The sequence below is a fragment of the Echeneis naucrates genome, chromosome 11, assembly GCF_900963305.1.
Source record: "Echeneis naucrates chromosome 11, fEcheNa1.1, whole genome shotgun sequence".
NCBI lineage: Eukaryota > Metazoa > Chordata > Actinopteri > Carangiformes > Echeneidae > Echeneis > Echeneis naucrates.
Window position 1 is genome coordinate 16,592,933 of NC_042521.1, and position 72,089 is coordinate 16,665,021.

A 72,089-nucleotide genomic window follows, 5' to 3' on the forward strand; every position below is an offset into this window, starting at 1 on the left:
GATGCTGTCGTTGAGCCCTATAGAGGTATTATGGGCCCATCAACAAAACACCAATGAAGAATGGTGCCGACTTGAAGACCACAATGAAGCTTTTAGCCTGACCTGAATCATCACAAAGTGCTGAGGGATCTGAGGGATTCTACTATCTAGACCTATGAGCGCAACCAATAGTGACAACAGGTTGTTAACAGCTAAAATACAGTCAAATATCAAGGATGTCCTGGCGTACATACATTGCTGTGAAGAACATGTAAAAGTGTGTGCCAAACTCCAGAATGTCAGTACTGGATGGAAATATCTTTAAAGATAGCATGTACAGGTATAAGTTACAGAACAAAGCTGACAGAGTAACTCGTTGATCTTATATTCAGAACAGCACCTCCTGCTCTTCAATCAAATTGCTGGTTTCTTCTGAGACAGCTCGTCCTCTGCATGAAAGTCACAATTTCTGACAGCGTCTATGCCATTGTTGGCCTGTGAAGTAGAATAAACAGTAAGGCAGTCTAAAATGAGTAAATTAAGCAGTCCAAGGTGTGAAGAAAGCAGGAAGGATAATGAAAATCAATTCAGTTTGAGTCTCACTGACTTTTCTGCTGATATAAAGATAATAAATAATAATAAATAAATAAATAATAAATAGATTATAAATAAATCCAAGTTTTTGAACACATACACCCAGAAATATTTACAAATAAATCTTTTTTGTCAATATGCTGGTGACATATTAATCTATAATGCAATGTAAAATTTAAGTGGGGGAAAAAAGCTTAAGTGTAAAAAGCAATGTAAGTACTATGGCTGCTGCATTGCATGCACATGTTCAGCACAGTGCCAAAACATCCTGACCTGACCATGGCAAGCAGGAAATGTGTGCTTCACCTATAATCACACTGTATTCATCAACTAAATGATGATACCCTGTAGACCTTAACTCTGCTACTGGTGACATACTGATTTGGAAATGTCAATACACAGGATCCACCCAGTGTCTCATAACTGTTACAATCCTGGTCTGCCTCTTTTTCTTTTCACATTTAATATAATAGTATTTGCTCTTAATTGCCATTACAGCAAACAGGACAGGAAGCTTGTTTGGCTCTGTGCGACCTGTGGACAGACAGCTTGTTACTTAGCTAACACCTACTGGAATTAAAGCTGACAGCTTCATGTTTAACAAGCTGGAAGTGGAGGATGAACAGCCCAGTTCTCTGGACTCCAGCCACCTCACCTGCGCCACCATTTTCCCATCCTCCCTGCCATAGGCCCAGCTGCTGATAGAGACAGATGTTTGCTGGGGCCGTGTCTCAGTACAAGGAACTTTACCGACAAATACACAATACATCTACACAACTAACTGTTGTGTAGATGTATTGTCCAAGCATACCGCTTGGCCGAATCACTACACGATGACAACTGAGCCTTCGAATCTCATGTATCCTTCCGCTCCGCAGGTGTCCTACCAACCATTAATTAGTGTCATATTAATGGACAGACAGGAAGTCCCGTCTTCCGGTGCATCTCAGAGGGGCTAAAAAAGAGCTGCATCTGGGCAACAGGTCTGAACTTACATGGAGACAGCATGCACATAAATATACCTCTATTGGAGACACCGATTAGCGTTTGTGATTTGCTTTGCAACAGTCCAGTTGGACTTGCAAAATAAATGATGGAACAAACAAACAAACAAATCCAATGAGTGTCTGTAGAGTGCTCTAGAGTCAACGTTATTTTTGGATCAAGTTTCCTGTAATATTAGAAAGGAAGATCTCTTCAGAGAATCACAAGATAATTTTTCTAATTTAGCTTTATTATTTAACAGATTTATTTCGTGCTCAACACAGTGCATTAAAGTAGTAGTGCTACTTTAATGCACTGTGTTTAGGCCTTTCTGTGCAGTGACCACAAGAGGACCTCTAGAGAGCGCCATGACACAGACAGTGAACACATCACAACCAGAGGGCCCTCACTACAGTAGTCTGATTTTATTTGAGTTAAAGTTAACTATATAGACATAATAATGTCCTATATATGTGACTGAGTCTTGGTTTATTGAAACTTTGGATCAATACTCACTTCTGCTAAAACTCCCCTTTTAATAAATTAACCATTTGCATTTGTGTCCATTAAATTCTTGTTCAGTCCTACTCATCCAACCCCTATGGGAACAGCAGTGTCATGATTTTAACTGGACAACATCGTAGTTTAACGTGCACTGTAAATGAAAGAGAGATGCAGAGTCTAAGAAGGATGCTACTGAGCTGCATTAAGGATGGAGCGACTTGAGCCATGATTCACGATTGACTAAAGATGAGCAAGACATCTGGACTGTTAAAAGAATGATGAAAAAAATGTCTCTCTCTCTCGCCAACTTTATGGAAGGGACCTTTAAAGCCTGTAGGAAAGGTGTTGTGCTAATGTCTGTTTAAATTCCAATCAGAGCAAAGGAAATACATGTGCCTCAAAGTGAAAACCTACTGGACTTGATGTTATGAAAAGAAACCTGGGCCTCTGTTTTCATGTCTCTTTCGTAAAGCAGATCTTGATCTCAGGAAGATATCCTGATTAACTGAAGCTTACAGTAAAACCACATCAAGTGGTTGTGGAAGTCTTTTTCCAAGTTGTGCTGGCGCCACATTTAGTTCATGCTGTGTTTTATGGATTCTATTTTGTGTTTTTATTTCGTATTGAGGACAGCAACGGAGAATAAGTCTTTCAAAAATTTTTGTGTAACTAGATAATTGTTTAGGGATGGGGAAGCATGGCATTACACAGCGCCAGTTGCATCTACGCCTTTGTGTGTAAATGATCAAAATCGTCAGCAGAACACGCTGCTTTGTACATAGCAGATTGTATGTGTGTGGGGGAAATGAAATGCAAGCCAAATAAAAAATATAGGGCCTTATTTAATGCTGTCAACTGTGAGTGAGGAGAATTCTTAATAAATCCACAGCAAACGTCTTACGAAGATTTAATGTACATTTATTCTTAACACGTGGAACATATAGTATAAAGATTTCATACTGAATAAATGATATTCATTAAGCCAAAAAAAGGAAAAAGAGGAATTTACATCAAGTTTTTAGCTACATCATCTGAAATACAAATATGCAGAATCCGCATCACTGGAAAAAAAATTAACAAAATAAACAAAATTAATATGGTTTCTTCATCAAGGTCTAGTTTGTCATGAAGGAGCGCAAATGGAACCGCAGACATGATTTTTGTTATATTCTCTATACCCAGACCAGAGACAAACTGAATCTTGAAGTCGTGTTTGTTGGGGGTGGCGTTGGACAGCAGCTAAACAACCCCCACACCCCCCGGGAGCGCGATACAAGCAGGGTAAGGCGCCAAAGTAACAGAGAGGGTGGGCGTCAAGTATTCACATGGCGTACTTAATGCAGAGGGGAAACTTGTCATTTGTCAAAGATTAAAAATGGTGAAGAGCAACAGAAGTTGAGAAAGAGAGAGAGGTGTAATGTACAACATCATATATACACTGCAGCTTGGACTGCATCTAGAGTTGAGGACCAGTCCTAAAGAGGTGACTTTTTAATATAAGGGTCAAGTCATACAATCAAGGGACAAAGAGAAGAGGTCGGGGTGTTGTAGGTTCACCATACTTTGGGGGGAAAGCCGTTTTCTCTCTTGACATTAACTAAAACTGTTTTTAAAAACTACAGTTTGCTGCCAAGCCAGCGTATCTCAGTGTGAAACAGTATTATTACAGTATGTTTACAGTTTTTAAGGTGTACAGTACAGAAAAAAAGTCCTACAATCTACTGCACAGGCCTCCCATGACAGATGTCTGTTCACAGCCAATAATGTGGTTCCTGTGGGGCTGAGTATATAGCATCCAAAGTTACAGCAATTATACCACACCACAGTCCGTGCGTCTTATGTAGCCTCCGAACATGAACCATAATATTGTTTAGTCTGTGCCCTCTTCTCCCCGCCAACCCCCAGAGGGAGGAAGCGAGCACACGTATCCCCCAAATTCACTGTAAACGAGACAGCAACTTTGGTTACAGTTTTTTCTTTTTTTTTTCTGGAGATTTTTCTTTTCATTAAAAAACAAGTCCTTTCCGCAGGGCAGCACACACTGTCCTAAGCCTGGGTCCCAATCTGCTCTTCTTTGCCAGTATCTTTCCATTTCAGACGTTTAAAATCCACAGCTACTTCATGATATTCCTTCCTTTAGTGAGAAGCAGGGGTAGAAAGACAGTGGAATCCGAGGTGATTTTGCATAAATTAAAGAAAAAAAAAAAAAAAAAAAAAAAAAAAAGAAGTCAGTTTTGCTCTTTTCACTCACACACTACAGACATACACTCACTCACTCACACACACACACACACAAACAAAAAGAAGAAAAAAAAAGGGGGTTGAGGGGAACGGAAAGAGGCAGAGCTGAAACCTCTCCACGGTTGTCATGACTGGCCAATCAGAAACAGTACGTCACAGATCACTTGGGACACCATAGAGTTCATAAGTGGGGACACCGAGACGTCCAGTAGCCGTGACTCGTACAAAGTGAACTCTGAGTGGTTTTCTTCTACTTTAGCCAGAGCGTGCAAAGCCCGGGCTGCCCTCCGCATCATGTCCACGCTGGTGGGTTCAAACTGGGGTCCACCCTGCATTTGTAGCAGGGAGCTCTGGCTCTGCTGGTACTGAGTGGCAGCTAGGCTGTCCTCCAGGAAGCCCAGCAGGTTACCCACGCTGCCTTTCTGCACAGCTATCGCACGTGCCGCCAGGCTGTCACCCTGGGCCAGATTGGCTAACAGGACAACTGCCATTTCTCGACAGACCGCCACCTTCCGCTCACCGACCAGACGCACCAGCGAGCCATAGAGCTTCTCTAAGCGGCTAAATGGTGGCGTTGCCAGAATGAGGTCGACGTTGTTGTCCTGGATGCTGAGCTTGCTGAGGGTCTCAAGAACCAGTCTCTGGGGGGAAAGTGAGCCATGGGGCCCCAGTGTGGGGAAGGGGTCCAGGGCCTCTGCTGAGGGGCAAACCGCCCAATGGAGCAGGCCATCCAGCAGCGGTAGGCATATACTCTCTGGGTAGATGGAAAGGTCCAGCTGGCCTGAGATGTTTGCCAGAGTGACCAAGCAGTTCTCCCTTAACACCTCGAGACAGTCCCACCACCACTCGTCTCTTTCACAGCTCACACCTTCATCTTCCTCCTCCTCCTTCTCGTAGGTGACTGGCGCTTGTTTGCGTTCGGGGTGCCTGTGGTGGAGTAGCACCAGGCGGCCCAGCAGGAGCAGGAGGCCTGGATGTTTAGACATCTCCTGGTCATTACCTGGGACAAAGGAGAGGCTGCGCACAATGTTAGAAATGCAGATACAGCGGCGAGCTAGAGAGTCCTGCCAATCAGACACAGTGCTGAGTGGCGTTTCGTCCTTGCTGTGAGGCTCATCCTCCAAGATCTTAACGTTGCGACGGCTCTGAAGATCAGGGTTGATGCTGAACAGGTACTTGCCATTTTCCTTCTGCTCCTCTGCGCCTCCACGAACCACTTCCTCCGTGACTGATCCTGGGCGGGCAGAGAGGACATCATCAATAGTGGCAGTGACTGGTGCGCCAATGGGAAGAGGGGAGTTCTTCTCTGTTGGAGATGTCTGAGGTTCAGAGGACTGTGGCTTCTGCCGAGGCTTATCCTCCCCATTGGACTTGCATTTCTCAGCATTTTCTTTTGCCATCTCAAGTACCTGGACCTTTTTGTAACTCTCAGTTGCTGTTGATGTGTGTTTCCGCTGCTTGAGAACGCCCATCCGACTCTCAAAGTGGGTCTGGATGTGTTCGGTAGTGTCACCCCCACCAATGCTCCAGTGTATCAAGCCGCTATCAAAGCTCTGCCGCTGCCCAAGCTTGGTGGAGTGGCTAACCAAGAAGGGATTCTTCTTCCGTACCACCTTGATGGGGAGTTTATCAAACTTGCTAGCCTGCTTGGGCTTTTCTGAGTGGAGGTTGGGGTCTGGGTAGGACCCTGAGGTAGAGGTATTAGGTTCCTTGATAGAAGACTCCCGTTCCTTCTCCTCTTCCTCATCTTCTGAGGACTTGTCCTTCTGGGAGCTCTCCTCCTCCTGTTTTACCTGGACCAGGGAGTTGTCAGCATTGGCCTTCGATTCCTCTACCTCCTCGTCCTCCTCTTCATCCGTGTCCATATCCTCACTCTCAGGCATTGGAATTTCATCATCAGAGTCCTCAGCAGCATTGGGGTCTATGAGGGTGCGCTGACCAGGGTCCCCTACTTCGTACTCCTTTAGGATACCAAAGATCTCAATGAGGCAGCGTCTGAAATACTCGACCACCAACTCCAGGAATCCAGGCAGCTGAGAAACCAAGAAGGAAAGTCAACACCAAAAGTCTCCCCAAGTGTGACAAGAAAAGGCTTGTTAACACACACAAAAAAGAAACAGATGCCTGTAACTCACCTGGCACAAGTTAAAAGTAGAAATACTGTTGTCATCATACAGAAGAATGTTGATGGTGTCCAAGGCCCAGGTGCTTTCAGCTAATAAGCCTGACTTTAATGACATCATCACTCTCCAAGCCTCAGGGGTGCCTGAGAAAAGACAAATAGAAGATGTATATGACTGATCAGAATCAGTCAAAGATAAGGTGCAGGTTCTATCATGTTTAATGAATACTTGTTACCTATTCTACGAATAAATATGTAGGCTGTATCTGATAAGAAAATTTGAAGGAAAGTTTCCTCCATGAACATTAAGAGCTACCAGGCTAAATAGCCATCTGACAGACCTATGCTATCAAATCAAAGAAGTGATTAAGAATCAGTAACACATCAGTTTCTGAAAATCTTAGACTTATCTTTTATGCAGTAACAGTTTCCTGTTGCTAATTGTGGATGTTTGTTTGTGTGTTTCTACACATCTATAGTGGACAAGACATGGAGTAGGAGTTTGTACCAATGTCTTTCATGGTGAGCCGCCTACGGGGTTTGAGGTGTGGTTGGGAGGCCTCGATAGAGCCCGGTGGGAAGGCCACATCTCGTCTGATCAAGGGTTGCTGCACTGGGGCCTGACCGATGTGAGAGGCAGGTACTGGAGGTCCAGCTTTCTGCACTTTAATGCCCGGATGCATATAGGGAGATTTGCTGGGTGACGTCCTGCTTTCCATGGGCCGGGGCATGGGGGCTGGGCTTGACACCTGAGGAATGTGGTTCTGGGAAGTCTGGTAGGTAGATGGCAGAGGTCTGGTCATGGGAGGTCCAGAACCACCAGGGCCAAATGGTGGCTGTCGCTGGTTGACATGGCCAGGCCACTGGCCCTCATGGTTCATGCGTTGATCTGCAGGCATCATCTCCTCTGAGCGGTTCATGCCATGGTAGCTAGTACCCTGACCTGGGACAGGAGGTCCCTGTCGGTTAGGATAGTTTGGATAACCTATCTCAGTGCGACCCTGCCACATTGGGCCTTGGGGGCCATCGGGACCAGGAGGCATGGGACTTGCCATCATCTGGGGCGGCATTGGAGACTGGGAGTTGGGGCCTGCAGATGATGGTCCTCTGTCCCTACCAAAGGGAAAGGGGAATTGGTTCTGTGGGCCTGGCGGTCTGCGGTCCCCTCCAGGGTATGCATTATACTGGTTATACATGTCCTGTTGGCCCTGGGGCCCAGTGGACTGCGGGCCTGGCTGCTGCTGACCACTGTACGGTACATTGTACATTTCCCCCTCATGGCGCTTTGCAGGAGGACCGTACCCACCATCTACTGGACGCTTATAGTTCTGTAGACAGACAATATTCAACTGTAACACATCTGCATTACTTAATTTCAAAAACTTGTAAATTTTCTTCTGTTGAATGGAATAACAGCACTGGTAGAAAACTATTACACGCAGAATATATGTATCGTGTATAATGGAAATGTTAACAATGGAAGTCAAGTTGAGTTAAGAGTTGAATGGTGAATAAAATGTTCTTACCGGTTGCTGCTGTGGATACATTCCTGGCTGTTGATTTGGGTATGGGCCACCAGGGGGAGCTCCTTGGCCAGGGTACTGGTTAGTATAGGACTCATGCCTGAGAAAAAGGGGGGGGAGTTTACACCATTTTTTTCTTTAGAAAGTGACAGTTTTAGCATAAAGTTCCAATGATGCTTATCCATCATCCTATTACAGAGCAATCGTATTACTGACCGTTGCTGTGGTGGAGGCCGGCTGGGTGAGTACATCCCTGTTTCGGCTCCAGAAGGCATCATGTTGGGCTGGGGAGCTCCTGGGCCCATGCTGCCATCAGGGCCTATGCCTGGCTCCTGCCTGTAAAGCCCACAAACTTTGTCAGTTGATTTCACTTTGAAAGGACAATGTAAGGACACTGGAGCAGGAGAGCGTAAAATAACAGATTTATTTACCTTCGGTCGTAGCCATATGGGTATTGTTGTCTCTGGCCCATCTGCATGTTGCCCATTGGGCCTGATGGACCTCTGTTATACTGTTCTCCCATCCCACTGTTGGGGCCTGGTGGCATGAATTGCTCTCCAGCTTCAAAATGAAAAACATAGAGTACTGTTAGTTTCAGCCCAACAAAACACCTCCTCTACCACCTAAATTTGATGGTTTTCTGGTGCTCACCTTTCCTCATGCCACCAAAGGGGTCCTTGTTGGACTCATAGGGACCCATCCGACCCATCATCTCTGGGCCACCCATACTAGGTTGGTAGCCCTGAGAGTTCGGAGTCATTGCGTTCCTTCTGGAAAATGCCGGGTCTCCGCCATCAGCAAAAGGGTCCTGCAGGTTCACACTACTCCTATGAGAGGGCAGGAGGCTTGTTTTAAAATGTTGGCCTTGCATTCCTTCTTCATCTAGATTAATACATTTTTTTATAATATAAAGATTCCTACACAACTTGTTGGAAAAGTTTCAATAATTTTTTCTTTGACTATTATAATTTGGTTATAAGTTTATAATTTATAACTTGCTAACATGAAATATTGTTTTTATTAAGTTCATGACATGAGAGAAAATAAAGCTCTTGTAACACAGGAATTGTATATTATTATTTATGAAAAACAAACAAACAAAAAAAAAATACAAAAAAAAACTACAACCAAAACATTAATTTCCCAAACCCCATATGTTTATTATTGTATTCCTCATCAACTGTTATTAAGAAATTGATTAATTCTGTTATTATTGAAAAACGATGCAAACCTGATGCCAGGCATTGAAGGCATTTGTGTGTGTGGGGTGGACGCCGGGGTGGGGGGCTTCAGGTCTCCCCCCTCGGCCATTGAACTACTGGTAGACTGAGGAGTTTGGGGTCCTTGCAGGGATCCAGAACCAGCTGCAAAATGAGGATACACTCAGAGTACAGAAAAAAACATCAAGTCCTCTGGTTTGTAAAATTCTAGGATTCCCAAAAATTCAAAGAACCCCTCTCCATCCTGCCCTTTTCCCTGGAAAAGGTGAGGGTTGATAGGTGATAAGCAGGAAAGTCTTGAGTAGGCCAAGAACTTATGGAGGCTTTCAGGAGCACATGCTGCTTTTGGTGATTCTAAGTCCCATTATGAAATTCCTGAGCATTGCACAGATGAACACAGTTAGTGTCAAGCGACTTGCCTTTAGAGGGCACAGCCAAGCAAAAATGTTGAATGTTGAATCCACCAGCTCATCGCAGCATGCCAAACCCATCACACCCACTGCCCTCCACTTCCCACAACTGCTGGGTTCTCGCAGTAACCAAAAAACAATGATCTAAATCCTGACTCTGACAGATTACTGCCTGGTCTATAGAGACAGGATACGAAAAGTTGTGTGCGCGCGCGCGCAATAGAGAGTGAGTGATAGTTTGTTTGTATTGTGTTTAAGGGAGATGTAGCAGCGCTCATCCTAACTTCAGTTCAGGACTTCTCACTATTAGTACGGCAGTCTGATGACTCACAGGTTCCCATTCATTAAACTGCCACACACACACACACACACACACCAGGGTCACTGGCAGGTCACATTTATTCACATTTTCTCACATCATCCTCTTGCCTCTGTAGCTCTCACACACACACGCATGCGCTAGCTTGCCCTCCTCTTCCTTTACCATCTCCCCTCCCCCCAGGCAGGGATTTCCCTCTATTAAAGATGAAGGGAGAGAAGGGGAAGGGGGTTCTCGTGAAGATGGAAAAAGAATTGTAGAAACAGAGAGTGAGAATTGCATGACTTTTACACCCCCCCCCCCCCCCCCCCCCCACACACACACACACACACACACACACACACACACCCACACACCCACCCCCCTTCCCCCATTCATCTCTGGCTCAGTATTAATCTTCAGAGAGCGTGGTTTGCCCCCTGTAGACCTCAGCCAGACACCAGGCAGCAAGGACATAACACTGACGGGGCATTTCTATCGCCAAATCAGCCCAAAGCTCCCCCTCGGCTCTTCCTTCGTACTAACTAGAGGGCTGATGCCAGCTGACAACCACCCTGATGTCTCCTGTAACAACACCCCAGTGCTGACTCAGTGCCCCATGTCTTACAGGCCTGGGTCTCAGCCAGACTGGAGGAGCACGTGGTTGATCCTGGTGTGGTTGCTCCTGGCAGCTACAGCAGGAGTCCCTCCAAAACACACAGCTTCCAGGAGACAGCATGGTCCCATAAAGCCTTAGCCCCCACCCCTTCTCCAAAAACCTCTGGTATGAGTGACTGCCAGTCTACATGCTGACTGAATTTTACTCAACATTCAAGGTTCATTCAAAGATTTGGCATGCTGGTAGTGTCACTGTTTGCACACACAGAGGGGAGAAAAAAAGAAAAGAAAACGTGAGCGAGGCTGAAAGGACAAGTCTTTCGTCACGTCCTGTGCAAATGTCAGGGTCTAATTCCCCCCAAGAGATGTCTTTGTAGAACTGTCCAGAGGGTGCAGTTGCTTCTATGACTTAGAGTCCTCAGGACTGCCCTCATTTACAACTCCTCCAATATCAGCCAAAACAGCAGCTATTTACTGAGGATGGCAGCCTCACACAGGCAATGACAAATGGTAGGCTGTTAACACTGCAATTAATGGGTTGCATAAAATTCACCAGTTTATAGGCAGATAATATGAACCAAATAGAGGAAAGAGAATGTGATGAACTGTATGGTAGGCTGAAAATTTCATTAAATTAAAGAGCCATTTATTTTTAAAGGCTCAAATAAACAGTGGTGAGGTGCAGGGGGATGTCGGCACTTACCTGGGCTGGGAGGCTGGATCTTTGCCTGGTTCTTTTTGGTGTCTGTATTGAAGAAGTCTGGGGGCGGGTCCTCGCCCCGCTCAATCTTGCATTCGAAGGCATACAGACACTGGATGTACTGTTTCTTAAGCGAGCTGGCTGCACTGCTTGACGTGCCTACGTTCAGGTTGGTGGCCAGCTCCCTCCATTTCTTGTTCTTGTTCACCTGGTGGGCGACAGGGAGGAGGAGGCTTAGAAAAAGCTGCACAGAACAGTGTAAGAATTACAAGGCTGCCTGTTCTGATCTGTAAAGCTAAACTGGAATCCAGGGCCTACCTGGGTGAGGCCACCAATCTCCTTGACGGACACGTAGAGTCTGAAGAGATCAAGGGGCTTGCGGCCCACAGCAGGGAGATTATTCATGCCCATAGCCTTCTCTTCTGCAAATGCCAGGTATCGGTCTACCCACATCTTCCTCTCTGGCTCGGGGCCGAGCTCGTACAGACGAGTTATCTTCTCGTTGGTGATAGTGGAAGAGCTCGACTTCTACATAACAGACAATGGAGATAAATCATGAGGTGGGGAGTTTAAAAAAAAAAAAAAGCAAATGAGTCACAGTCATTGTCATTTGGACTTGGAGGTTTTACCTTTTTGGATTCAGGCTTAGGAGTCCCATCCACCTTGTTGTTCATCTTCTGGGCCGGGTTTATCTTGTCCATGCTGAACTCCGAACTGGGAGGCATCCCTGGGTGTTCAGAGGTAATAAGACAAGGGCATAAAGATAAGAAGAGCAGTCTATGGACAAAGCATCTAGGTCTGCAGTAGACCCACAACCGGTTCATCAATGCTGCAGTGTAGCTCTTACTCACCTGGTGTGTTGTTGGCCATGTTTGCTCCCATTGGGTATGGTCCTGGCCCTCCCTGGTTCATCATGCTGTGCATGCTGTTCATGCCCGGACCATATGGAGAGCCTGTTCCCATCATGCCCTGGGACATGTTAGGGTAACCAGGTGGCCTAGAGTGAAAGAGTACTTGTTTAGGAGCATTACCAATAATTAATTTGTATTATTATTACTCCAAAGATATACAGATTTAACAGTCTCCCATTTTTTTCATGGCTCACTGTTTAATGCACTGACAAATCTAAGCTTTCTCCACATCTTTGTGTTTACTTGGTTCAGATAATTATGCAGGACACATCAATTTACTTTATAAGATTCCAGCACTTGCCACACGGATGTGTCTCTGTAGGCTGAGCTGGCATATTCGCAGGGGAAGAAAGTGATTCACTGATCTCAGAGACCATCTCCTGCTCGCTCATTCTCTCTTTTTCTTTTTCTCTCACAAATACATTTGGTCGAATGCTATCTACTCTGCAGCGCACAGTCTTCCACCAGTTCACAATAACACGTTTGCACGTGGGAAGAGCAAATCATTTTTCATAGTCACACAACTTGCACATTCAAGTGAAGATGGATGCATGTGTCCGCAACAGACATCCTCGGAGCTTTATGATTTTTACTGACCCTCGAAAGTCAAGTGCTCCCTTATTTATTTATTTTTTCTAAATTGATCTAGTAACTAACACTCACCTGTTGTGTATGGAGTTAGTGGGTCCATGGTGCATGGAGGGGCCACTGTCCTTCCTGTTCATGCCTGGAGGGGGGCACATTCCGGAGCCCACCTGAGGAGGCATGCCGCCCATGTTGGAGCCCATCGCAGGACCATATGGCCGAGCACCCATCTGCCCTGGGCCTATTCTACCAGGTGGCATGTTTCCGTATGGAGCCCCACTGGCCTGACCGGGCATCGGGTTCATGGACCCGCCCATCCCAGGACCACTCGGGTAGTTGGCATTGGGCATCCCTGTATACCCAGGTTGCCTGGGGTAACCTGGAAGGTGCACAGATTGAGACAAATTTAGATTTCATTTATTTCTTATTAAAGCTCAGATATAAGGCATCCTGCTGTATTATCAAACTGTAGTTCAGTTTGCAACAGAAATGTGTGAAAGTGTTTAAACTCATTTCTACACTGACAAGATGAAGAGCTTCAGTGGTCCAGCTCTAAATTTACCTCTGCGCTGCCTGTTCTGACAAGCAGCCTGATGAAGCAGGCTTAATCTGGCACTCACTGACTCATCCCAGAACTTCTTCAAAGCCCACAGAAACCATCTGAGACTTCAAAGTCAAGTGATATAATTTAATAAATACATGAAGCGAGAAGAAAGGTCCTTTTTTTTTTTTTTAACTCTGACCGCTGGAGGATGTTAACTATAAACTCATTCATAATATTTTTGTGATTTGAAAATAATTCTGCATGATACTTTAGATACTGAACTGTCCTCTAGCATTTAGATCACCATGCATGCTTCTACTCTGAGGCCCCACCTTGAGGACCATATTGGCCCCCCTGCGGCCCGTAGTTTCCCATGTTGTTATTCTGGGGATAGGGTCCCATCCCAGCATGCATCTGGCCTCCTGAAGAATGGCGTGGAGATAAGGCAGAGCTAGGTTGTCCAGGGGACCCATAAGGAGGCATCTGAGGGTTACGCATGTACACTGGAGAAAATTGGGAAAGAACCTCTTCAGATGATTTTCTAAGAGACTGCATGTCAGAAAATAACAGCAATCCTGTATCTGTTTAAACAAACGGTTACACAACACAACAGGATATGATCCTAGTTATTTGCAGTGTGTATGCTCCTGCCCTTAAGTATTCTCATTAAAGATTTAGCCTGCAGGAGTGTTTGCAGGGGGGCATACTAATTCAACTAAACACAGCTAAAAGCTACTGACGATGTGGCGTACTACTAGTCTCCTTAGTAGATGCAGAGGAGTTTCTATCCCCACACTCACCCCTGTCCTGGCCCAAGGCTGACTGATTCATGGAAGAGTGCATAATGTTGTCCGATTGGACACTGGGTGGCCGGGGAGGCATCTGATTACCTGAAGGATTGTAACAACACAGAGAGTCAGTAGGTAGAAAATACTCTGAACTTTGAAAAAATCTCACAAATGCAGTTTTACCTTTTTTGGGCTTGTCCTTAAATTTAAAAAATGAAATGACAACACACTAATCAAATCAAAGCACATAAAAACAGCATCCTATCAGCTGCCTGCTACAGCACACTCTCCACAAGTAGCTTGTGCTTCTTTTTACCGTCTGGATGATTTACAAGTATCATGTTCAGAGAAACTTAACGTTCCCATCTGGAGCTTGCTTCATGAATTACAAATATGTGCCATTGTATTTGTGAGTGAGCGCAAGTTCTCAATTAAAACTCTAAATCTGTCTCCCGTTTGTGTTCTGGATGTTTCACACAACATCAAACTCTGTATTGAAGGTGACACTAACAAAAACGGATTAAAATTATTGTGGTATTTTTGGCAAGTACACTTCATGCGTTCTGGCAGGTGAATCCAAATAATGACCTTCAGTTATTTCATACAGTATTATTTGCTATTTGTTTTTTTTTTTTGGTGATTATTTGGCATTTGTTCTTTGTCAGGAAGTTTCTGTCTGGTTACAATATAAATGTTGTGATGATTCTTCGCATTATTGTGATCGTTATTAGTAAGATATTTTGTGTGTAAATCAATTAAGACTGCTGCTCTCTCAGACATCTTAAAAATAAACACAGTGAAGCAAATTTTACAACATTTTGTGACTGAACAAAATACTAATGATAAACCATCCTTATAAAATGCAAAAAAGTCTTCGTATCCTAATCTAGTTTGGGTGTATATTCTACACATATAGTCTCAAGTTAGATGTCTGTGTTGTCTTTGATCAAATTCTATATTAATCTAGTGAAAGTATCCAAGGTTTCAGTCCTCAGAAATGCTCACAGTTTATATTCAGACAATGAGCTTTACAACCAGCTGTCAGGACTTCTGAAACTTTGTGATTTCAAAACAAAGCAGTCACTGAGAAGTTGAAATCTGGGACCTTTACGTAAAACGTCCAACCAAATTCAGAAACAGTATAGAAAATTATCTGCTCTTTGTATCTAAGTTCCTGCTTTACCTGGAACAGCAGCAGGGGACAGAGGTCCAGTGCGTGAGGGGGTGACACTGGCAGGGGAACCCACAGGTGATGGTGAAGGCCCACGTATGCCTGGCAGATGAGGCGAAGTGTGTGGTGAGAATGGTGACTGGGCTGGGTTGCTCTGCTCGCCCTGACTACTGGACACCCCTGAGGTGCTGACACCTGGGCTCAGAGCCCCCTCTGTACCGGTGGGCAGGTCGTCAATCGAGCCTGACAGATCCTAGAACAAGGAGAGCATGGTTGGTCAACTATGTTCACACCAAACAAAACTGAGGTAGCAGCTTTTAATAAGACTGGGTGCGTTTCTTTTTCGGCCAGAATAATGAAATACATCATATACAACCTTTTTTATGTTTCATTCATTCCACATTACTTTAACAAATCATTCATTCACTTCAAATCTACTCATTCATCCAGTCACTAACTGAAATTCTATTTTATGCACCACCTCAATGGCTTTGAATGACAGTTCAGCTTTAAGTGTTTATAAGACACAAACTAACAGATAATCCTCTGCAGCCCTTTGGGGGAAGTTGCAGTTAAGATGGAAGTGGGAAATTAAGTGGGGAAAAAAAAACATAAAAAACAATGTGTGATATCAAAGGAAAATCATTTTGTGCGCGTCAGTGTGTGCGTGTGTAAGCAGGGATGTAAATAAAGCCCATTTTGGCTTTGAAAATGTAAAAAGCTGGCAAAGAGAGCCACTGTATTTGGAGAAAAGTGAATCGTATTCAGGTTTTTCTTTTCTCTCCCCTGCACACACTTGTAACAGGAGGGTGAGAGCGTTTTATTTCAGAGTCGTATCAGAGTCAAGTGATGGCAAACCTTGTGAGAGGAAATCAAAATGGTCACCAACGCATTACAGCAATCCTTGCCTATAAAAGGGCGTGTCTGTAATTCTTTCATACAAGACAGTCACACCTTTAGGGTGCAGAAACACTTTCAGATACAATGCCTTCTTTTTAAAAAAACACTCTGCATCAGTCCCATAATGCTCACAATGATCCATCTTGGCAAAGAGAACTGCGTTTGTGTGGCTTGCAAAGAGGAAAAAAAAGGAGGGGGGAAATATTTGAAGCAAGTCATCTTGGGAGGCAGTAAATAATTGGTGCTGGGCACGGGCTCTGGTGCCATGTGGTGTTGTTATTGAGCCTTGCTGGCTGTGACACAAAGACAGGCATGCAGGCAGGAAGGCATGAAGGCAGGAAGACAGCCGGTGATGATTATGTTTGTGGGAAGGTGAATGTTTACACACTGGCCACTCACGTGTAGCCCATGTGCTTTGCTCAGAAATGCAAGCTCATCTGCCAGTCACATCAGAGGAAGGAAAAAAAAATGGGAGGGAGGAGGAGGAGGAGGGGAGGAAAAAAAAAAAAAAAAAAACACTCATTGGAAGGTAGCCAACTATTCCCATAGAAATCTCACACTCACAGGCTGGCTGCAGCCCCGAAGCCGGCGGTTTTGCACTTGAAACGGCGCCCATTGCTATTTTTGGGACATGACCTGATGGAGGAACCCCAGAGGGAGTGACAGGAGAAGAACGCTGATTCAGAATACACCACCACTACCACCCTCCCAAGACAAATACACACACACACCCCCAAATCTACCCCCACCCTGTTCCCTCTGCACTCACTACATCTCTTCTTCCTTCCCTAATGTCAGTGGCTGCACACCACTAGGGCTTTTCTGACTGACATGAGAGAAGAGGTTGCTAGAAAACCTTACAAACCCTGGGGTGGGGTTGGGGGGGGCTTTATGTTTAAGTGTCATATTCTAAAGGGTGTCATTGGCTGCTTACCAATTCATGCTGATAGGTGTATACACCGTTAATAATAAGGTAAGGTCATGGCGTATAAGCAATATGTAGAGGTGAGAGCAGGGATCAAACAACAGGATATTTTTATTCCAGCAGCCAGCACTGTCAGCTGACAAACAACCCCCCCCCCCCACCTCCTGTCTCTCTCCCCAACCGACACCACACCACCTCCACGCCAACATCACAAGACTGGTCATCTGACAGTTTGGCCCCGGCTTAAGGCTTTGGTCACTGGGCCGTCACAATGACCACCTTGCCAGCTTCTGTGCTCAAAATATCAGACGACTGTCTGGGTGCCAACCCCTCCCGAACTCACAGTACAGGGCAAATAATGTCAGGGGGTCAATTCAGTCACATCTCTGGGAGAGGCCACTCAAGATCGCTGCATATGACATGTGGCAGAACAAAAGAGTGAGGATATATAACCAATCCTGATGAGGATTAGCTGCCTTTCCACAGTGAGATTTAGAGCAGTCTAGGGATACTTAAGGGTGTATAAGCAGAATGAAAAAAAACAATATGAAATTAACTAAAATAGACAAAGTCAATAAGTCTATTATAACACCTAGGGAGTGTTCACTGTTAAGATCCAGAAACAGGCAAGTATTTGTCCTTGGATTTGTTATCTTTATTTTTCTCCGATTTTAAACAAACTATCCACAACTACTCTGAAACAAAGACTGATGCTGCTAACATCATAAAAATAAATAGAGGCAGATGTGCTGTTTCACAATGAGAAAGCCTTTATACTATGTGAGTTGGGATTTGGGTGCCTCAGTGTCTCGGTTAAACCTGTAGCTTTGGTTCAGAGTGACAACCAGACCACAGTAAATAATCACTCACTGAAATATTTATCTGCTGATTATTGCGTTCAAGTACAAGAATTTGAGGTGGCATTCAAAGAGCCATCAAACTGTCTGACCGTAGTGTCTTCATAAAAAAAAAAACAAAAAAAAAAAAAAACAAACAAATAAACCAAATCAACCATCAGTTTAGGTGATTTTGCTGATTGATAAAAGTAGAATTGAAATCATTTCTGTGTTGTGTTGTCTTGTGCAGTGAGGAACACAGTCCACGTATCTTGAGGCAAAAAAAAAAAAATAATAATATTAATTAATTGCAAAAATGTGAGAAAAGATGCTCTGTTTTGATACTGAAGATTCAGGTTTTAAACAAAAAAAATTTACTAGATTCAAACATTAAATATTTTTGACATTTTTTGAGCAAGTGACAGTATGATCTTTTTGTGGTGATTGCACTACGGTGAGCGATTAAGATTTGCAAAGTTTGACTGCTTCTGCCAAATGGAAATTGTAATTAGACTTTTTAGGGAGTAGTGACTCAAGTTTAGGAAAACTAAACATGATTTCACAGCTCATCATTAAATCAACAGTAAAAGAAATATTCCTGAAATCTATTTAATTAACTGAAGTCATGGGTACTGGTTTATAATAACAAAAATTGCGTACATCTACAAGAATGTGAAAAATAGCAAAACCTCCACATGTGCAGTAGTTCCTGAACATTCTGTAAAAACCCAACAGTGGACAGCTCTCATCCCTGGATAGGCAGAAGCATTGTACATAGGCGCGCGCACGCACACGAACAAACGCACACACACACCTAGCGACTCCCACTCTGCAGTCATTGATTTTTCCCAGTTCAATACTGCACAGCACCAGCCTGTTCTGCTGACTGCACAGGCTGGACAGTGAGAGGGGGGGAGAGAAGGGAGGAGGGAGGGTAGGAGGGGTGGTGTTGGTAATACTGATGCTGCTAAGACTCTGCTATTCAACCTGCTCATTATTACAAGGCAAATGATGAAGAAGAGGACATGGATCAGGCTTGAGGAGGAGTTGAAGAACAGTGAAGTGGCTGGTTTGGAGTGCAGTAGAGGAGGGAGGAGGGGCTTTATGAGCCAAAGAGGAAGGTTTAAAACAGTGGGCTGTTACAGTGTGACAAATATAGCAGCTGATAACATGTAGAAAAAAAAAATACACAAGATGCCTTTCTCCCTGTGTGGAGATAGTGGAAAAAGTGGTGTTGTGGAGAGAAGCAGAGAGCTGCAGCTCTTCCTGTCTAAGCTTCTCTCTGTGGCAGCCATTTTGTGTTTTTTTCCCAGCACTGCCTAACATGGAACTTCAGAGCTAAGAAACACACACTAGTCTTCTTACTGTTGAAGGGTCCAAAACCACTGAAATATGTGATGAAATTTTGTTTTCAAGTATGAAAACTATTCTATCTATTTCCTCTAATGTAACAATTGCTGGTGAATGCAGAAAATGGCAGATGGTGTTTATTCTTTTCCACTATTCCCATATTCTCCACTTCTCTTCAGAGTGTGCCTGTGCTGTCTCTGAGTCATCTGCACTGCTCTCCTCTCCGCCATCCTAATGTATTCCATTTGCAGATTACTTCACTGAATCAATCAAGCCTGACCAGAGCCATTAGTCTGCCAAGCCAGCCGGTTTCGTTTCTTTCTTTCTTTTTTTTGTAGGTTATGAGAAACAGAAAGAGGGAGGAGAGGAGTGAGGTAGAGTAGCAGCACAGAGATAATGAAACATATCTGGAATGTGTGACCCTGGCCAGTAGTGTAACTAGATCTGGTGGTGGTAAGGAGGGAGAAGGGGGGGGGGGGCAGAGTTCATCCCTCAGTCACACACTCTCCCTGAACCACTCTTCTCTGTCATTCTCAGACTTCAGGGTTTCGCCAACACGCCCAGCTGGCAGGCTTCCTTCTTCTCAGGCCTCCAGATGCTAAACACAATATACAGGAGGGGGAAAAAGCTTACTCACTCCAGACACACATCCTCTGTTGTGAGGTGATAGCTGTAGAAGAGAAAGTAACAAGAGGAGGTGGAGGAGGTTGGGAAGATTGAGGAGGGGAAAGAAAAAAACAAAACAAAAAACTGGCTGCATCTCAAGGGCTGTCATGGTTACTGTGATCCACGTGGTTGACACATTAGAGCCAGCACAGTCCCCCCACCGTAGCTGACAACGTCTGTTTCTCTCTCTCTCTCTCTGCGGCCCTTTGCGTGCCTGGCAGGGTCACGGTGCAGTCAGTTACTACAAAAGAAGAAGCCCGCCATTGTTACAGGAAATGCAGACGCACCAAAGCTGTGGGCACACCCCCCTAACTTCTCCCTGCTACTTCTCCACCACTGCTTTAACTACACTCAGCCTTTGAACCCTTTTTCAGCAATGATAAGTCCTAGGAAATGTGCTCGAACACATGCACAAACACAGAGAGACAGCAAACCTTTAAATTGCACCAATATATTGACAACCATTTCAGCGAGATCACACCAACACCACACATCTGCTGCTTGTTCATGGCAAAGTTGTCTTTTTGAAATCCGATCATGGGTCATGTGAAAAATAATTTCTTCCATTTTAAAAGTTAAAATTAAGTTAAACTCTTTTCCTGCAAGTTTTTACTGAGGACTTTCTTCTCTCCCCACAGCTTAGTCAGTGAACATGCTGACTTGACTTAGCCGGGCCCAGGACCTCATTATCGCCACACCTCCATCCATGTGTCTGTTATTGACAATTGATAGATCAAGTGTAGGCACTCAGACAAAATGAAACATAGTCTCTCTGCTGTGTGAAAGATCATGTTCAGAGTCTATGTTGTGATGCCATGTGTGAATGCCAGGAAACATCCAGATGCTGAGTAAGAAGACAGGTGGGTGTTGATGACACCTCAGCCACCTGGCTGAAAGGCCTGCCTACATTCAAGGAGCTGTGCTGAGCAACACAGGGCTTCTGGGAAGTCCAATGAAGGCTTGAAGAGTCAGTTTCAGCCCTGGCTCAAGGTTTGCAGGGCTGAGCTCAACCATAAGGGGGCACTCCCATTCCACTATGAGGGAAGAACTGGAGAAAGGAGGAGAAGCAAAGCAGGCCCCTGCCTCATACAACAGAAGCAGCCATTACAGGGCTGCACATACAGCACAGACTGAGGAGAATCTCTCCATGGACACTAATGGCACCCTATAGGCAGCAGCCTTTACCCAGTACATACCATGAAGAAAACATGAGCCATTGAACCCAGTGTTAAAAGTCAAAGTTACAAATGAACAGGTCAGAGTTCTCTTATTTAGTTTCAAAACGTAGGTAAACAACAAACAGGGACAACTCCAGTAAGATGACTCAGAGCTCAGGGGAGCACCCCATTGGGATTAGATATCTCATATGGACAATCAGTGCCACAGACACTTTGTCTACTACATCCAGCCTCAGCTCCCCAGAGACCACCATTACACTGCTACTTTATCACAAAAAGCCACGTGGGATGGATATTAGCATGGGCTGAAAAGTACCAAAAGAAAACATGACCAAGCAAAATTTGAGAAGTCTCACACTGTTCATGAAATAAAAACTATTCATTTGACGATGATCAACATGGCTAAACTTTGAGCATTTCTCTGTGTTACAGGCTTCCAGTCACAAAGATAATAAAGGCCAACCATGAATCTTGATCAATAAGTGGGGAGGATTTTTTTTCTTTCCACATTTGCCTAACTGAGCTTCCTTTTGAGGGTAACAAAAATGGATGTGAAGCACACAAACACTGCAGTCTGTGTATAGCTAACACAGAGTAGATGCAGGGAGGTGGAGAAGGGGAAGACAGAGAGAGGGAGGGGTGGGAGGTGGGTTGGGGTCTGATTGCTGTGAATAATGGGGAGATGGTGTGTGCATGGGGGGCCTTTTGTAGGGATCACAATAGTAGCAGGGAGTCCCAGAGCAGCACACAGATGCCCAAGTGAGGAAGGCAGCTGCCCTGCCCGAGGTGAGGGGTGCTGGGAGTAGGGTGGGAGAAGGGGGCTGGAGGGGCTTCAGGAGAGGGCGAGAGAGTGGAGTGGTGGCAGGTGGGGTTGCTCCAGACCCCTACAGGCAGCAGTCTGCTTGCTTTCCAGAGCAGTAACACCCCTCCCCTCCTACTGTCACACTAGTAGCATGACTAGGTGGCGCTACCAAAGCAACTGAAACCACCAGTGAACCCAAGTGTGTAGAACATTGGCGGCTGAATATACACATACACACACACATACACAGACAGACAGACAGAGAGAGAGAGAGAGAGAGAGAGAGAGAGAGAGAGAGAGAGAGAGAGAGAGATGGAGAAGTTATTTCATGGAGTGAGAGTTAATATCATTGTAAGGTCAGTTTCACCCATCCAGGCTCAGCAGCTTGTTCCAGTGAGAACAGGAGGGAGAGCAGAGGACAGACAGTGCTGCAGTCAGCCACAGTCTTTGTGCTGCAAAACTAGCTCAGCCCAGCAGAAATGGAGGCTGAGGGGAGGGGCATGGGAGAGTGTGTGTGCAAGTGTGTGAGTGAGCAGAGAGCAAAAGGGAGAGGGAGAGTGTTCACTGTGTGCGTGTGTGTGCATGTGTGTGTATGAGTGAGAATGCCAGAGCAAAAACAGAGCTTGAGGTTTTTGCAGGATGAGAAACAATTTCACTGAAGCAAACACAAAATAACACACTTTGTCAGCAGATTGAATTTTTTCAAGTACATTAATTAAAAATCACATAGAGGAAAGAAAGGGGTGAGACTGAGAGGGTGCAGGGGAGAGAAACAGACATGCTGGGAGGAGGGAGAGGAGAGTGGGGGGTGGGTGAGAGTGAGAGGAACCCTGGAATCTGAATAAGACGTGCCCACACAGGAAGCAAGGGCCCCAGAATAGCAACAGGAAACTGGCCCCGGACTCTGAATACTGTTAGCGTCAGAGCTTCGCAAAACAAGGCTGCGCTGCACAGCGTTATGAAAGCTGATTTACTGAGAGCAGAAAGAACGAGGAAAGGGAGGAGGAGGTAGGGAGGAGGGCACAGGCAAGTGAAAGAGAAAATGAGAATTTAGACATAAAGAGGAACAAGAGAGAGGCAGAAAGAAAAAAAAATAAAAAATATATATGAACGGAAAGAAAGAAAAATGCTGCAAAATACAGTGTGTGTAATATTGAAGGCAGGGAGGGGGTTGGGCTGGGTAAGAGAGGAGAGGAGAGGAAAAAAGGGGGCCGGCCTTGTCAGGCTGATTGCTCCAGAGCTATGTCGCAAAAACAAGCTTAGCTGCCGCAGGAGAGCAAAGCAGGGATGGGCTGAGCAGGGAACAGGGATTGCAGGAGGGGGGACTCAGTTTATCAAGACTGGAAGATCCCTCGGTTCCAGATCGAGAGGCTTTGCACATAACATTAAAGGTCATTAAAGGGGAGGGGGTCCTGTTGTTGTGAATTGGGTGGTCTATAAGCTTTGAAAATGCTCTGGAAAGACTGAATTCTTGCAGGGGTGGAGTCCAGAAAAGGAGTGATGTAGTGATTTGCTTCAAGATGTGAAAACTGTGACCAGGCTAGTAGCACTAGTTGATGATCATCAAAGCTAATCAACCAACATTACAGAGAGACAAAAGTCAGCTGACAGTAAACCTGACTGAAATTTGATTCAGGCTGAAGAAAGTTAGTGTTACTACATCACAGCATTGTCAATAGCTGAATTTGCAGCCCCAACACAAATCAGGAAGATGGCGTAAATCCTTAGCTCTTCTATCAAACTAATTCCAAATGAAGCATCTTTTTCATTAAGGTAAATGGAATGAGGGGAAAAGGATGAGTGAAGCTGGGGAAAAAAAGACAAAAAAACTGGAGAGTTGAGTGTGTGACCAACATGTGATCATCTTCTCAAGTCTCGCGCACATTCAGATACATCAAGAAAGAGGAGGACCACAACCAGTGGGCGGTCTTGAGGGGGATTAGCCCCACATTGGAGAAAGGGTGTACAAAAGACCTGTGAGAGGACAAGGAGATTAGAAAAAAAGAGAGAGACAGAGAGAAAACAAGGGCAAAGTGGGAGGGAAGGATAGTGGTGGTCTCACACTTATTCTCATTCCTATGGGATGACATGTAGAGGAAGTGTCACTTCCAGGGAGCATGAAAGGCCGATGACAGCAAAGACTATGGCGTGCTTCACTTCCTCTCAAACCTAGATGGAAGAGGTGGCCCTCTCTGCCAGAGCTCACAGCTCACAGCTACCATAATGCTTTGTCCAGAATAAACACACAATATTAATTTGGAGCCCGAGCCACACGGCACAGGTGATGTAAAGACAAAGCTCTCTTGAAGAGTTTCTCCATGGAGTTAGTTGGACTCAATCATTCAAAAAGGATTGAATGCAAAAAAATACATAGTTTATTGTGAATGAAGTATAAATACAAATAAATAACAAAGTTGAAGCAGTTAAGGCCGAGCATTGCTAACTTTCTGTCAAGCTCCTATAACACAACATTTATCTCCATGCAACTGGGCTCTCTCATAATGCCCTCTGTGGCTCATAAATGCCCACTTCAAGACTGAAACCTACAGTTTGCAGCACTGACAAACTGATGAGATCACTATCCCTTTTTTTTGGTGGTGGTGGTGGTGGTGGTGGGGGGGGGGGGGGGGGGGGGGCTTCAGCCAGAGCCACAGAGGACATTATATACTGGTTGACTGACTGTGTTGTAGTCATGTGAAGTGAATGTGTAATATTTAGTGGATGGTACCCTTAAGGTGGTTATTCATTGTAAACCAAGTCAATATGTGATGCTTCTGACAGAGCAGTAGAGAAAAGTCCTTTCCCTTCCTCCTCTTTGCCCTTAATTCATTTCCTTTCCGCCAAATGACTTGAGTGTAACTGATTGAGGTCTTATTGAATTCAGTGTTATTAGGTCACAGGAATATTTTAAGACCAAAAAGACCAGTGCTTTCCAGCTGTATTAGTTATTCCAGCGTGTATATCGTCAACTACAGGCCAAAACTTTACAGAGTGTAAAGAGGATGACAATTCTGGGGAACTGACAGTGTGATAAACATTCAACAGTTAAAATGTGAGCGTGTCCTGGAGCCAGGGTGAAAACAAACCAGGAACAAGTTCACCCTGCTCAGCCAGTTCTACTATCGCTGCCTGTTTCTTATTTTTTCCCCCGCCCTCCCCCTCCTCCTCCGCTGTGCTTTTTGCAAGCTGACTGTTGCTTTCCTACCTGTGCCTTCCAGCAGGCACTGAGCCTCCTGTACTCCTTTATTCCCACCTCAACGGCAGCCCAACAGACGCTGGTTTTTAGCACCTGGCTCAAACAGACCCATCTGTACTCTGGATGAGGCGGATGTCTGACTGGCTCTCAGCAAATGAAACTAAAGTAGCTAAATGGTGCTTACCCCTCAGCTGCTGTTGGCACTAAATTCAAACATGTTTCTAGGTACATTAAAATAAATCACTGCAGGTCTTCACAAAATATGCAATATATTTTCTATCAAATTAATCCTGTAGATCTGTCGCTGCCATTCTGTCAGGCGTATCTTAATCTGAAAGATATTCTCCTTCCCTTATTGCTCATTAAATTAAGCACTTCCTTCATAATTGCAGAAATACTACTACTCATATTAGGATTCACTGCACCTATTGTGTTCATCAATGCAGGAATCAATAGAAAATGAAAACCAAGGAAATACAGAGTAGACAGAAATAAACCTGAGACAAAAAAGCTGTTTATCTGCTTGCTAATAAAATTATGATCTGGGCTTAAAAAGTGCTTATCAGGGCAGTAGACATGTTTTGATACAATACTGAAACATCATGATACATTTTTTATAGCCTTCCCGTTTTTTGTTTTTTAAATAAAAACTGACGCTTAACTTCTCAAATGCACTTTGGTCTCATTTTGCTTAAAAAAAAAACAAAACAAAACAAAAACTAATTAAAAAAACCAAACAAGAATTTAGTAGCAGCAAGAATATAGGATAAATTGGGGCAAGGGCATAGGGTAATCAACAATGTTTCAGTCAAATATCAGTAACTGAAACAGAAAGGGAGCTGCAAAAAGACATCATTGGTGCACATCAACCCATCACACCTGCAGGAGTCAACTCAGCAGTTTTGATTTAAGGCTGTCAGGGTTGCTACTGTCAGTTAGCATGGTCTAATCTGTACAGTGACATATGCACTCAGAGATGCTGGGGGAAGAGGAAGACGAGGAGAAGGAGGAGACGGAAAGGGGGATCTGTTCATTTCCACCTCTGCCAGATAAATAGTTTTCACAGCCAATCACACAGCACCGATAGGGAATCCCCGAGAAGTCAGAGGGAAAATAAATAAATAAATAGATAAATAAATAAAAATAGCCTTGGTCTGGCCTGCTCGGCCAATGGCTGAGCCCACAGAGGGTTGTATAAATAAATAAGAGAAATAAATAAAAGAGGAGGGAAACACATCCTGAGGGCATCCCCTACTGGCATAGACAGCGCTCATCCCTTCCCTCCCTTCTCCCTGCATCTTCCTCTCCAACCAATCACTCACACTATTTGAAGTTATTTGCTTGCACTCCCTCAATCTTGCACCCCCCACCCCCCGCCGCCAACTCCACTCTCTCACTTTCATTCTCTCTCATTAATGATCTCATTTCTCACTCTCCTTCCCTGAGGCCCAGAATGAGGTTAGCTCTGCAGTCTGACCTATAAACACTGCCATGGAAACTGCAACGTGTAACAGCGAAACACCTCTTTAACTGAGAGGATGAGGGCTGGAGGAGGGGAGAGGGGTTCTCTCACCTTTATCTTAGCCAGAGGGCTATCAGATGCCAGATTTACTTCACTTTCAACAATCTTTTTCCTGGCAGAAATGCTTCTTTTCCCCCGCTCTCAGAATTTATTTATTTATTTTTAACAAGTCAGTAGAAACCTGCACTGCTTGCATGTTGTACTCACTCTTGGCTTCAGCCTGTGCACTCGCTCTATGTTGAAGTGAGAGACAGGCAGGAAGGAAAAAGGGGTTGTGGTTTAAAGTAGAAAGATGACATAGGGGATTCTTGTTATCTCTCCTTGGGATCTTCAAATTAACTCAGTCCAATTTTTTATCATTAATATCCAAATACTGTAGGAACATGTAGGAATTTTAGGGACATCAGTATCTCCACCTCCAACTAATTCAACAGGCACATCTAAGGTCTATAGAACTGAATATTTATCCACTCCTGGTAAAAAATGTAATACCCACTGTAGTTAAAGCAGTGAGGAAGCATGAAATGTCCATCGCAAAGCTGCAAACATATTGATGCAGCTGAATCCAAGTGTGTGGTTGTCAGTCAAGGGCACACTGAACCCAAAAATCCAATATTTACCCTACATTTCTTCCATCTTTTTCCTCAGGTGGAATAAGGCAACATCCATTTCTCCCAAACTAGCTCTGAACACAAACACTAAAGACAGGTGTAAGCTGTGTATTTCAATTGAGTTGAATTTGGACTGGAAGGAGAGTGAGTCACTAATGACTCAAGTTGCTTTCACACTAACAGTTTAGTCTGAATCCATGAGCAATTTGTCTGAATATCTACCAACATTAACAGTGTAATTCAAACTGGTTCGGATGGGAAAGTGCTGGAATGAGAGCTGCACTAAAACCAATGACATCATTCATCTGCAGAGAAAGACTGAGCCTATTATTTACTGTTAATATGGTTGTCAAATTTAAAGTCTAGGTTAAATCCCTTATTTACTCCCAATGAAAAGTTTTTTGCATTACTTCCAACAACATTGCTAATTACTGTATTTCCTGGCCATAGCTGCAGGAGAGGAAGCATCACCGAGAAACTGCACTGACTAATTAACAGATTAGACGCTGGTAAAAAAAAAATTGAAAAAAATGTGGCTGTAAATGTGCCTGCTTGAGTGGGATTTCTTGCATTGTGTGAGGATCATAAAATACATATTAATAGGTCAAACCAAGGAGGTGGTTGGATCACTTGGATGAAACCCTGCTGCAATAAAAGCGAGTTCAATGAGAGCACTGGGAGCTCACCGGTAAACTGGAGGGACGGGTCTGCATGCTATCCTCTTGACTGCTCTTGCTGGAAGTCATGGGCTGGTTGGAAGGTGGTGCACTGGACTGGGAGCTGAAGGAATCCTGGGAGAGTTCCTAATCACAGGAACAAGGGAGGTGAAGACGATGATCTTCACTTTCTAAATCAAGCATTTGGTGCTATTCTGCCTCTTTGTAATGTATGGCTATAAAACTTCTAAAACATTGATCTCTGCTTATATTTTTACCAAAAATATATGTTAAGTAATGAGGAAAAATTTGAATATTTATTGTATGGCATCTCTGTGTCACCACAGGAGAGACATTGCACAGGAAAAATCTGCATGTTTCCATCTTCATTTTATCTTTTGCCAAAAATTTGACTTCACTGCCAGATAAGCAGTTACAATTTGTTCTCTAATCCTTCTGCTTTTAGTATCCATTTTACAGATGGGAGCCTCCTTAATTAAGTAAATAATTAAACTTTAACTAAGCAACAAGTCAGCCCTCAATGGCTGCTAATTGTGAGGTGAATCCATCAACGTTTCATTTAGCCGTTGCACAACAAATCAAAAATGACAAAAACCATTGCACAGTGTGGATCTGCACACAGTTGTTCGTTTGCACTAATATTGCAAGTCAGGCAAGGACTTTGTTAGAACAGGTATATGATCAAGTAGATGCAAAGAGCATGTGTGAGCTGAGGAAACAGAGATCAGATGAGTGGAATCGTTACCTGTGGAGGAGGTGGGAACCTTTGATATGGTGACTGCTGCTGTTGTTGCTGCTGCTGCTGCTGCTGCTGCTGCTGCTGCTGCTGCAGTGGGGGCGTCTGGGAGTACGGTGACGGTTGACCCTGTTGGCCGTGACCTGGAGTTTGCTGGGCTTGAGGAGGTGGACCTCCTGGTTGTTGTTGTTGTTGTTGTTGTTGTTGCTGCTGCTGCTGCGGTTGTTGATGTGGCGGTGGTGGTGGTTGTTGTTGTTGTTGTGGGGGCCCTTGTTGCTGCTGTGAGCTTTGTTGTGAAGGTGGCTGCCCCGGTCCTGGGGGTTGTGGATAGCCAGGCTGGCCCTGGGGGCCCTGCTGACTTTGAGAACCAGGACCCTGCTGCTGTTGAGGTGGTGTTGGCTGCTGCTGCTGCTGCTGCTGCTGCTGAGGAGGGACATAAGGTGGCTGTCCTGGCTGAGACTGTGAGGGCTGGCTATAGGGGGGCTGGGCTGGAGGTGGGCCATGAGGACCTTGAGATTGTTGGTATGTGGGTCCTGGCTGCCCATGCTGGCCAGGAGGCTGTGAGGGGTGGCCCTGCTGGGGGTAAGGAGGTCCAGAGCTCCCCTGCGGCTGGCCAGTGTATGGGGGCTGCTGCTGGCCAGGATGAGGCGGGGGACCGTGCTGACCATAGTAGGCCTGGCTCTGCTGCCCGTAGCCACCTGGGCCCTGCTGTCCATATGTCGTCATCTAAACATGGAAACAAGAAATCAGGTGGGCCCACCAACCATTCTTTCATAACAACTCGATCGTGTGCAAGGAAAGCCTTTCAAAACGCTGTTTTTGTTTCATTACGCTGAAAAAGCAGGTAAAGGAGAAAGCACTGACCTTGTGAGGAAACCTAGTAACAAAAAAATAAATAAAATAAATAAATAAATAATAATAAAAAAAGAGTAAGAAGCCACATGTTGTTTTGGGAGGGTTCTCAGCTACTCAAGGATTCAAAGAAAATACGAGATAGTAAGGAATTGCCACACACTTAAAACAACATGAAGTGGCTATATTGTATCTGACCGACAAAGGGAGGGAAGCCGTTTTCTTCTCTGTAGGGCACTTATCGAGTTCACGGTCAGACACCAGGCAAGCCAGTATGAGATAATCACATCACACAATAGGCACAAGACCACAGACAGTGGGCACAGAAGAAAAGGTTTCACTCTACGGGATTCCCTGCATGCATTTCTATGTTAAGACGGACTGCCTGGGTGAGAGGGTTCAAGAAGGGGCTTATTCCTAGCTATGAGTAAGTAGCTACGGCAAACTGGATGTTTGCCGTTTTCATTTGGACAACGCTGTTAGAATGGGATGCCCACTGTGCCAGCAGACAGGACTTGAATTTCTCGAACTTTTTCTTCCAAGCATGAAAATACACCAGGCTGAGAAAAGTGGATGAAGTACTCTTTGAGAGTCAATTCCAACAAGTGTATTTTTTCTTAAGTCCATTTCAGATTTCAGGTGAAAAAGGTGCAAAATGTTCAAGCCTCTTAACTTTGTCACCTATGATCTAGTAGCAGTTTTTGCACTAGAGTATCTATAAGCAGGCTGAACCAGTATAGCTATTTCATACCAGTTTTCAAATTGAAAATATTTTCACCTTTTCTAGAATCAAAGCTTCCAAGCTTTCTTTCCAGACTTAGCTGATTATACCCTAAAAGATCCAGTCACCATTCTTGCAATACTGAGTCACTTAACCAAATAAACGCTCTGGTGCCTCACTTAACTGCAGTGAAACAAACTTATTAACTTGTGAGGCAGACTTTAAACCATGCCCTTCACCAGGACTATGTATCACATTAGCTCAAAATGCCCTGTTTTTAAAAGCAGGAGTTTTTTTATTTTTTTTTTATTTTGAAAAAAGTATTAGTTTTACTTGGCCAATACTTTGACAAAGGGTTTGTTGATGGCCTCTGCCCATCTTTTCCTCCATTTTTTTATCAGAGGTCCCTCCTTGTTACACGAGACAGTCTTTGTATTTGTTCGTTCCAACGCTCATGTTGATGATTTTGCCTTTGACATGTTGAACATGACACAATCTTTTAACCTTGACCAGCATGGAGAAACAACCCCGTTCAATCCTGTACTTTGAACTCACCCATATTGACAATGCCCACATCCCTTCCTATCAATAGCAATTTAGTTTTAATTTGGTTTCTATTACCAAGAAAAGGGAATAAAAACAATTTTGAGCCTTTTCTGACTAATCTGCTGTAGTTAAGTCAGTGGAACCTTTTATTCTTTTACATCTTCCAATCAGTCCTATCATGTGGCGATTAACCCTCACTGTTTAACATCAATTATCTGAGCAGCATGAAGGCCAGAGAGGTTGGACTCTTAATCATTAACGTACATTCTACCATTACTGTGGAAAGAAGCAAAACGTCATTTACAGTATTTGGCATTTTCAAACTGAAGTGTGACTTCAGATGATTGCTACAGTGAAGATGCAGGGAAAGTCGTGTATGTCAATAATTACTAACCTGCTGTCCATACTGCATGCCACCCAGGGCGCCAGGCGTTCGACTCTGAATCCCCATAGGATACCTCTGAGGCCCAGGAGGTCCATAACCCTGGCCGGGGTAGGAGCCTCCCTGTTGGGGCCCAGGCCCTGTGGGAGGTCCTTGTTGCTGCTGGGAGTATGGATTGGGTCCTCCATATGGCTGACCCCGCATCTTCCCTACCTGGTCCATTGGGCTTGGAGGCTAGTCAACACAGAGGAAAATTGAAAAAGATGAGGAAACTTAGTCCAGGTCAAAAATATACAGAATTGTTTTGAAGCCTTTTTGGGGTTTTTTCTTGAAAAAGCCATACTCAGCAACAAACACATCTGATGACTTTTCCATGGCAATGTGTCGTGCAAGCTTCATCTCATAAACCAGTCACAGTATAATCAAGCAAATATAGGACAAAGGCAGCAGGAGGAGGGAGAAAAGCAGTCGCGGATTTACTTTTGTACTAAAAAGGAAAAATTGGCCATGAATGAATGAATGAGCCCACTATATCCGCCAGGAGCATTTCCCTGCCCAGGAGATCATTGTGCCAGTGGGTGGATACTGTTACGGCAGAGACGTCAGGGAGGGTTTCTATGAAAATAAGCTTAAGGAAGTGGAAATGGATGTGTCTGCGGTGGCTGGAGTTGGGCCCACCCCTCAGCTGGAACCACGTCAGGATGGTTGTGGTGGTGGTGTTTTTTGGGGAGGTGGGGAGGTTGACCTTGGCTGGCTTGGACACCGGGAGATCCACATGGCCAAGGCAGGCAATATTACTGGGTCAGATAGCTTTCTCTGGCTGGAGGAGGGCAGAGGAGAGAAACAGACAGCAAAGAAGGAAGCGAAGGAGGAGGGCTCGTAATGAGGTAGCATTGCCTGTCAACAGCTGGAGCCAAGGTCATAAAGTGTCTGATGCTACATAAGAGATGAGGTCAATGGAATCCCCCCCAAAAAACACCAGCATAATAAAAATAAAAGTGCCATAAAATATTGAATTCAATTAGAGTATAATGAGCTGGTCATCCAGAGGAAAAAATACAAAGTCACACATGGCTAGATCGGTATTTCTCTGGTTGGCACGAGCCACTGCCATCAACTCATGACACCGCTGGCAGCCCCCGTGTGTTCCCATCAAACCCACCACAGTGGCATCCGAAAGTATGAGCCACAATAGGGGCTTTGAAGTAGCAACACCTCCTGCCCTGCTGACCTCGGGCAGCAGACACAAAGCTTTCATTGCTTCCCACGGTTATTAATCTGTGTGTGTATGTTTTTTTTCTTCCCCAAAAACCTCTTTTCCTTGGTTAAGGGAGACAACCACCAGTGCTATTTATAGCCACTGAGACGGAGAGGGCAGTCTGCCGAAAATGTAACAGGTCCCAGCTGCACTGCTGTTTGAACCTGGGCCAGGCCTTGCTCTTCCTGGGCTTTAATAAAGCAGCAGGCTTTGGCACTCTATGAATGACAGTGGTGCAATGAGTGAGGAGGTCGGGTGGGTGGGTGGGGGGGGTGCCTCAGCAGTAAGCTAGTGTCTCTGTTAAATTATATGTGTGTGCGTGTATGCTGAGGGAAGACTGTAGGTGCTGGAGGTGGTGGGGGAGGATCAACAGGCTGTCAGGACAGTCAACCAGCATTATCCATGATAACATATTCCACTCCAGGTTTTTACTCCAGCCTCCCCCAGGCCACATACTCCTGAGCTGGTCCAGGTTCAGGAGAGTATTTGTGTGTTGTGTCTGTGTGTGTGCGTGTGTGGCGGGTAAGGAGGCAGCACGAAGGGGAGGGTGTTACTATACTCCCCAGGTTCATTACCAACCATGCCATTGGGGGAAAAGGCAATAGGCCACAACGGGAGCTTTCCTGTGACCTCTAATGCACTTTTAACCCCGGTTGGCAAAGAAGGACACAATGCCCCCTCCCCCCATCCCCCAAACCTGACATCATCCTATGATGCAAGTCCTACCAAACACAGTCCTGAGCCTGAAGATGACTGCACACTGAAGCTAGCACGCTAGCTTACTGCTGGTGATTCAGACAGGTTTATTTGTTAAATTATGGCCAACAACTACAGCAAAACAGATCCCCATATTCCCACAAACAAGGCTGAAGCCAGTTGTTTTTGCTGGATAAAAGTATGCTATACTTCTTTCCTAATTAACTGCTTAGGCAATTAGACAGAGGCTCCTGTACCTGATAAAGTATGCTGCTGAGGCCTGAACCTCCTTCAATCCTTATGAATGGATACCAACTGGTATACTAACATTGTGTAGATTAGTGTTACGATTCTGTGTCCTTTACAGCCATCCCTTATTTAATCCCTTATTTAATCGAAACCCACGGATCATTTTTTGTACAAGCTAATCTATTTAACTAAATATTTGCTGATAACCTGATATTTTGTCCATCAATCAATGAAGACCACTTCATTCCAACAAACGTTGATTTACAAATATGCATAAATTAAACTAATAAAAATCTTGTAGATGGGCTAAAGGTCCCATATTGTAAAAGATAATTAGCCATGTCTTCTTTGGTTATTTAAGGTTGATACTATTAAAGTATTAAAGACTTAAGCCCACGGTGAAATGCTAACAGTTTGTATTCGGAAACTGAACATTAAAACAAACGGTCAGGACTTCTTCATCTTTGTGATGTCACAACAAAACATTTTCTGCCCTCAGCGAGGCCCCCAAGCCCCATGCACCTTGACCCACGGCCAGAAACCTGCCAAATTCTTATTGGACTAGATCCTCTTTTCAGATTGGCTGATTGAGCCGTGCAGAAAGCTAGAGCGGCATAAAACTACACTGAGATGGTCTTTGGTTCCTAAAGACCAGATATATTTTGTCTTCAAATAAAAACACTTGGGACGTATTATGAGATCCTTGGTGGATAAGTCCACTTTATCAAAACTAAAATGTTAGTTTCATACTCATTTGTAAAAATTAGCCACTGGAATGGGGGAAAAATTAAAGTGGGAGGCACTTAAGTAAATTCAATAATTAGCTTAAATTATTCCTGAATGAAAAATTGTTTAAATTGTAAAGCTTTGCTTTTATTTGTTTATATATCATTTCAAAATTAATGTTCTGGATAGTCAGAAATCCTTATGGAATTACCTATCAGACCTTGTAGGAAAGTTTATTATTTTAAATGTCATTTTTAATATATGAATATGCCCTACTTTCCTTTATTTAATATTTTTATAAATTCTGACAGGGGCAGCACGGCGGCATAGTGGCTAGCGCTGTTGCCCCACAATACGAAGGTTGCGGGTTTGGATTCCGGCATGGGGCCTGTCTGTGCGGAGTTGACATGTCCTCCCCGTGGCTGCATGGGTTTTCTCCAGGTACTCCGTTTTCCTCCCACCATCCAAAGATATGCATATTTAGGTTAATTTGTGACTCTTAATTGTCCATAGGTCTGGTTGTAAGTGGTTGCTGGTCTCTGATTGTCTCTGTGTTTTGGTCCTGCGATGGACTGGCACCCTGTTGAGGGTGTGCACCACCACTGAGATTGGCTGCACTTTTTAGATTTTTTTTTTTTTTTTACTTTTTACTTATATACTAACTAATTGAAAACATCACACAAACTCATTAGTGAGTAGGTTATTATTCTTACTCTATCAAATTCAGAAGATCTAGGGAAGTAAAGCTCTTTTCCCCACTCACCCATGTTAACATCTGTGCAGCGCAGGCTGGGAGATATCTGTGGCTGATCTGCTGCCTGGGCCTTCATTGATCTGTTTACCAGCATTTTCCTTGTATTTCTTAAGTTGTTCACATTTGACACAACATTACACATCCTCTAAGATCCCAGAGAGCTTCAGCTAAGGCCTCTGTATAAGCATGTGTGTGGGCACGCATTTTAAAAGACACTAAACAACAGTGTCCCTGACCCCTACATCTGTAGAGGCCAGGGACACAGTTAGAGAGGCCTCTGATTCTTTCCTTTAGTTATGAAATAAGAGGTGCTTGAGAAGGGTTATGTTAATGCTGGAGCACTGCTGCTTTCGAGTAAAGACCTTGATTGTTATTTTCCCACGTTTTACAATTAAGCAGAAAATATCATTAAAAGTAACATTGTATTAAATACTTGGAGGTGAAGAAATCAGGACACTAGTATGAATGATGTGCATTTGCTCTGTTGAAAACCCACTTACTTTTACAACATGAACATGGTAAACATTGCCAATTGTTGATTGGAAATGAGCGTGTTTATCACTCAAGTACTCCACCCAGAGAATGTCAATGGTCAGAAAGGCTGAAAAGAGGATCGACATTCTGCAAAGAGGATAAGACATTCAGCTTCTGAGGATGAGTGTGTGCCTGAGTCCTTGTACTTTGAAATACAAATGACTACGATTGAGGTCTGGCAAGATGACGTCAGCTACTGTACAACTAACGGTTGGATTACTAATGAGTAATTATTTAATCTCACTGTAGATACAACATCACATCTTCTAAGCATCATCACAGCAGAATACACGTGTGTGTGTAGTACATAATTCAAAGAAAGTAAGATGATTAAAATTTGGTCCCAGCCCAACAGATCAATCAAGTTCTAAGTATTTCCAGATTATAAATAGTACTTAATTATATAAATGCGCTTAAACAATTGTAAAAGTTTTGATATGTAAGGAAACTCCCTGAACCTTACAAACCAAAAAGGAGTTGAAAGCCTCACAGCAGCAGCCCACCCACTTCTTCTGAAAGTGTCCCAGGTGAAAGAGAAAAGATCTTAGCAGTAAAAAATAAAATCATTGACCTTTCCGTACAATCTGACAGACAGATCATTCAGGCTGTAAAAATGAAGATAACTTGGATTTTACGCCAATATCTGATTTCTTCTTTCATCTACATATGAAGAAAATAAACTTTGTATATTCAGTGTTTACAACCAAGGATGCTATTATCAACCCGCTAGTCGACGTCCATCAGTCATATCACCTCTAACTGGCCTTTCACTAAAAATCTTAAGGTTTATAACAAACTTTCCACCTCAAGCTAAAAGCACACTCAGAGGATGAGAACGCTACACAGCTCTCTCTGCTCTCTCAGCTCAGTCATCAAATCAAACTGAGAAAACTCCTCCCCTCAATTTTTTTTCCTGTCTTCCATATAAAATAAATAAATAATCACAATTAGCACATGGCTAATCTGCATAAAGGAAAGCCAGAGCACTCTTGGCAGAAGAGGTTGCACCAAGTATATTGTGTCATGGCTTGGCTGCTGGTGGATATTGCAACTAAGCAACAACTGTATGTGTGGTGTTGTGTGTGTTAGTGTGTGTGCAACACGGGGAAAAGGGATGGGGATTTGTAAGAGGTTGGCGGGGTGCGATGGTTGGGGTCTGGAGCAGTGCCTGAAAGAGCAGAGCTGGAGTCTATGGGGCTGAGCGGAGCAGATGGACCGAGGGGGGGCAGACAACAAACAACTGCTGCTAATTTAATCCGCCGGGCGGCCACATGGCCTCAGCTCAGTACACACACCATTGTTCTGCGTTAAAGCCCATCAACATGCAACACGCCAGCACCAACACACGCCGTCTATGGCCTCCCTCATATGACAGCAGAGCCCCGTCAAAGAGTTAACAGGCTACTATACCCTCTCTGGATTTTAAGAGTGAGACCGTGAATCTGAGCAGTTCCGGCTCACTGTAAAGTCAGTGACAGTGGGAGATTCCCAGTATGACCAGTTCTTCACTGTTTGAAAAGCTTTGAATACACCCACTGCACAAGGAAAGGGTTAATTGGTTTGTACAAAGACAGTATTCCTCATCGACAAATTCACTTCACCTTTCATTGCAGACAAAATCTATTGGGGGGAAAAAAACCTGAAAATCAAAAACTAGCTTTTGGTGACTGATCAGATCTCCACTCTTCAGGGTTTTAATATCAATTAATCTACTGATGGTTATTCAATTAACTACTGACACTGAAAACCAAAAACTCCAAAGCAAAAATATATTCAAATAACCCAGATTAAAAACATGTAATTGCTCCTTAAAGATTTTAAAAAATGCTTGAGGGGGAAAAAACATTTTATGGATGGCTGTAATTTTCTTTATTTTATTCTTTGATCTCATCTTTTCTGGTTTCAATCACTGTTTTACCAAAATTGTACCATTTTATTTTGACAATTTAAAAATTTTCTTTCAGTGTTTTGAAGTTAACTGTCTTAAGAGAGCTAAAAACAATGTTTATCTTGGTGACAATGCAGCATCAAGTGTAAACATTATACAAACACCAACCCGCTCTAATAGAAAGTGTGCGTAAAAAATACTTTTGCATTAGTAATTACCAGAACAGATGGACTGGTCACATTTTGACATTGTACAGCCTTATTAGAATAAAATTAAATAATCATCCTCACAAATAACCAAACCAAAACACACACCAGTCTCTGCAGGAGAGGCAGTGTGGCAGTGTGTTACTATGACCATAAAGTTTCAAAATCAATCCAGACACCTTGTTAAGATGAGCTTTTAAAGAACGCTAAATACAGCCAACTGCTTGAAGCAAATAGCTGAGGAAGGATCTCTGCCTGAGAGTTAGTGTAAACAAGCGACTAGGGGGAAAAACTCAAAAAAGGCCATGTTCTCAATTAAGCAATTAGTCTTCCACCCCTCTGTTTCAACCTGAGAAGTTCCACCCTGGACTTGACCGCTGTATGACTCTGGATAAAAGCAGGGAGGTGCTGGCGCTGAATGGAGGGGGCTGCAGTCTGCTCCTGCTGGTGCTGTCTACACCAAGTAGAGGCAGCAGCAACCCCACTCACCCAGATGCTCATCCAGCTGTTCCGAGGAAGAAGGGAGCTCAGACAACAGAAATTGTCAACTGGACTTACATTGTGTAATTTGAGATGGTTTTAAAGGACTACTGCAAAACACTTATGCTTCACTGGGCACCTTATTCCCACAGATAGACTGCGACAAGCAAGTGTCATATTTATCAAGAGATTTTCTCGGGTCTGATTAGAATTTGTTTGATAGAACAACTGAAGAAACTTTTTACAGAAGAGTGGATTTTTCTTACAGCACCCACTTCACAGTAAAATTTCAACTGGGGTTGTCAGGATATCAGATTGTCACTACAAAAGAATTCATGATAACCTTATTATCCTGATATCAGTCATCTTTAACTGTATTGTCTCTTTTTTGGCAAGAGAATTAGACTTAAATACAAGTGTAGGAGGGTGAAGAGATAGGCTGTGACCACAACTGTGCGATGACTTAGAAAAAATTTATTATAGCTGATGGCGGCAAAAACAAACAGGTGAAAACAGAATGACAGTGACTAAGATCTCAATATTTGCATATTTTCATTATTAGCACGATTACAATTTTATTTTTAGATATGGTGAAAAGTCAAAAGGTTTTTGGCTGTTCAAACACTAATTATTATTCCAATATATCTACCATGTCTGAAACCTTTGAACCATATCTTACACTTCAGTCTGTTGTCAGTTTTCATACATGACTTCTATGTTGAAAACTGAGCTATCCCTAAGAAAACAGAGATACTGCCAAAAGGAAGCCATTACCTGATCCATTTACATTCGCATCCTGTAGCGTTTTGAGTGACTGACATGTTGACAGTACGCGTTGGCAGGGCAGGTTAAAGGGACAATTCAACAATCTTGTAAGCAGTTTAAGAAGACCTCCTTATCATAACCCTGTTGTGTTAGAGTTTAGAAACACAGAGATACAACCAGAGAGGGTTTGATGGAAAAATGCTATTGGTTCAACTCCAGGAACTTTTTAACCTAGAGGCCAGAGGGTGAACTATTTTGCCAATTCCCTTTTAGAGATTGTGATACCAAATCACTAAATTACCTGTTTAGTGAACTTTAACCTCTAAATATTTATCATTTGACATCACAGAATAATGACATGGGAACAGGTGCACCTGTATTTAAAAGAAACAGTGCTGGTTGAAAAAAACCTGACATAGTTATACATAAACTTATTAACTTTCATGTTTTTAAATGCTATACTGATGTAAAAGTAATGTTCTTTTTTCAATGTATTGCCATACCTCTAAAAAGCCCGTTGAACTGTTGCGATACAAATCAACTCGCCTTGACTAATTGCTCTGTTTATATACAGGTTGTGGAAAACTTTCAACAGCCGTAACAGTTTTCAAACACACAAAGTGGTTTTTATACAACATATTTCAACCAAAAGTAAAGCTTACATTCAAATTAATATCCATGTTATATTCATTTCTGAATGCACAAGCAGTAACGGGATGAAAGAAACAGTTTTAGAAACTGATGAACACTTCATCTTCCAGCTTTAGCACAAAAAGGTCAATGACTACTTAAAAAAATCCAATGTGTGTTTTACTTCAATACCTTGAAATAAAAAAAAAACAAAACAAAACAAAACTGTCCTCTCATAAGAAAACACTCAACTGATCAGTGCTTGTTAGACGGCAATGATTAGTGTTTTTAGCATTAGAATGAGATTAGCACTAGCGTTACTGCTTACCGATGAATGGCAAAATAGCTTGCTCCTGAGAATATCCAGTTTAAATAAATGACTGGGGACGAGAGGGCAACTGCTGCCTGGCCTGTCACTGTGAGGTGGAACTACAGGTACAAGAGAGTGAACATTCACCATGACTATTGGCTGTCAACCTGTCGGCCCAAAACTTATATTTCCAAGTGACAGTGGCTGATTCACACGAGTGAGATGAAGCAGTTGGGTCGGGGGGTTGCCTTAGACCTGAAGCTGAGAGCAGTGGTGGGGCCAGCCGGCAAACAGACAGAGGAGGGGAAAAAGAACTGACAGCAAAACAGGTGCTCATGGCTTAGGAGTGACATAATAATAAAGGCAGAGTGATGTATGCTGCATCTGCAGACACAACATACAGCCCAGTTTCCCTTCTACGCTTCTGATAAGATTTAGATGTGACCAAATTTCAACATCAACATTTGGAAGATTTGTTTTGCAGCAATCTGTATATTTTGGATGCTTTTTGTACTGCTCAAGTTAAATGGGCACACGGCTCATTCTCTCTGCCCAACTTCCTATTTCATGTGACACATTCACATCATGAATATTGTCAAATGTAATGGAACATACCAAAAAGCTGTATAGTAATGAGATCATCCTTAAAGTCAGTGTCATCAACTGTCATTCTGTGATATATGTTTGAAGGCCATAGTGCGGCTCCAGCCAACATTTGTTCATGCGTTCGCAGACAGCACTGGAAGTCATTGGTTACAGTATGTTGCCGGGGCTCAGCTCAATCTGCTGAGAAAGGGACATTGATCTGGGCTGACCACTGGCACCCTGACGACCCGTTACGATTAGTGTGTCACTCACTACTGCACCAAAAATACCCAGGCTGCTGAATGAGGCGAAGCCACTTAAGGATCTGGTTGGGTCACTGCCCGCCTCATGGTCAGAGTCACAACTCTGACACTGATGTCACACGGGCTTCTGCACACAGACACACACACACTGTGTGTAATCTGACACACTGAGTTGTTGCACAAGTTTCATATGTTTCAAATGCAGACTGAAGTTGACTGACAACTGATGTGGACTGATTCTCACTCACTTGATGGAGTTGCTGTTCACACGCACATGCAAATCTTTGGGTCCAGAGAGGAACACACAAACAACCCAACGGTTACTGCTTTTTCTACAGCTACACATCTATCCTGTCATGCATCGCAACAACAGTTCAACTTTCACATCAGTTGGACATTAACACTGTCCAAATGTGTCCTTGATGCATATATCATTGTCACCTGCTGCAGAGGTCCCAAACAAAGACACCTAACAGGCTTTCTGGTGGGGGGGCATTCTGGGGTTTTTGTCTGTGCAACTCTGTCCCTGCTGACCAGCAGTGACTGCTTTTTTTTTAATACCACAAGCTGATTGAATCAAAACAAAACAATGGCTCTGTATCAAACAGTCTGCTAACTAGATGCCTGCTTCACTGCTGCAGAGAAAGAGGATTCTGCTGAACTTGTGTAACTTGTGGTCTGTTTCTATGAGAAAGGTGGGGAGAGGAAAAAAATAACATTAATTATTTAGGCCAGATTAAAAAAAGCACTACGACTTAAAACTTTTCTGTGGAAAGTTCATTTTGATCTGAAAGTAAAATTCATACTCGGGCTTTAACAATGGTGAAGATCTCTGTGGTTTGTTATAGTTAGTATAGTATCCTTGTTAACTCATGAAAAGTCTTCAAGTTCAACTTTTAGTATTTCCTAATCTTTACAGTATCCGAAAACAGTCAATAACTGCTCCCCACAAGTTGCCAGTGGCTGAGGTAGTGTTTCGATTTTAGCAACAATGTGGAAAAACACTCTAATCATATAGCACATTTATTAGTGATTGTCACGATTGATAAACTTATCTGACTGATCAATTCATTATTTGTTGTAGAAACTGTGTAGGGGTTAAGCAGGTGAAAAGGATGGACCCAGTGAACAATATAAAAACTGGAGACCAGGTGTTATAATTTAGTGCGGTATCCATACTGCCCAGCTGATTAGCTTTTTAAATTCAATATTGAATCAATCATGTTTTTACATGTAAATACTGTTTTTCACAAACGCAATAAAAATCTGTATCTCAGTCAAACTTTGGTTGGAAACAAATTCACAGAACAGACACTGGTCCCTGGCATCAGACTTGGGGAGAACAAGTTTACTTGTCTCTTGTTCCCACCCCTCACTCTTCGTATTTTTTCTCTTTTCATCCATTTCACTATTCACATGAATCATCTACTCTAGATTCAAACAGCAATTTTTGCTGAGAGGCGACAAATTTGTATCCCTAGTTAGAAAATAATGAAAAATGTCCCTCCCTATTTGTCAGAATCCAAATTGACAAATTCATGTGTAATGTTTTGTGTGACAAGTCCGAAACACTGATGACATTCAGTTCACTACAGGACTAAGCACCAAACATTCACATCTGTACCCAGAAGAGAAATCAGCAAGTTTCTGCTTCAAAAACGATCAATGATTAATTATCAGAACAGTTAGTGCTAGTTGATTGACAAATTAAGAGTTGTAGCTGATTAGTTTTATTATCCATCAATCTGCTGGCTGTTTTCCCACTTCACAGCTTGGACTATTAAATGACAAAAACTTCATTCACAATGACAAATGATTTGTCAAATAATAGTTAAACAAAAAATTAATCAGCAGCTGTTGACTTCCCTTCGAAAAATGCGAAAGAGAAAGAACTTCTGAGGATTATCTGTTTTTCTTTATTTTAAAACGACTAACCTGAACATGTTGAGGCATTTGTTTGAACAACTTGTTTAATGATGCCATTTGGCTTCAAGAAACTGTGAGAAACTGTTTCTTTGAAATTATTTTTGACACATTATTGTTGGCAAATTAATCAGAGATCAAAGGGCTATTTCAGTCAAGCTGCAGCTTAGACTCAAATTGACCTTTTTGTCCAACCAACAGTAGATGAAGATAATCAGAAAAGGAGGAAATCATGATTAAAAGAGTTGCCAATAATTCCCTCACACTTGACAATAAGTTTCCATTTGTTTTATATCTGTTAATCAAACTGAATAATAAGAAAAAATATGATAAATGATGAAAATAAATAAATCATTGCAGTTATTTCGACAGAAATTGCTAGTTAAGTGGCATTTGGCATTTTTGCTTTTCATTTCAAAATAAAAAGATATAAATATGATCACATTGTGATCACATTTACTTTTGCTGCTCCGGTAATTATTTGAATTCTTTGTTCAGGTCATGTTGCTGCTTCCTTAGGTCTTATGGTATATACACATGTCCAACACCCCCCCCCCCCCCCCCAATCTTCTGCTATGTCTGCCTCAACTTTGGTTTTATTGTATGATATTGTGCATAACAGACAAAATAGAAAGTGAAAGTACAGATGGAGGCTAAGAATAAGTAAGAATTTGGAATAACAGACATAATTGATTGACACTTCCACATGAGACAAAAGGTGAAAACCAAATTTTGTGTGTGTGGTGTGTGTGTGTGTATGTATATATACATACATACATACACGACTCATTTACCCCCCACCCCCCAACCACCACCACAAAGAGCAAAGGTGAGTGTTGCATGAGAGCTGGGAAGAAGCATCATTCCCCAACCCTCTAGTATCAACAACTGCACCCATTTAAAGGTTAACCACTTTATTCCATAAAGGCACACACCATATGTCATATAAATGAAGTCTGTGGTTTCACGCAGGCCCAGAGAAGGATATTACTATGCTAATCTGGAGCATTTTAGAAGGTAAATGTCAAAAGAAATGAATTACCTTTACATTTTCAGCATGCCCCCACGCAGCAGCCTAAGTCTAACTTTTGTCCATGGAGGAAGTTGCTTTCAGTGTGTAAATTAACTTTTTCAGCCATTAAAAAAAAGACAAGCATAACGAGTTATACTTTCTAGATAACTACATCACTTGTGGCGCATTTGGTGGCTTTTGAATTTGCAGCAGTAAAGTGAGGAGGGGTCTTGAGGATGATGAGGACAGAAAAATAGTCAACTGTGGAAAAAGATTGAAATAGTGATGCTTTCTGTGGATGTCAACTGGATCAAAAAGGCCAGGGTTACTAAAGAAAGATGGATAGTTGGTGACACGTGGAGCAAGAGCAGGTCAGAGACTCCTGAGGCAGCTGCAGACACATACACACCGACCACCAAGTAACTGCCACGCTTTATACACAAATACACACAGCTGTCAGAGGCAGACAAAGATCATTCACAAAACACCCACCCCTCCACCCCCTCCCCTGGGTATCACTGACACAGTTTCTCCCTCATAGGCACACACCATGCAGCCTCTCTCTCTCTCACTCACTCACTCGAGCACACACACGCACGCAGTTGCTGGGAGGCAGCATGCTGTCCATGTGGCCTGTGGAGAATCATTACTCAGCAGTGCAGACTAAAGAACTAAGGGTGAACTTCCTTTTTCAATGCTCAGCCTTCCTCTTCTTCGCAGCGCCGACCCCCACCATGCAGAGTGTGACCAGAAGCTGGGGGTTCCACTGAATGTGCTCTTGAAAATGCGTGTTGAGTTTACTGAGCAATAACAATTCACAAAGTAGTGAAAGGTCAGCTGATAAGGAACATTTGGCCGCTTTCTAGTGATGGTGCACATATTTCCTGTTTGAGATCATCATCCCCCTTTGACTCAAACGCACCACTTTACTTACAGAGGCAGTGAATTGTGACTACAGGTCATTCATTGACCTTTCAATCAACAAAAATCATTTAGTAGTAGTTTTTAATTGAGAAGTGATAATCACTTGCCAACTTAATGATCAATGAATCATTTCTGTCTATTCCATATCTCTTTAACTCTATCTGAATCTGATATGATCTGCTTATCATTTGCAACACAAGTGTAAGTAAAATGAATAGCCTAATAAAAATGGTTCTAACAGTCATTTTAATTAATTCTATTCTTTTCTTCAACAGCTGGTTGTTTGAACTGATACCATCAGAACATCGTAAAAAAAAAAAAAAAAAGCTTCTCAACTGTTGAAATTTACTGCTTCTCCTGCATGTGAGTAAACTCAACACCTTTGGTTTCTGGGATGAGATTATTTGAGCATGTCTGGGTCTGGGAAATTGTAATGGGCATGTTCTTAAAATATTAATGGCAGATTCTTCTGATCAATAGTGAAAATATCCATGAGCTTCAGCTGCATTATGTGAAATAAACTTTCCATTCATTTGGGATCAACTGTGTTTCTTTATCAATACATTTCATATGGTTGCAAAAAACAACAGGTATTATGACCTTTACACTTAAAACTTCAAACATGAACAACTCCTCAGCCCCACTGACTCCAACAGTGGACTGTCTAACTACCATTACTCATTCATTCATCTTCTACTGCTTTTCTGTTTCCACGTTGCGGGGGGTGCTGGAGCCAATCCCAGCTCACACTGGGTGACAGCGGGGCACACCTTTGACAGGTCAACACAGAGACGAACAATCACTCACACTCACACCTACGGACAATTTAGAGTCACCAATTAACCTAAACGTGTCGTCTTTGGATGGTGGGAGGAAACCCATGCAGGCACTGTGAGAACATGCAAACTTTGCACAGAAAGGCCTCAGGCCAGGAACCGAACCTGAAACTTTCATATTGTGGGGCAACATCGGTAACGACTATGCCGCTGTGCTGCCTGTCATCATGATGATCACAAATAAAATTGCTAGTATATCAGCCTACGGATGACACATTTAACAGATTTAAATGAATGGTTACTGTTGTTTAATGCCTCAATTAGTTTTGAACAACATCACAAACCCAGGAGAGACATTCTCTGGACTATGTATTAAATATATTCCATTTTCATTTCTTCTGAGAGTTTCTGACAAAATAAAGCTGTCACCCAACTGTTTGTTTTAAGCTACTTCCCAATTTGCAGTGTGGCTCCCACTCTACATCAGCAACAAAGCAGTGCATGCATCCCTTAGCACCAGTCAACACTTTCGTAAAAAACACTTTTGGTTTGGTGTTTTTCATTATGTTTCGTTATGTTTCAGTTGTGGGACTTTCTCAAAGAAATATTTACAAACTGTCTTTGATTATGTTTTAATTCAAACTCAATCTAAGAAAGCTTCCTTGCAGAGCTGAGTGGAAGGCATGGGTGGGGTAAGGGGTTCCCTTATGGCTTGCCCCCATGTGTTTATTGGGAAGGAAACACCTGGTGCTATACCACCCAAAACAAACCCACTACAATTCAGTTCAGAGTATTTGTTTGTGTGCAGGGAAAAGCCATAATATTAGCCTTTGCCCGCTGCTCCATCGACATGTTAATTCATCTTCAGCAGGTGGCCCAAGGCAGGTGAATGGCTCCATAAAACGCATCCATTGAATCATTGCTGGAGATATAGCTGCCAATTACAAAGGCCAATTATGCTGCTGTTAATAAATGGAGAGCTGAAGCATTTAATAAACTCCACTAAAATACAGCCAACAGAACTGCTCATCATGGGCAACACTTCTGCTGTGAATAAAAAGCCTCCACCTGAACTTTGGTCAGACTGACTCCCACATCATGCTTTGCAGTCAAACTCGCAGGTTCTCTGAACATTGTGTACACACAGCGGTGGCCCGGGGTGATGTCTTCATGCCATGATTAGACAGCAACTTATGGGTACTATTCACCTTGCATTTCTTTCCAATTGCCCTGAATGAGTGGTCCTGTCCTACAGACACTCCAACTGGGACCATGTAGTACCTGCACATCCTGTTACAAAGACAAACGCCTTTTAGGGCTCCATTTCACACTGATTTTGCCAGCCAAAAGAAAAAAAAAAAAAAAAAGATAAATTCAAGAAAAAATACCCCACATACTTTCTGCCACCTTTAAGCATGCTTAACAACAGAACTGTTCAATTACCTTCCCAGACACTTTCCTTTCATTTATTCAATGAGCCTCAGTGGCTTCTTCAGCAAGGAACGACTATTAAAGCACATTAGCTTATACTGAAAGCCTGCATGGCCGGTAATGAAAAGGTGTTGAAAGTGGATATGGTTTCACAGATATGAACACAAAGCTTAATCCAAACTACTCTGGTGACATCCTCACCGTTAACACTAGTATGGGCATTTTAAGGGCAAGCCAGCACTGTCAAAAAAATCTGTCACCCACAATTATCACAGTACTCATAAACTCCAGAGGACTGACAGGTTGTTTCTTTTAAACAATAATCTGTTATATTTATATATCAAAGTGATGATGAGGCATTAATCCCAAGTTTAAGAGTTTAGTTTGACATCTGCAAACTAAGCTGCAGTTCCTCTCTGTGTCTTGATGACAACAGCAGGGATTGACTTAGAAGATTCAGACTCCACATAGTTCAAGATGACAAAGGTGATTTAGTGGGATGGGTGCTACACATAGTCCACAATCACTAGATTAAGTTGTAAATGAAATAAAGAAACATGGATTTGAAGTTCAAATACATTTGGCCTCAGCCATTTTTGAACTAATGTTCGAAAAATGTTTCGTCTGAAATATATCAAGTTGGTAAATAACAGTCTGAAGAGAACAGGGCACTAAAAGCTGAGTTGAGTCTTAGTTGCCACAATGTGAAAGTAGAAGTCAACTAAGAAAAGCACCTCCATCCACAAGTGATTGTCAATTCACCCTGTATGCAACAGCTTAAAGCGGCCCTCACTGCTCCACACACTGGAAGTGACAAAAGATAATGAAAAAAGGGAAATCCAAACTTTCCTCTCACCAGCAGTGAGCTGCACCCAAAATAAAGATGGGACTTGTCAGCATGATGCGTCTCTTACTCTTGGTTCCTTTTTTTTTAAAGCAAGACAGATCTGCTCAGTTCTTAGCATGAACATATTTAGGTACTAGTAGTGAGGATGTTTAGGTTAAGATATTCCTATAGATACCTCCAAGTTTAAATCAGGTGAGTTCAAACTTCTGTGAATAAACAGTCTGGCCTGCATTACCAACCAAATCAAACACAGTAGCCTATGTCCACCTTCTTGAAGACAAACCAATATGGAAAAAAACCCCAACACATTCATTAAAACCTTTGCTGTGACTTGATTTGTGGGTGCATCACGTTAGGTTTCAAAAAAAGAAAAAAAAAAAGGTTGTTGGCGGAGGGGGGGCAAGAACACATTTGAATTCTAATAACTGAAAAAAAAAAAAAAAAAAAAAAAAAAAAAAAAGACTTAAAAACCAGTCAGAGGAAGACATGTCAAAGCAATCTCTTAAAACCAATGTGTCATGACCTTGTTTCGAAGAGTAATCACATTCCCCGTTTTGTTTTGTTTGTGACCTCCTCCTGCCACTGTAGAAGCACTAGATGTACTAACTCAGAGGAGACACTCGACTGGCCGTATCAGAGAGCAGGAACAAACAACCCACATCGTTATTTGAGTTGAAGAACTTGTTGCAAATCGATGCATCCTTCAGATACTCGTAACTACTTAAATGATAAAGATAGTCCTTCACTTAAAAGGCAAAGCTACTAAAGCTACTGTACACTTCACCTTTGTTGCCAGTGAGACATAATTGTAGAGTAAAAACACAACACGTGTGGCTGTTATCAGCGAGGAGAGAGATATAGGTAAACCCTTCTCACATGCTTATGCACTGCATGCGGAAGCTAATTAAGACCATTGTGAACCTACTGAAAACAAGAAAAAGAAGCTGCGACATGTGGATGACACCTTGATTGCTTGTCAACACAACTGTAGCAAGGCTGACTCTCTTGCATAGCCAGGAGATGTTCAGGGACACAAGTCTCCACAACTCCTGATCTGGAAACAGTGGAAAACACAGTTGTACAATGGGGCTACATGACCACACCTACTCCATCTGCTGTACCAGAGTCAGCCGACTTGAATGAACAGTGCACAGTGTACCTCAGAAGAAAAAAAAAGATAGAAAGAAGGAAAGTAAACTTCAGGTGCATATCTGAGGTCAAAGGCCAAAAATAGGTGTCGTGACGTGACTCAGCACATGTGAGCTTATGTTTGAATCTAACAAATAAAAACAATGGTGGTTTTACATGAGTACAGTCATCATGCAAATTACTGCAGTAGGAGGACCTGAATGGAATGTGTTCATAAAATGCTTTCAAAAGCATAACCAAAGAGAAAGAAGCGGTTCTGAATTAAAAATTGTGGTTGCAGGCGTATATTGTTTGGTTAGCTTGGGAACATTTAGATATATTTATGAGTAGGGAAAAAAATGTAAAAAATTCAAGATATTTAAACACTACATAAATGCATTCAATTGTTCTCAAAATAGATAAAAATAAAGAAAAGACAATGGGACTATGTTGTCTTGACAAGGTGGAGGAACACATAACCGGACAGAGGGGGCTGTTTATCTGCAGCCTTCCATTAGATGCAATTATAAATGGCCGAGAGCAGAGGGATGGGGGAGCCAATCAGATCTCGGCTCGCATGTCAACCTAAGACCAACTGTCTCTTGGCTCTGACAGCAGGATTTTACCTCCATAATTCAAATCCCAAAGCAAAGGCAATCTGCACTTTGCCAACTCCAACCTGCGGGGCCGTGTTTACAAAGCGGCACATGGAAGAGCAGAAGAAGCGATCTGAGGGGGGGAAAAAGAGGCGAACGGAGTCAAACCGACCACAATGAATGAAACCCTCAGTCAAGATTAATCAATCGCGGTCACAATCACACTTTGATCCGAGTAAACACTTAGTGGATGTAATAGTCGCCGTTCACGGGACTGAGAGACTCGTCTCCATTTCACCATTTGGCCCCTTTTCTTTAAGAATAAACCGACAAAGGGGGTCTTAATGATTATGCAAATGTTTTTTAACGGCTACCGCTGTCATTTGCGTCTTGTTTATCGCCCTGACAGTCGTCGACACAACTTTTGGTAACACCGGTGGAAAGCTCGATACTAAGAAATGTTCCAAAATAATAAAAAATAAAAAAAATCCACACACTATTTTGGCCACGGATTCCGGCAGAAATAGCGGGAGGTTATATGATTTAAATGTACAATGAAGCTGAAGGAGCACTGCGAAGAGATATCACCTCATCTCCCTCTGCACACACGCATACAGACTTTCTCCTGACAAACTCCTGCTCTACTTAGTCAAACTCTTGCCCTGTGCTGAAGAGGGACACACACCGACACCCACAACTCTCTGAGTAGTTTCTGCCGGAATATGAGGCTTCTTTCTCTGTCTAAACACTATTGCAGGGGGTGGTATTGGGAGAAAGAGAGAGGCAGCCATTTTATAGTTCTTGCTACATAGACAATGGCTGGCCCAATGCAATGTACAACTCCACAGTAGATTTTCTGAGCCGCTGAGTGACTTTAACTCCGTCAAAGTGAGTCAGTGAGCGGTGTGAAGTTTACCTGGTTTCTGTTTGGAGGTTGTCCAGTGTTTCCCGGGCTCATGGGAGGCGGGTGGTGGGTCCTTTGTTGCCAACCCGGATGGACCCCACCATACTGACTGCTGCCCATGTCTCCTGGTCCCTTGTTGGCCCCTTCCTGATTGTTATAGTCTCCTTGGGGGTAATTCGGGTAGCTCCTGGCAGAGCTGGGGGACGTCAAAAGCTGATTTAAAGTTGGCGTAGACGTAGGTTGTTGGTTTCCCATGTTATACCTTTGATTATTATAAGAGGCAGCCATGGCTGTGGTTCCTCCTGCTGGCTGTTGCTTGCCTGGCTGCCCCCCAGGCGCCGGAGGCTGGTTGTTACGCGGGGAATTCATGGCCCCGTATCCTTGGCCCTGATAAGAAGTCCTGTTCTGAAACGGGCTGTAGTTGTTATAATGGTTGGGGTAGCCGTGTTCGTGTGAATTAGGGGGGTAAGGGTCCATCATGCCCGGCCCCGATGCAGCTGCCATGCCAGGGCTTTGTTGTCCGCCATGTTGATGAAAAGGGGCCCGGCTGTAGTGCTGGTTGTAACCGTAGGGAGGAGGAGGAAAGGGGCCCGGGTGGTGGTGTCCCATCCCGGGATGGTTATTCCCTTCGGGCCCGCCTGTATCATTCTGATTACTGCTATTATTATTTACCCTGGGCAAATTCCCGTTGCCGTTCTTCATGTCAGAATCCCCTCCTCCCCCAGCATTTCCAGCATCGGTCCCGTCCTGCAGCTCCTTCTGACCAGGAGATCCGCCGTCAGGTCCCGCTTCCTTATTTTCATGTTGTTTCTCTCCCGGTACCGACTCCTCCTGTGGGTCCCGATCCGGCTTTTTGAGTTCGGATGGCGGGCTAGTGTTGAGAGTGGCGACGCTGGCGACTTGAGCGGCCATGATAACCCTCTCTCTCTCCCCCTCTCTTTCTCTACCTCTCACTCTCAGCACGGCGACTCACTCACAATCAAACTCCGAATAACCATTGAATATAAATACAATTATATTTATAACAACGTACCCGTTGTCCCGGTTCATTCCCCCCTTTGCCCTCCGCCCGGACCGGTATCCGGTAATCCACTGCGACTCAGTTTAAAGTTAAAACAGAGAGGGGAAAGTTTGTGAAAGAAAAAATATATAAATACAGAGCCAGGGAAATGAATTTCACCGACACAAGTCAGTATGTGTGTGTTGGAGGGGGGGCTTCTGTTACAGAGCGAGAGCGCGAGCTAGAAATCAACCAAACCAGCACGAGGCTCCGCGAGACACAGCCATCTTACCGTCCTGCCGTGAGAAAATAAAAACTCGACACGGACTCCACACTGAAAACTGGATCTGGACCGCGCTGACGGTCTGATAACAACATCGTTTCTGCCCAAGAAGAGCCTTTATTAAAGGTTTAATGTGCGTGACACTGAGCCCGTACTTTATTAAAACTGTCGTCCTTTTTGAGAAAAACATTGTTTGTTATCATAAAGTGCTGCTCATTCTGACACCAATCAAGCGCATACAGGTGTACATCTTGTGTTCATTGAGATACAGTAAAGTGTTTGAGTGATTGATTTTTATTTACTTCTGTTTACAAAATGTGCTGTGTAGAAATCGCCCTATTTCACACACCTTTCATTAATAGTGTAAATAATATTTGAATGCAAATTATTATTTACTTTAGTATTCACTAAAAATGTCTGAAATGCAATGTCTGCAATAAGAAGTAAAAAAACCTCCAATGGGTGTACACCCTTTACCACAACAATTACCAAAGGAAACAAGATAAACTAAACTTGTGTTTTAAATATCCTTTGAGAGTCACACAAGTTGATCTGTGTAAATGCCACAGACTATGCCGGAACAGTTATATGATATAAAACAATGAAAATGTCCCTTTATCTATCACATTTCCCTGTATGGAAGTCAGCCATGACCACTCAACCATTCTGACTACAAAAATGACCCCATGAGTGAGCTGTGTTCCTTTTTGTTGCATTAATTTGTGCACTTTATCTTATTAGCTCGTTAAAAGAGTGGAACAAAATAGGCTACAGTGTCATCTTCAGTTAGACTGGGCTAATGGGTGGAAGTGGTTGCCTCCATACTGCTTCCATATGTCTGAATGTGTGTGTGTGAAACAGTAAATGAGAGTACAGCAGAGCAAAGTAGAGGAAAGCATGAAATTACAACCTGTGCTTGTCTGTGTGTGTGAGTTAGTGAGTGTGAGCGAGAGAGCGGGGATAGAAAACGAAGAAGGATGGGGGATGGACTGAACTAGTCACAGAGCAGGAAGTGAAGATACAAAAAGAGAAGCAGTGATGGTGGCAAAAGTGACAGCGCAGGCCGCTAAAATTGAGAGCACGCCGAACAATATCTGTTAAAAGTCAAATCTCACGCCGACACACACGACAACGAGGAGGGGTTTAGGGGAGGCAAAGTCGCCCTATACAATTAATAGGAACAGACACTCCATGTCTCTCCACCACTCTCTCTCCCTCCCCACCCCCTTTCTTCGTGCTCTCTGCCTGCCTGCCTCGCGCTCTCCTAGCAGCAGCAGCTTTCGTGCTGCCTTCCCGTGCTGGCGGATTTTTCGCATTCACGTCTTGAGTCACACATTTATGACTCCCACATAGTAACATTAAGCAGTTACATGGGACTAAAAAGTCTGAAATGTCCGCTCATGTTGGTTGCCGTGATGCAGTGCACAGAGGATTGTGTTTAGGAGAGAATACGGTCTCATAAATATGCAGGCATACCTAATTGAGACACGTTAATGTACAGTAAGGATGAAAGGCAAGATTTAAACCTGTGGTGACTTTGGCAGTGCACAGGAAAGACACAGTTTTTAGTATGCTGTGTTATGCCTGACTCAAAAACATTAGGATTATAAAGTCCTGGAATCAAGTGAATATGTGACTTGATAAAATATGTTAACACGTGCAATATATTTTGTTTGAATAAATCAGCCACATATGTACTCTCGACAGCTAACACTGTTATATGTGTGTGAAAGTGTGCATGGCAAACAAAATATACATTTTGCAAGATCAAAATAAACATGTCTGACATTGGCTCTTCTTTTTTTTGTGTGTGTGTGTGTTTGGGGGGGTGGGAAACAAAATGGCATTAAGATACAATAGATGAGCAGAAAGATGAGAAAACGATTGCAAAATGTGCAAAAGGTTAAATATTTCCAGCCCAGAAAACATTTGAATGCTGCGACACTGTGCGCTCACGAGCCTCGGGTGCGGCACGTGAACGCAGCACCGCCGCTTGCAAAAGCAGCAGAACTTTGCTATGTGATTGTGGGGGATGGGAAGCAGCAGCTCCCTGCACTGCTCAGCCCTTTCTCTCTACAATGCGGGGCTTTCTGCTCACATTGCTCACTCTCTCCGTGGAAAAAGACATCCTCTTTCACTTGAAGTTCTACTTTGAAACCAACAAAAAATATCCAAATGTATTTTAAAGCTGCAAAGACAGCTTTTGTGTGTTTAATAAAAGAGAGTATGCAGGGTGGAGAGGGTCAGCTCAGTTGCTGTCTGCTTATATAGGCTAAGGGAGGAGTGTGTGTTTGAGAGCGTGTGTTAGCAGAAAGCGCAAAGACAAGGCTGTGAGGGAGGAGGGGGTGGGGACCTTCTTTTTCTTTTTAGCATAAACTTGCTGTTTATTATCAAGGGGCGCAGTTGCTCTTCTTCTGTCTTTCATATATATATTTTAAAAAGGCACTACAATCTGCTTTCCATGCCCTGCTTTTCTTGTCTTATTTTAGAAATCGTGCTGTATTTCCAGCGCTCACCTTGAAACATATTTATCTGTTGTTTCCCTGTCCTGGTGTCTCTATGTAGCTGGAAAGTGACTTAAAAGTGCAAAGATCATATGGTGTTTTAAATCTCTGTGGGAGAGCAACAACAAGATGCTAAAGACCTCCTGTGCAGTTAAGAGTGTCATGCATTTATTTATGTGATTCTTGTTTTACATGGATATGGTGTTCTCTAAAATGCCATGCTGCCTGTCCAGACAAGCTCTACAGCAAGCATGAGGACTACTTCCACACAGAATTAATAAGAACATTCTGACTCTTGAAATTGATATAGACTTGAATGCAGTTTTTTTATGAAGAAATATTCAAGCTAAGTTAAAAGAAAAAGTCAGTCTAAAATGATTTACAGTTGATGCTGCAATAGCTGTTCATATATAGTCATTGCACTATAACTGTTACCACCCACAGATGAAGAATGACTTGACGAAAAAGTGTTACCATGAAAACTTCTCAGTGTAATTCTCTGTCATAATCCTGTCTGGCTCTTGTACAGTGAAATTCACACCTCCCACATGATCTCATAGTATTGTGTCCTGTGTCTGTCTTTTGTCTAATTCAGACATAACAAAGAAGCAAATCTGAACTTATTTACAGATTGTTGCATAAATGAAATGCTGTCTGGGCTGTGTCACATTTCCCTCCAACCATTGATAGTTTGTGTTGAGGGAGAGCAGAAGGATTGTGGAAAGTGAGTGGGGTTGGTTGAGGTGGTGGTTGTGCGTGCGTGTGTGTGTGTGTGTGTGGGGGGGGGGGGGGTCATGTGACAACCCCCATCTGTCCCACGATGATGATTTAAGAGTGTTTACTTGTGCCCTGCCACCGCCTCCCTGTGAGTATGACCATGATGCATCACCTTCAGCCCGATGCCGCGGCTTCCCCAACCATCACCAGGGCAGCAGCTTGGACTTCCTCCAGGAGCCCTGTTCTCTTGTAATCATTGTTGAACTGATATCAAGGCTCGATTAGGACGACAGAAGAACAGTAATTATAACAATAACATCTAATGCTTCTCACAATAAAAGCAGTGGTGAAAAATTTTCTTTAAAGATTCCCAAATTTGGTGGGAGTTCATTATTCATGTAATCAAATCTAATTCTAAATACAGAACACAAATTCCAGTAGACAGTCTCAGGCCTTAAATATTTTACTAACCTAACGAAGCCAAATATTCTATTTCTGTTCATTTATGTCCAGCTTTGATATTCTTAAATGTGCATTTTTAATGCAGTAACTTTCTTCAATTAATCTCAGTTTTGGACAGTCAGTGTCACTCTTGTTGTGCAAGTTAACTGATGACTGATCATTCAGGAGTTTTTCTTTTATTTTAATCCCTTGAGATCCAGTCTGGGAATGAAGCCATACAATCACCAAGACAACCCAATAATGTGGTGTGGAATTTCCTAACAAGAGTGGAGTTGAATTCAAACACACACAAACACACAGACGGATGCACAGTATACACTCACGTGTACAATGACCAAACACAGTCCTTCCCTGACAATAATGGACAGATTGGGAATTTATGGCTGTCAGCCTCTGTCATTCACACAGACTCCCACCAAACATCAGCGGCAATCCCATACTGATGTTATCCTGGCCACACACAGGCACACTAAAACAACACACACAGACACAAACACAAACACACAGTAACAACAGTTGGGCCATGTCCAGATGGTTGCCAGGCAGCAGTTCAACGCATAGTCTGAAGTGTGTAGAGGAAGGAAGTGCCACTTTGCGAAGTGCAATGGGCATCCGGCTTGTTCCCAGATGCCGTGTGTGCAAGTGTATAACCTGCCATTTAAACTTACACCTGATAAAAACACACGCACCATTTTGTAAATACTGTGGAAATCAGGCATCTGCACAAGAAATTTCTTCCAGGGCTCCTTCAAGAATATCAATTTCATATTTAAAGCAAATGTGAAAAAATCAAAAATAAAAATAAAATCATGACCACCATCCTACATCTTTAATGTGTTAATGTGTGTGGGATATGAAAACCACTTGTTTATTCTGCTGCCTTATAAAGTAACATTTCAGATTAATCTTACAGTCACTGTTCTTACCTGATTTTATCCAATGGGATAAAACATTTTACAAGCCACAGTTCACCCTGAACTGCTTAGCAGACCTTCAATCAGTTGCTCCTCTCTCCTTGAATTATTTTTCCCAAGTAGTGAAATCCTCTGTCTCCCTGAGGTGAGAATAGACCAGGGGATCTCACTGCCCTATGACAGGTTTTCAAATCAAAGCTGGTAGGACATATTCTGGTTACACTGGAGCACTTTTATTTATCTTTTTTTGTGGGCGTTGGGACGTTAATTTGCTTGAGGGCATTTTTTGAAAATCTCCAAATTCATGAGCTCCACACAGTCACATCAGTACCGACACTGAGTTCTAAACACTCCATTTTCTCACAGTGTGTTCAAGTGAAGTGAAGGAGAGACCCCCAATCTCAACAAAGCCTGGCAAGGTTAAGAGCACTCAAAATTATGGTGTCCACCCTGAAAGGACAGAGAAGTGCTCAGTCTCTTTTCAGCAACGATGAAAAGAAACTGTTCAGGGAATCATTTCTGTAGTAAAGGAACTCATCACTGCAAGCATACTGGGAACTGCTCCATTGTGGGTCACGGAGCCCAGTATGGCAGCTTCTTCACAACTGACAAACAGTCCCAGCCCAGAAAATCTCTCTCAACATCATCTCAGCATTTCAGCTTTGTGCTAGGGCAAAAATAAAGGGGAGAAGAAGAGCAATTATTTTAGGGAAAAACATAATAACCGCCCCTGCTTGTTTTGTCAGCTAGAAACATACAAATCTAAGTGCCATAAGTCTTTCAACATACTTGTGTAAAAAGATTTGGGCTAGTCATCCATTCATCTTCTACCGCTTATCCGTTTCCGGGTCACAAAGGGTGCTGGAGCCAAACCCAGTTCAAACTGGGCGAGGGCGGTGTACACCCTGAACAGGTCACCAGTCCATCACAGGGCCAACTCCCTCACTCACTCACCCTATGGTCAGAGTGTGAGTGGTGAGTGAGTTAATTAACTCAAATATGATGTCTTTGGATGGGGGGAGGAAACCAGAATACCCGGAGGAAATCCACACAGGCTCAGGGAGAACATGCAAACTCCACACAGGAAGGCCCCAGGCCAGTAACTGAACCCACGACCTTCTTGTTGTGGGGCAACAACGCTAACCACCATGCCGCCATGCTGCCCATTCATAGTAACTTGTTTTGTTAAATGATTTACAGCCCAGCAGAAGTGGACTATGTTAGCACCAGTCCCACTGAGAAGAAATGGAAATTCATATACAGGCTACATATTGAACTGGAATGCAAATAAGAAAGCTCTCGTATGTCACAGCAGCTCTTGCTTCTTTTTATTTTCTCTGTATAGTCCCTGCTAACATTGGAGGGAATAACCTAACTGACAAAGTTATTGCTGTCAGGGTTAAGCACTATTTAATTTGGTAGAGAGTGATTGAAAAGTGAAAAAAGCTCTCTGAGCTAGCTCAGTGGATAACTGGATAAGAGCTAGCTTATTTGCTAATGAGACTCACGGTTCACAGTTTCTTTTCCAAATTGTTTCAAGATTTGAGTCACATAATACCTCTTTCGTGAAGCAATTTACACTCCAGCAGAGGAGAGTTAAATAAAACTGGATGGTGCCACATTGCTAACAAGCTGTGATAATTTTGCAGTTTAATTACTGGTGTGGCCAAGCCTTCAAATGGAGCTTTACAACAATATCCCTTTGGATAAAAGAACTTTTAAGCAGATCCAAAGTGATAAACTAAACCAAAAACAAACAAAACAAACAAAAAATCCAAACAAACCATAAAAGCCAAACAATGAAATAAACAACAAAATAAATAGAGAAAAAGCATTTGTGAAATTAACAAATACAAGAAAGTTGGGTAATAATGATGAAATATTATGGATTTTTTTGGGGGAATGTTTTGTAACTTATTTGTCACAACATTGACCATTGCACTTCATTTTTATTTCTTTCTGGTAATTTCTATTTCAATGTCATTTTGTGAAATAATGCACTGTTATTATCCCACAACAAGTCCTTGTCTGAAAATCAAGACAAAGCAGAGCCAGTTATGTGGTTGGCTGTTGCTTTTGTCTGTAGGAGCTAATACCCAATCACATGACAGGCTTCTCTATTCTTGATCGACAAACAAATACCATCAATGATAATACAAATATAATAAAGAGGCCAAATTGCAAAGTTGGCATTGTGAAATAAAATAATTTTGAAAAAAATATTCAGTAATAAAAATAGCTTGAATTGGATAAAATCTAACAGCATTGTCAAACAAGCAGAAAATGTTATCTTTGGATGTTTGTGGCACTGCCGCCCTTTTATTTTGGCCTTTCGATTCTGTTCATACAGTACTTTCAAAATAGAAGGAGAGAGCTATGAATATTTAAAACTATAATTGAAACAAATACGTGTGTTTGAATTAGTGATTCAGTAGCCATAGTTTTTGCAATCAATGTTGGCAGTCTGGGAGCCTGCATTTGTTTTGAGGTGAAATGGCTAAATGTAATACAGACATGATGAACAGCACAACTGGCTGGCAGAGAGATGGACGAAATTGACATGTTGAAGACAGAGTGATTAAGTTACCTGTTACAGAACAGCCCCTGAGCATATATCAATATGAACTGTGGCAGTCTGAGAAGATGAATTGGATGCGAGTGAATGGATGTGAAAAAAAAAAAACAACAAAAAAAAAAAAAAAAACATTGCAAGCAGCCGTACTTATCCAGCACAGAAAATAGACTGTAGAAACCAAAGGAGCATTTTATGTTGAAACTATTTTCTGTGTGTAATATTAGAATGTTGATACAAGGCATTATATTGAAAAACAGCTGATGTAATTCACTCCCTGGGCCCCTGGGATGCTCAAGAGACCAATCTTTTCATATATTGAAATTGGATGTATTTCAGCCGCTACCAGCTGAATTATTTTCTTGTCCCACTCTTTTAGCCTATTGTTTACAGATGCGCTTTTTGTTGTGCTGAACTCTTCCCTCTTATGGGGGCTGATGTTTGTGCTGTTTCAAGCATGAGTGCCTTAACTTACAAAGGGTAACAATGGAGTGAAATAGAAAAACGGGACGGAATACATTAGCATGGCAGCTTAATGTGAGATAGGTGGTGGCGTCGATGTTGAAACGGCATGAGAGTTGTCTTTGAAGGAGGATAAACACAAACAGAGGCTTTCAGGTAAACCAGGCGAACAAACTTTGGCACACAAAATGTAATGTTTGAAAGCTCACAACAGAAAGATAGAATTTATTTAATGAGAAGAAAGCTATATGGGCTGATAAGGCCTCCAAGTGAAGGCCTCTACAGTAAATGGACCTAATGGTGATCTAAGGGCCCTCCTCTGCACTGATGGGAATTGTCCCCATGTGTGTAGGCACACTTCAGGAATGACCTTTTGCATCCATGCTTGGACAAAGGGAGGGGGGATCCCTGCACCACCCGCCAGTCAACTGTGAAAACAAAACTTTATCTTGACTCTGTGGGGAGGCTGTGAGATAGTGGACTACAAGGCATTTGAAGTCAGAAGCTATTCTTTGGGTTGGATTATCGGCCTGAGGACTGCAGGGCAAGGGGGGGACAAGGGGTGGCGCTAGCTGGTGCTCTCAAATCTTTGCATTGACATGCTGATGAAAGAGAGAACATTAAGCTGTAATTGCTCCTGTGCTGCAATTCTGGGAGACACACCTCCAAAATAAATACAGAGAAAACAAACCATGAACATGCATGTGTTGCAGCTGCCACCTTTTTTTCTCCATGCATGGCAAGGGCGGAGGATGCTGAGATTAAGGAATAAAATCTACTATAATGTGCGACAATAAAGTAAAACGAGACTGTGCATATGACTTTCCAGTTTTTCTCCATCTGCTGCCAGTTGAGTTGATAAAACATAATCCACGGTTTCCTCTGAATATGATATGAGAGCTTACAATTTGGAACGCATCATTTGGATCATTTAGGATTTGGATCAGGTTCACATTTGAAGAGGGTATTTGAACCAGAACCTTAAGAGACACTGCTGGGCAAAGCTCTTGCCAAATAGGGCATTTATAAAAGGTTGGCACAAGCCCTACAGAGTGAAGGCTGGCAAAGGCATGATGCCCACATCATAGTGCCAACCAAGGGTTTTGTTTGGCATGTGTCTCTGTAGTATGGCTTGTCTCCTCCAGACAACTGGCCCAAACACAACTTAGCATTAGGTTACAGAAGCATTACAAACTGAAAGTAATTCATTAAAAAGCTCCCAGTCTCTGTGTGAGATGAGAGGTGCAAGAATGAGGATCAGTACGTAACACACAGCAAAGGTGCAAAATACTGTGGACATGTTTTTGTACCTGAGTGCTTGTCATTATAGGCATTCACCAATCAATGAATAAAAATCAAAAAGTTATTTATATACTTTTTCTTTTTATACACTATATATATAAATACACAGAGTAATTGTTGAGAAAGATTAAATTAAATACAACTTCTTCCTGGACGATTTGTCTGTATGCCTCTCCGTGAGATTTTGATATCCCTTGTTTGATAGCAGCAGGCGCCACATGTGCAATCCTCACTGAGACTGTTGCAATAAAAAGGGCACTAGGAACATTGTCAGAGACAACAGTGATGCTTAATTTGAGATACCAAGGAGAGCAATTTCTGTCTTGCAACTGTACAAATCAAGACACTTAGGAAAGAAGGGCAAAATAGTTGAAGTAATTTATTCTTTCTCAGTCTGACCTGCCAGGGGATGCCTATTTCAAGAGAAAATAAAAAAGAGGGAGGAGCATTGAAGACAATGCATTTTAAAGGTGGCACTTCCCCCAGTGTGCCTTTATCTGTCAGTCAAAGCCAGCAATGTAAACATATATTAAAGGAGAAGACAGAGGGGTTTCCATAGCCACAGTTTTAAATGGCACTGTCGTGCTCTGCATAGTAACCCCCCCCCCAAGTCCCATCCCCTCCTTTTGGCAGTGTTGTTTATTTGCTGTTGTGTTGGAAGAATTCAGGTTGTGCAAAAAGCGCTGATAGCGAGCCACTGGGAGGCTTGGCTTGTGCGATTTCCACAGCAGGAGAAAGCAGAGAGAGACAGGAGAGGGCCCAGCAGACTGAGAAAAAAAAAACATACAAGGCCGGTTATGCAGAAACACAGATTTAATGTAAGGCTTGGCTCTCTGTTATAAGCGGGGGAGAGAGGAAAAAGCTGGTCTGGATTGGCAGGAAGGGGAGACGGAGAAGAGTGGATGGGAGGAAGTCACAGGTTTTCATCCAGCGACATTCATTACCCCGACATGGAAAACTCAGAGAAGCATCCAGTCACGATGAAGCTCCTGACCCTGGGTCGAATGGACTGTCTTTCTGAGCAAGACTTCTCAAGAAGACAATATTCCTTTTGAAACTGCTTTGGTCACTTCTTTGGGTAAACATTGCTATAATACACTGAATTAACAACACAATCCCCAGGGAAATCAGGCCCCTCGATGATAAATTGCCAGCCCCACTCACCCACCTCAGCACCCACAACCCATGAATTTTATGGTTTCAAGCTCAACAACACAGCTATTTTCGAATCATGTTTACTGGAATCCCTTGCATGTCCTTGTCTTGACTGTGTAGTTATTGGGCTGTGATGTCAGATTTGGTTTTTATCCTTTTGGGCGAACCTATTACATTTACATGATATTTCATGAACAGTTATTGATTGTAGCTGAGAACCATAGAAATTCAGCTCAGCCTTAAGTTTGTGAATATGTGCAGAGGAATAGCATTGCAACCTTAAATCCATGTAGTAAAAAATTTTGTTAATTGCGTTTGTTCAAATGTATCACTACTGAATACTCTGTCCATCGTTCGCCCATGTAGCTTTGCTTCTCCCTTGGAGGTCTTTACTTAGGCAATGCATAAAACATCAAGCATGTAAGCAGGAAAGACTGTTCATCAACACAATGTGTGGTGTTAAAAGGGGGATACGATTCTTGCAATCCACATTAAAGAGCTCTCCAAAACCTCTGATTCTGTTTGTTCTGTTGTCTCTGCTGGAGACCAGGTAGGAAGCCTTTAACTGTGGCTTCTCACCCACTGCTTAATCTTACCCACAATCACATTTAGTGACAAGAGCACAAAGCCGTCCGGCAAACCCAACAAGGCTCTCCTATTATGTAACAACAGACAGCTGGGGTTTCAAGGGAGGGGTGAACCCCCCCCCATCCGTGTGGCAGCACTTTGTGTCAACCAGACGTGACAGTTGAGAAAGGGCCTGGGCAGAGAAAGGGTATTATCAGGCCAGGCAGAGGCAAATAGTCCCAATAGCAAATGCACTCAATGATGGGGTCCAAATCTAAACAATGGTGCAGACACTAACGCTAACTTTTCCCCTAGACCCATTATCAAACATCATGTAATAAGTTGCTTTGGTGTGACACTGGATAATAAGTGCTTCGCTATCAGTAGCTTGTGATAAAAATATAATGAGGAAAATATAAACAAAAACCCATACACCATTATCAAGCTAAAGACCAAAACCATTATCTGGCTTGATAATGGTTCTTGTTGATGTCAGAAATGATGGTTTCTGTTTCAGTAATGTATTAGAACATTTCATCTGTTTTAAGTGTGCCCCAAAATGCCAGTAGGCTGCATTTCAACCAACTGTAACTCAATAAAGATTTCTGTGTCCTAAATAAAGTAGGAAGAAGTACACGTGCAGGATTTTGATGTCTCCTTGCTCCAAACGGGGTGATTTCACCCCCCCATTGCTTTTCTTAACATGTCATTCCTTTGAAACGGTGGCACATGACACTGAACACAGAGGCATCCAAATGTTTGATTAAACTGTGCATCGCCTCCCTTTAGGCTGACATCTCCAATGGTTCTTTGATGCTTTGAACACACTGTGGAGCCAAAGGACCCAGAATACTAAGGGGATGAATGACAGACGATGTGTTGATTTTGTTACCCTTTCCAAATAATTCCCTATTGTTCCAGGGAATAATCATTATCAGTGGCGCTTCTCCAGGGTTAGGGACTGGAGAGATTGCACAGGACGTGGGCTGCCATCTAGATACTGTAGATCTAAACATGTCTGTGGTCACATGGACCTGGCCTTCAACATGGTCTTCAGCCAAACTGGGTCTGATTTGGTTATATGCCTGCCTGAGCAGCACAGCATGCAAACTTGTTTATGACATCGAAAATTATTGTCAGACACTTCTGTTTGTCCTTTAAATCCTTGATGAGGTTAAACTTTCCGGAAAGTTGACTCCTTGCAGCAGCGTAAAGGTGCGTAACATTTACATTTACTTATTTAGCAGACGCTTTTATCCAAAGTTACTTACAATTGAGATAAACAATATAATTCAACAAAAAGGCAAAAGTGAAACATCACCGTTACCAAGTTGAGTGCAAGCAAAGTAAAAAAAAAAAAAGTTTTTTTTTTTTTTTTAAAAAGCTGCATATCATGGTTCATGGCATATCATCAACAATAAATCACACTTTTTCCATTTACATAATTTCAAATTAAGCTTATTACAGTTAGAACTATCAAACAGACAATAGCTGGTCTGATGTATCCGTTCCAACATACGTTTATATATCACACAGTTAATGTAGTGTTGACCAGAAAGTAGCTTTAAAATTCAACATGTCTTCCCTGGTGTTTTCATGGTGCAGAGGCTTCGAAGGCATCACGCCTACCATTTTTAAAAAATTTGATTTATTTTTTTATTTAAAATCTGTGAGGTTTTTTTTTTTTCCTTTGGAGTGCAGATGCAGTGCAGATCTCCGGGGGTATATTCCTGACACAAAGCTGTCCCACTTTGCTGCCCACCAGCAGAACCAGTCCTGCTCCATGTGTAGCTGCTTTCTGGTGCTATCTAGATTGTCAAGTCTAGATAGAGGTCACAGTACAGCAACGGTTCCCTCCAACACACAGGCACTTCATTAGCATACACACTCCAAATACGCTGAAAATGCCACGATACCGCAAACGATTTACAGTCTGACGTTGGAGGGGTATATTTGCAAGACTGTGTGGAGCACTGCTACACTTTACTTCGTTATGTTTTCCACTTTTAACGGTGTTTTTACGTCAGATTAAAATCTAATTCCGTTCCGGGTTTTCCGCGGAGCCGAAGCCTCAATTTACTGTGTGTGCTTTCAGCGCCGCAGCACTCACTGGCAACCTTAAGGATTCCTCCGCGGTTCACTTATGTGTGCGTGTGTGTGTGTCTGTGTGTGAGAGACTCTTGTTTTACAGCGCAAAACGGGAATTTTCTTTCACTCGGTACGTCGCCTAAAACAGATTGCAATAGTTAATTTCGATCGCAATTTCACGGGTTAGTGACTGCAATAGGTTTCCCACACACACAGATCGGGGTTTTAGGAACTTGGCGCACTATTTAGCCCCGGCTGTCCTGTCTTTCTAACGCATACAATACATTCCAGTGTTGTTCCGCGGTGTGACAAGGCCCTGCCTGCCTGCTGTTCCTGTAAACTCCCGCCTTGACTCAATGAGCGAGAGAGGCAGAGAGACACAGCGGCACAGCCGAGTGAGAGAGGGAGTGTGGAAAAGCCCTATAAAACAAGCAGGCCTACAGCACCCACACTGGAGTTCACATTCTATTAAAGAGCACAGCAAGTTTGCTGACCGTAATGAACACAGTAATCACATAATAAAATACCATATCAGTTGAGAAATATCAATTTACTCTACAAAACTGCCTGCATAACAAATGGCCCCCTCCTCTCTGTCCGCTACATTAAGTGCCAGCACACAACAAATTAGAAGCTACTGCTTCGCAAGTATGTGTGCATGAAATATTTTCTTCTTAAAGACAATGTTTGTCTTTTCACAGCCCTACAATGATAAAATTTCTAAATGAAATCTGAACAGAGTATAAGATAAAATTGGATATTTGCAAGGTAAACATGTCCTTCAACTTATTTGGTGTTTAAATGATTTCATTTCTGAGTAGTTTGATCATTTTTTGATAACTGAACCTCTGAGATCTTAATAAGCTATCTGAAATAAGGCTCTCCATTAAAAATACGCTCCTTAATCTTCCTATCATATTCCTGTAGGGACTTTAAAGTACATCTGTGCCACTCAAATGTGGGTTTGTAGTGCCTTTATCTTAAATTTTTATCACCTATCATGTCACTAAAATATTCCCAGAACAGGGGTTTTATGGCTAGTTTGGCTGCTATGTGGCCCTGAATTTGTTACAGGATTACTTTTGTGGTTTTTCTTGGGAGCTGCTCAAAAGAAGCAGTTCCTTAGTGGCTAAGCCGTCAATTAATTTCTTTCCCAGGTTGAGTGTAGTGAGAAGTGGTTGCATGATGACTGATGCTCTCACAGTCAGATTGCATGCAAAACCAGATTCCACTGCCCCTTAGTGACAGTTTATGGTCTTTGGTTTGGTTTGGCTTGAGATTGCCAGATTGCCAGGCAACAAAACTACCCTAACTCCTGAATGAAACAGCCATCTGTTCTATAGCCCGGTAAAACTGAATTAATTTGACAGAGGGCCTAATTCTGGAATTCAGTGCAAGATTGTTTTTTTTTTTTTTGCCAGAATAACCAAAAAATGCAGAGACAATTAAAGAGAGTGAGCGGATGAGTACACACCAAAAAGCATTGTGTAGTCACACCTTCACTGCCCTTTGTGGAAAAAAAGAAACCCATACACGTCTACAAAGGAGGGATGCACGCAACTTTAAATTGACAGTTCTCAAACTGAGATCGGATAAATAAAAAGCAAACGAATGGATATTGTTTCCACTAAGTGTAAACCAGGTCATTGCATACGAATCACAATGCCTTGGCCACTACATACTGAATGCTGACCATTCGTTGTTATATACAATTGCAGCATGCAGGTGAGTTGGCCTTGACCAGGTCGTGTTGGTGACCTTTTCCCCTGTGGATTACCCCAGTGGCCTTGACCTGTAGCATGCTGAGGGCACAGCCCTTTGACTCACAGGTCAACCTCTCCTTCTTGTGTCTCCCAGCTTTTTCCTTCCTGCTTCATGCCTGTTAAACCTATATAGATTGTTTTATCCCTGGATCCACTGGGCGACACAATACCCATTGAGCGAGAGGGGTCAGAGGATCACCATTGCGACCTGAGCATGGGGGCTTTCTGTATGGAGCCAAGCTTGTATCCCATTCTCCACCCTGGCTCAAATCATGTAGCCGAGTGCAAGACACACTTCTAGGCTCACACTAAATCAGCTTCATAAAGGGACGCAACAACAATGGGAAAAGAGCTGATCATCTGGCTGCTGTTGTTTTCCTTCCCACACAGTTGTGTGGTTAACTTGGCTGGATCACACTTTTTTTTTTTTTTCATCCAGTGATAATACACCAATGTTGAAGGCGTGTGGCTGACACTGACAAATCTACTAATACTGCCATGGTGTCAGACATACTTCTAGGCTATCTCTCAGTCACAGCTGGTGAAAGTGCATGATAACCTACATGCTCCCTTTCGTCTCAGATGTTGTCTTGTAGTCGTCCAGGTCATAAGGTGTTGCAGCAGCAGCCAACCCAGCTCGGTGATTATAGCATGTTTCACTGCAAAATGGGAAAGAGACTGAGGCAACATCTTTCTCTTCATGTGGTAACTAAGACTCAAGAGCTGTTGTATTCAACCGGACACACCAGCAGGATGTATGTTTGATTCATCATGGCATCAGCTTATGGGTGACAATAATTGGCAGGGAGGATTAGGAGGAAAGGGGCAGCGGGGGCTCTCAGTGTTGATTATTTGAATTAAGATCCTTTTAAAAAATTATTTAGCGAACCTATTTTTGACTTGGAAATTGCTTTGACAGCAAAACACAAGTGCGCATCTCAGTCTCTGGAATGGTGACGGTCTGTGAGGAGCGAACAGAACAAACAGCTCCCTCTTTTATGGCAGTAATTAAAGCAGCAGTGGGTGGAAGAGTGTGGGAAATGAGCTGAGAGAACAGAGCAGCGCTGGTTTATGACTGCCACCTAGTGGTACCCCATGCATAGTACAGGATAAGTGCAGAGTGCTTTGTTTAATTGGTTTGTCTGTGGGTTCACTGTGGTTTGCATTGAACAGGACTGTGCAATGATATTATGCTCAGCGGAGACTTTGTCAAGAATTCAACCTCTCACGGAAATCCCACTCACCTTTTCGCGCTCTTCACCAGCGTGTGAAAGCAGTATCTCTCCAGGATCTCTCATTTCATACGCTATGAATGGCAAAAATAATTGAATATGGTGACCCATGCTTGGCAGCTGAAGTGGAGGATGGATTTTGATCCCTGTAATAAGTAGGACTCAATAAGCGCTGCAGGAAGCCCCAGCTTGGCTCCAGCAGGAGAATGACTGGGTCAGATTAAGGTTGAGGAGTTTAATTATGAACAAGGAAATGAAGTTCTCCAAATCTCTGGCTCATGGGATAATTTTAGCCGAGAGACGACAGCGGGTGTCTAGGGTCTGTCTTCCTCTCTGTCTGTGAGCTATAACTGAAGCATCTTCTGACACTTCACAATCGGAAGCCTCCTGAGGGAGGTGGAGAGGGGTGGTGGGATGATGGGGGAGTTGGGGAGGGTGGTGAGTGTAGAAAAAAAAAATGGCAGGAATGAAGTGCCACTTAGGATATTGCTTCAAGGACTGCTCTCCTTGTTAAACTCAATGCTGTGGGCATAAATATAGCCAGGCATCAGATGATTTATTGACACGCGCTCCCTCTCCTCCTTCTTCCTGCCTAACAAGCCTGTGGACAAATGAATTGTCGAACTGGAGGAATTTTGCCTTGATTTACACTCAGTTCTCAGTGCCTGTGGGAAATTGTAGAGGAAGGAGCTGAGTGCACGAGTGTGTGTGTGTGTGTGTGAATAAGCCATGCAGAGAATCTGCAGTAAACTTAGGGTAAGAATGATAGAAGTTAGTGAAAGGAGATATTTTGTTAACCAAACCAAACCCAGTCCATTCAGTGTTCTTTTTGTATAACTCAGTTTCACAAGGAAACCTTGAACACCAACTGCACCAATTTCACACAAAAAGACGACTCATCTTACTTCTTTCAATCTGAGAAAAACAGTGTCTTCAGCCGCTTTGGAGCTCAGCAAGCCTGAAAAATAACCCATAATGATCAGCATTATCACAGTCTAAGCTTGGAGATTACACATTTCCCCTTACGCAAGGGGTCTTGTTTACTGTAAATGCTCACTTGTTGTTCTTCTCTTCTGTCTTTGTTCCAGTTTTTTTTTTATTATTTCTATTTATATCTGAATCAGAAATACTTATTAATTCCTGGAGGAAAATTCTCCAATATACATATAAATACTGAGAGCAAATTTAGATTTAGATTTTGTAAATCTGGGGAATATGCATTGAGAGTGCACCAACTTTAAAGCTATATGAGATGTCTGTGTCTTCGTTGATTTGAAAGTTCTATATAAGTTCTATATTAGCGCATGAAAAGTATCAAAGATCTCACTCCATAGAGACGTGCTCACAGGATATTCAGAAAATGACTTAAAACCAGCAGTCAGGACTTCTTGAACGGACCACCATCCAACTTTGAAGGATTTGGTTTGGCTCAGTCTTTACCTGAAATCTGTTCTACGTTGTGCAATCACCCAGAAAACAGTCAGTGGTGTTTTTCGTGTTGTTTTCATATAAAATCAAATTCTATATTCCTCATTCAAGTGTATGTATGTAATGTGAAAAGCACCCACCTTTGACATTCACCTGGGCATTGTAGTCTCTTTTAGGAAGCTGTTTTGGTTTCACGGCTGACAAGCAATCCTTTCAGCCTTCATAATCTAAGTGGACATCATAGACTCCGTCCTCTGAAGGACGTTGCACCTGAATTGAGACAAAGCTCAATGAGGCACTGACAGCCAAAAAATACAAGGACAGAAAGACCTGCAGCGACTCTGACTGAGGTGTTTCCAAACATGATTCTGAAATGGTTACCACAACCACTAGATTTATAGTCAATGATCCATTAAGACAAAATATTGGACTCAAAGCTGACATCATTGTTGGTCACGGAGAACTTAAGCCAAAAATGTTTCAGGTCACCTACTCTTCTTAGCCAAGAGACTTTACATGAGGATTCCATCAGGCACAGTTATGTTGATGGATATAAAAGCTTAATTTTTTAAAATATTCATAGATTCATAGATATAAATAGCTTAATTGACCTCATTGTTGTAATCTTGGAAGTGTTCAGTGAACGGTCTTTAATGGTGTAAAGGTGAGCTATGATCTAAGGCTTATGAGGCCACAGGGAATTTTTTTTGTAGCAGTGCTACAAATGGTCCCAGTGACAAATTAAATTTGTGCTGTCGCATCCAGCTCTCTTAAGACATCTGTGAGTTTGAGAAAATCCCCATTTTATTTAACTGAATCAGTGATTTTATTTGATCTGAGAATGATACACTTACTGCCTGGCATTGGCTGTAAGTTTATAATATGGCAGCTTTAATGTTGAGAATTAAATGAAACTCCAAACAAACATTTTAGATGACACTAAGCACAGTAACAGTTACTGAAGATTTTTTACATTTCTTCTACATTTCTAAGAAAAAATGACTGCTCGAATAAACTTCTGGTCAAAAAGCAAAACTCAACATGTGAGACTTTTTGTTAACTCATTTAACAAATCATAAATTCATCAGTGCTCCAGACCTACATGAAAGTTGCACTTTTACTAAAGCTTGCATTTATAAATTGTAATGTCACATAGTGCTTGAGCAATCATTCTGTGAGAAACAAGGACACTAATCTTCGGAAAATGTTGAGGAACTGCATTTCACGACTTCCTTAAATTTCTTCCCACTGTGGTGAATCTGGTTCTCTCACACTGCAGCACATAGTCCCTGAACCCTAAACGAAGTCAAGAGAGATGATTGTCAACGAGTCTTCGCCACAACAATGTGCTTCACTACTTGAAGATAATAATTGTACCTCTCATAAGCTGTCAGTAGCATGTGCTCCCATATAATTTCTTTGTCTCCCTAACTCCCCCACTCCCCCCCACTCCTCTTTGTGCTTCCCTGTTCCTAAGCCTTCCTCCTTCCTGGTGTCAGTCCCCACTAGGTCGGAGGGTGGCACATCAGGACTGATTTGCTCTGACAATGAGCTACTCGCACTAATTTACTCATTTATGCTAATATGATTGACATTTCATTTCAGCACACTCCCCTCCCCTGCCACTGATAGGGCTGGTCGAGGCAGCCGGTAATCACTGACAGGCCCATTAAAGGGAGATTGTATGCAATTATCTCACTGATTCAGAAGGTTCTTTTAATTTGGCAGCATAAAATTGTCAATCTTGGAAGTGTAATCAGCCTCATTCCCATTTGAGGCCAGTACTAAAAATAAATAAGAGCAGAGTGTGTTTCCCTCTTCAGTGGTCTGCTGACAAAAGAGATGCAGATGCAGCAAATGGAAAAAGATAGACACTCATTTGTTGTCCATCTGTACTGACAGGCATCAGGATGACACACTGCAGGGAATAAATATTATTTTAACTGTCACATCACTTCCATTGCTGCAAAAATATCTAAATAGCAGCTTTCATTTTGTATTGTATTTTTCCCATTATAGACACATCCATATGTGACAAATAACCCACATTAAGACATGAGTCTTACTTAATAATCACAGAGGAAAAGTAGGACACTGCCGCTTACTGCAAGATTTACTCCCATTCAGTCCAGCAAGACCGTGCGTTGGGGTGTCGGGTGATGAGGTCTAGCTTCCAAAGGTACTGGATAGGTTAAGATAACTGTGTGTGTAAGAGAAACTTCATCACTGTCACCACAGTCTCAGGTCTGGAGCAGGTTTCTCTTCAAGGACCTCTCTATTCAGCTGCAGCACCTTGTTCCTGTGGCTAAGATGCCCCCAACAATTCAGCCCCCACCATTCACCATAAGAATTGCACTAGCCAGGTGATGAACAATGCTAGTTCTTTATTCACATCAGCCTAGTTTTGTCTCAATCAGTCTGAATCAGCAGATCTTTTAGTTTAAGGTTGTGAGTCTTGTAAATGCTGTTTGGTAATCAGAGGGTGATCTCTCATATGCTTTTTACTCGGTGTCTCATTGCTCTACGTAAAAGTTTGATTGATGAAATGCTTCTAAGATGGTTCCAGCAGGCTCTGCAGAGGACCAGTGAAGCTCTGTCAGAGTGACTGTTGTCTCAATCATTTCCCCGGCCAAGTGCCGTTTGGTTGGATGCGTGCATTTTTGTTGTGATTTTACAATTATTGAGGTCTCTGTTAAGCCATTATTAGTATTCTCCTGCAAAGGTCTACATTGGTCTACATCATGGCTTGGCTTCCCTCCTGACATGCAGTCCGAATAGTGCGTCCTTTAATATACAGCTCTTTGATTTTTTTTCTAACTATATCCAATCAGTTCAATTTGCCACAGCTGGACTCAAATCAAGCTCTAGACACATCTCAATAAGAATGAAAGCAAAAAGGAAGCATCTGACCACAAGTAAAGGATTTGAAGTTGTTATTGCCATTTTCATTACAGGTTTGTTAGTGTAAATGATGGACAACAATAATGACAATAATTTGTGTATGAAAATAAACAATACCATCATTATTATTACTATCCCCTGTTTTCTCTTCTTCACCTTAGTAGAGAGTAGGTGGTTGTCTGCAAATAAAAGTGAATTCCAGAAACATGATGTGAGACAAGAACAAAAGGATGCTCAAAATATTCCCAAATTCAGAAATGTAACATAAACTGACATTTTATTTAAGTATTTGAAAATGTAGAAAAAACCACCTTCAGAAGCTATAACACTTGCATTGTGTACTTATTTCTGTATGAAAACAGTTCCATTAATATTTGAAGGGTCTCCAGATGTCTGGGTGTGTAGATTTTTGTGTGTTTCTTTGTGGCTGTGTTTAGCAACAACTCACCTCATCAGTACAATTCAATTTGCACATTTAGATCATGTATCACATGTATCCCACCGCTGTCCCAATGCATGTCTCAGCCCGACCTTAGAAAATTGTACCGCAGTACTTTAACTTATTTCACATTCCCAAAGACATTTCCATTCCCCCACACCCTCTTCCATGTCTGTTCTCAGGATTTCCAGATGAAAGAGTGATTGGTCATTTCCTCATAAGTACAAGGGCCCCCGAACGCAAAACCCATTCAACAGCCATCACCCGAGCTGGAGAAAATGCCAGAGTGGATGGGAAAGGCTGCGAGAAGTGGACTCTACATG

General features: G+C 42.7%; 1 protein-coding gene across 1 annotated transcript; it reads right to left on the reverse strand.

Moving 5' to 3' along the window:
- Nucleotides 1-2,952: 2,952 nt before the first annotated feature.
- On the reverse strand, nt 2,953-50,889 carry arid1ab (AT-rich interactive domain 1Ab). The gene is made up of 20 exons (XM_029513634.1): nt 49,990-50,889; nt 31,105-31,326; nt 28,601-29,317; nt 27,865-27,981; nt 15,205-15,445; nt 14,034-14,123; nt 13,566-13,736; nt 12,768-13,068; nt 12,045-12,190; nt 11,823-11,920; nt 11,512-11,721; nt 11,197-11,401; nt 9,179-9,311; nt 8,599-8,774; nt 8,379-8,508; nt 8,164-8,283; nt 7,951-8,047; nt 6,933-7,752; nt 6,438-6,568; nt 2,953-6,335 (listed from the first exon to the last, which is right to left on the reverse strand). Exons 1-20 carry the CDS (start codon nt 50,887-50,889, stop codon nt 4,428-4,430), a joined length of 6,933 nt encoding a protein of 2,310 aa, XP_029369494.1. The 3' UTR covers nt 2,953-4,427.
- Between the last annotated feature and the right edge of the window lie 21,200 nt (nt 50,890-72,089).

Excerpts from the sequence above, each read along its gene's own strand:
- arid1ab (XM_029513634.1), bottom strand. The coding sequence starts at position 50,889 with ATGGCCGCTCAAGTCGCCAGCGTCGCCACTCTCAACACTAGCCCGCCA. Across the intron at positions 13,069-13,565 it reads GGGCCAATATGGTCCTCAAG|GTTACCCCAGGCAACCTGGG; the intron begins GTGGGGCCTCAG and ends TGCACCTTCCAG. Across the intron at positions 8,509-8,598 it reads CTTTGGTGGCATGAGGAAAG|CTGGAGAGCAATTCATGCCA; the intron begins GTGAGCACCAGA and ends TTCATTTTGAAG.